Raw genomic sequence first — 72,089 nt, 5'->3', positions numbered from 1 at the left:
TAAAAGCGTCAAAAGAACTGTTGTCGGTATGTTTATAGATCCCTCTAGGACAGTAAGACGAGTTTATTTGGATTGAAACATTTGAAAATTTGAATTGAACAGATGAAAGGGGAACAAAAGATACAAAATCTGGTTCTTTGTGTACATCTTTTAACGATAAGGAACCTAAGTAGAAATGAAAAACAAACGAGAGGAGATATGAATTTTTGATCACTTTAAACAAATATATGGACGGGTGACAGATAATCGTGTGGAAAACAAATCACAAAAATGGTCTTACCGTGGTTGCCTTTGAAATCATAGATTAAGGAAATCAAACAAAAATTAACTCGTTGTGCATATTAAGAGCATACGATACAGTTACAGTTGATGTCATTACGTTGCTAACGTAAAATGTTATTTTCGCGTCGTCAAACTATGACTGATCGAGTAAAGATGCAGTTTTCGACTGATTTTTATCATTCAAACTCAGTTAACTTCATGGACCCCTTTTTTTAAATGCCATTTGCCTTGGTTTGATTACGTAAGAAGATTATGTGTCCCAATTTTCATGAAAACGTTAATAGTGCAATTTTTATAAAATTTAATAATATAAAGACTAAAAGAGGATGTTTTTTCTACATTCGTGACTATTTGACAAATATGAATAATTTAAAAAAAAAAAAAAAATGCACATATTCAAGGGACATTTTTATTAAACAGAATTTACAAATAAATAAAAAAAAACATCTTGTGTTTATCTTTATAAATAAAAAAAAAAAAGTTATGTATTTTTGTCGAAAGGAAAAATACATCCACAAATCCGAATTTTGAGCAAATATATGAATGTTGCCCTTATTTTACTCAAAGGGTAGCACATGAAGGTATATTTTTTATTACATATTTGATTTAATCAAGCAAAAGAATATCCTATATGCCGATTTTCAGCAAAATTTCAATATGGGATCAAAACTGTATCGTATGCCCTTCAGAGTAGTATTTGAAGTTTTTGGGCATACACATATCATATGAATAAGAAGGTATAATTGAAGTGCAAAGGAGACAATGTATAATAATCAACACTTATATGTCAAAATAAGCCTTCATCGAAGAGCTTTGGCTCACACTGAACAGCAAGCTATTAAGGGTCACAAAATGGCGAGCTGGAAACAACTCAAACATGAAAGCTAACGGTCTTCTTTATAAATAAAACAACTAGAAACGAGACATACAGGCTCATTACTCAGGGCAAGTGCGTAAAAATGTAATGGATTTTAACAATTTAACAGGCGCAATGCAATACACTTAACAACATGAGATCTACCACAGCATATAACTTAAACTAAACAGACCAACTACATCTTTTATATATTTCGTCTCTTTGGAATAGCATTGTGATTTCGTCAGATATATATTCTTAAAAAAAAGTTTAAAAATTTACACAAATATAAAATGAGTTTAACTTGTATTTAAGAGTGGGTTTGTAAAAATATCCTATAACCATTATAATTATGGAAAGATAGGTATTGTGGATTACTGAACTATTTACTTTAGATGACGGTGCAGCAGAAATGTTGCTTCATAATAAGGTTCAATTTTTAAGATTAATAGGAAAATATGATCGTTTAAGCTGGGGTCACAAATTCACGACCAACTACATCTATCTAACTACATCTGCCGTCCTTGACAAGACCATTCCCGATTGAAATTTGTCAAAAGTCTGATCAAGGTCCTGTAACATGTGTAAATGGAAATTCAAACTTTAATTAAAATTTGTAAAACAAATAATTTATTAACAACAATCAGATATTGTTCAGGCAGAGTCGATATTCAACCGTTTCCAAGCAAATTTATCCCGATAATCACGTTTTCAATCCGCTTCTATTTCATTTTGTAAAATTCCACCGAGTCTGTCACAACTGCGTCCCGATTCTTCCGAATGTTATCCGACAGAGATCAGACAGTGACCAGACAGTGAAACGACGCTGATAGAAGCTATCCGATCGTAAACTGTCGGTATACTTGAGATGATCAGGTATTGTCGGCACGTAATCCTATCACGGTCCGCTCTATCGCATTGCAAACGGCTTTGTCTGGTCTCAGTCGTATTGTATTCTTGAAAAAAGTAAAAATCACAAAAATACTGAACTTAGAGGAAAATCAATTCGGAAAGTCCATAATCACATGGCAAAATCAAATAACAAAACGCATCAAAAACGAATGAACAAGAACTGTCATTTTCCTGACTTGGTACTGTAATTGTCGGGACTCTGACGTAGGAATTATTGACGAATTTCGTATTAATAATGGGATTGTTCGGGAACGGTTTTGGCAAAAAACGATTAGCAATCGACAAGATCTGGATCCAATCTGGACTCAATCGGCAGAAAAACAGCAATGAAAAATTTCTCTGGATCATTCCCGTTCAACAGGACTCCGTCTAGAATACATATAAGATTGTTAGGATTTTGATCCGATACAACAGAATCTGTCACGACATAGGCACTATTGTTTCCGACTAGACAAAATCTCCTGAGTTTCCCCAAATGTTACGGGACGCACCTAACTGTCGGGGTGCTTGACCGAACTATTCGGACCCTTCCCGACCCGTAGGAATCTGTTACGATCTTAAACAATTGCGTTCAGACAATGATAGGACATTCCAGATAATTGAGGAGAGTAATCCGACTTTTTTACTTTTCGTGTCGTATCGCGGTCTGATCTCAAACGAGAGCAATAATCAGCAATGTGTGAACCCTGCATTAGAAGTAACTGTATTTAACCAAAGATTGTCCTTTTATAACCTTAATCTTCATCAGAACAGTGTCAGGGTGAAATTTTATTTGTTTTAATTGCACTAGTGTACCACTCTTTAGGTCTTTTTATATTTTAAGTATTGCATTAGTTTTGAAATGATACTTTATTCATTCCTTTTTTTGTGCAGAAAGGCTGTTCAAATATTTGGTGCTGCTGTTGCAAGAAATGTTCACCGTATGAAGGACCAAAGGTTTTTGTTGCTCCTCTTACCAGATTTTTGCTACATTACGTAAGTAATACATGCATGCAACCTGAATCAATTATAATCTAAAAGTATTAGTAATTACAGGAATGATAAGTCTATTTTCAACTATACAAACTCAGAGGTATAAACAACACTCATTTCATTTGTCATTTTCCGTGGAAAGACCTACTGGTTATATTCTGATACCTTATATTTTTTCTTCTGCCAATTGTTTTTCTTGCGCTATATTTGTTTCTAAAAATGTCGCTTTTTTTAAATATAATATGATACCGTTTTTGTGAGATCTACTTCTCAACCGTCAAAGAAATCTACAAATTTGTTTTTTCCAAACTCCTTATAGCATCCTCAGGATGTTACATTTTATGTTGACTGAAGCTATCCGGAGACTCCATATGAAATTATTTCCCGTATGCATTTAATATTAGTGATCTGCATTTCTAAGTGAAAGAGATAGGTCAAGGTCAGAGGTCTAGCTCATATTCTAAATTTAGATTTCGGCTTATATTCACTAATTTTTAAAAACCGTATAAGCTGTCGGCAATTTATTTTTACTACATTGTGTTGTGACATGCAAAACATAATTCTTTCCTTAGAATTGATCCTTGTTTTGGGTCCACATTTTCAAATTTTATTTTCATACAGGAACATCAGGTTTCCTGTTACTCTGACATCCTCTTGTTAATATAATAACTTATTATTGATTTACTTTATACTCTGGGTTCATTTATTTTTGTTGGTATCAACTTTCGTGGAGTGAGGAAAACTTGCATTTTCGTGGGTATTTGATTTCGTGGTTTTGTCAATCTCTACACACAAAACCTATTGGAATTATGCATTTGTTAAACATTTGTATTCGCGGCACTTGCACCAACGAAACTCGAGAATATTGGTATCCAACGAAAAATAATGAATCGACAGTATTACATTTTCTGTACTACATATGTTTTTCCGTTTTTTTTCCATTATTTTGTTTGAATACTTACAGGTATTATTTTTTGGTGCTTTGGTATGTTACAGTGCCTTCCTTTTAGAAATGGATGTATATCATGGAGTAGAATCAATTGGTTTCTACGAAAAGGCTATTTATTTGTATCTAGTTGGAGATATTTTTGAAGAGTACAGAAATTTGGTATATATAATAAAAACATGTTACTTGGCATATATATAATATTATGTAATTTATCATAAATAACAATAATATGTTACTTGGCTGATACATGTATATTGTTCAGTGTGAACCAAGGATCCATGTTGAAGTCCGTACCTTGACCTATAATGGTTTTCTTTTGTTAAACAAATGTTATTTGGATGAAAAAGATGTCTCATTGTCACTCATACTACATCTTCCTATACTTATATAGTATTAATATTTAAATAGACATATATAATAATCATATGTAACTTGGCGTTTATAATGTTAATTATGTTATTTAGCATATATTAAAAGAATATATATTCCGTGGCATACATGATAATAATTGCTAATAGCTCTAGATAGATAATTACTACAATACATGACACCAAATTCTCGATAATTATAGTAGCTTTAGACAATGTACATCCTTATAAGAGGATTTAACCAGCAGTGCATAAATATGAATTAAAGCATAAATATGAATTAAAGCATAAATACAAATTAAAGCATAAATATGAATTAAATATGCATAAATATGAATACAATTAAAGCTAAAATATAAATTAACGTATAAATATGAATTAAATATGCATAAATGTGAATTAAATATGAATTAAATATGCATAAATATGAATTAAATACGCATAAATATGAATACAATTATAGCATAAATATGGATTAAAGCATAAAAATGAATACAAACAAACAATCCTAGGCGTAAAAGTAAACTGATTTTTTCGACTCCAATCCAGTGGAACCGGATATTTCGACAAGGAAAGCATCTCATCTATGCTTTAGGAGTCAAACATGAAACGTGATAGTTAATACCAATTCAAAGCATTAATAAGTGATGAAACTGCAGGAAAGATAGCGACTGTTCTGTTTCAATGAAGATTTTCAGTATGTTGACAATAAAATCAGAGAGCAACAGTCAACAAATTGCTCCTTCATGATAAACGACATATAACAAAATGTGTTCCCTTTGATCGAAAACAAATTCCATAATTGAAAAAGAGAATTCAATTTGAAACGTCCGCCAGTATCTTGTTATTCATTTTCAAAATTTCCACCAAACTGTCCTTGCCCTTAATTACTGTCTTCTCAGATTACATATATGTTTAAACTCTTTAAATTGTGACATGCTTTTCAACTAACCCATATGCTTAATGATGTATAAACAAGTATCCTTGCAAACAATTTTGTATTTCTGGTTCTGCCAAGTGATCTGTTCAATCTATTTCTGAAACTATGAAGGTCAAATAGTTATCAAAGGTACCAGAATTATAATTTGATACGCGAGACGCGTTTCGTCTACATAAGACTCATCAGTGACGTTCAGATATGAATAATTATAAAGCTAAACAAGTACAAAGTTTAAAAGCGTTGATAACCCAAAATTCCCCAAACAGTTGTCCTTAATATGGCTAAGGTAATGTATTCCTGGTAAAAAGCTGTTCCACTATTTATTCATATATTCCCAATCCGTAACTTAAAAATAACGAAGATCTTAATTATTGTCAGTGAACAAAGCTGGATATAAATTAACATTTTTCAAAAAGTTTAATCAAGTGAGACTTCATGTATACTTCCGAAATTAATCAATTATATTCAACAGTTTATAAAGCTTTTTGTAAGTTTTGATTGGAAACCAACTGTACATATCCTTTACTCATATGATGCAGAGTTCACACCGAGGCGTTTTAGGAATAACAAAACAAAGATAAAAGGTGTAATCACAAAAGTACTGAACTAAGAGAAAAATCTCCTCTGAAAGTCCATAATCACATGACAAAATCAAATGACAAAACATATAAAAACGAATGTATCATTAACTTTTAACGTCACTTTCTGCTATAATTGTAGAAATTTTGTTTTAATAGATCTAGATATTAATAGCTTCGAGAGGTTGTGGATCGCATCTTTCCAATCGACCTTTATGATTTTATTAATAATATAAAGGACAGCAGAAACTGTAAAAAGTGCCTCATTTCTTTTCATATTGAAATTGACAATAAGGACCGGTTAAGAACAAACGATTACGACAGAAGAGATTATTTAAACTTTCCATTTATAAATATTTCCATGTCTATGTAGTTACATTCCAGCATCGTTTAAATATGGAGTAAATATCTATAAGTTGATAAGATACTAGAGCTTGAATAGCCTGTCATGATTGCTTTATGAAGGGTTCGTTGATTTAATGGCAACTACTGCATAACGGACTCAAATGAATGAATCTAAAGTTATCCTTCCGAAACTGTTAAGTACGCCATCCCCAGTTGATAAGTCATCATAAGATAGCTGTGTCACAGATGACAAAGGATTTTATGCTATTTTCGTAACCAAAATATAATCCTAATTTACTCAACATTACCTTTTACTTGAAGTAAAAAAATAAATCAATAATTATACCATGAAGATGACGAAGGATTTCATGCTATTTTCGTAACCAAAATATAATCCTAATTTACTCAACATTACCTTTTACTTGAAGTAAAAAACTAAATCAATAATTATACCATGAAGATGACAAAGGATTTTATGCTATTTTCGTAACCAAAATATAATCCTAATTTAATCAACATTACCTTTTACTTGAAGTAAATAAATAAATCAATAATTATACCATGAATAAATTGGATCATCTTATTTTCGATGTATTATCGTCAGAAATAATGATATATATAACTCGTCTAAACATCAACCCAACAATGTTAGATCTGTAAATTTGCTTTCGCAAATTTTTGGTTCCTCCCTCGCCGGGATTCGAACCCATACTACTGTGATATCATGACACCAAATCGCCTGCACTGCAGCCATCCCGCTAGACCACACGACCACCTGGGCTCTCAAAAAAAGAGCTTTCGGTGAGCATGTGCTACCTTTCCACGTCAGTTTTAATCTAGCGGTGTACTACAGTATATGCTATATAAGGCATGAAGATGTTATTGTTACAGATCAGCTCAATTATCTATAGTAAAGGATCCTACAAATTAATGTAAGATATAGTCACAGAAAATAATTATTTTCATAAGTACGTCTGAGTCAGTGACAACCCTACAACAGATGTATCCATCGGATCGCCATCACTGATGGTGATACATGGCTGTGTACATAATGAATATACACTCGTCTAAACATCAACCCAACAATGTTAGATCTGTAAATTTGCTTTCGCAAATTTTTTGTTCCTCCCTCGCCGGGATTCGAACCCATGCTACTGTGATATCGTGACACCAAATCGCCTGCACTGCAGCAGTCCCGCTAGACCACACGACCACCTGGGCTCTCAAAAAAAAAGAGCTCGCGGTGGGCATGTGTTACCTTTCCACGTCAGTTTTAATCTAGCGGTGTACTACAGTACATGATATATAAGGCATGGAGATGTTATTGTTACAGATCAGCTCAATTATCTATAGTAAAGGATCCTACAAATTAATGTAAGATACAGTCACAGAAAATAATTATTTTCATAAGTACGTCTGAGTCAGTGACAACCCTACAACAGATGTATTCATCGGATCGCTATATATATATATATATAAGAAGATGTGATATGATTGCCGATGAGACAACTATCCACATGAGACCAAATGAATACAGAAATTAACATATATAAGTCAGCGTACGGCCTTCAACAATTAGCAAAGCCTATACTGTATAGTCAGCTATAAAAGGCCTCGAAATGACAATGTAAAGCAAATCAACCGAGAAAACTAACGGCCTAATTTATGTATATTCTCTTTCAGTTTCAGAAAGATGCTATTGTTGTAACGAAGATAAGTAAATCTACACATGACAAAAAATTACGTCATTCACGATGGTATAGATTGAAGAAATATTTGTTAAATGTCTGGAACATTCTAGATGTTCTATCATATACGCTGACTATCGTGGCTATATTTGTTCGTGTGTTCAGGTCAACAAAAACAAACAAGACATACAGACGTGTTTTCAGCATGAGTCTATTTGCGATGTACATGAGATTTCTCCATGTCCTGTTAATGTCAAGGAAAGTTGGGCCAAAAATCATCATGATCAAAGAAATGGTATGTCAATTTAAAGTAACCATTCTCTGCTTCACTCTTATTTTTATGATTATGCATGTAATATCCACAAACACCGAAGAACAACCGTTGGTAACAGTGAAATCGAAATGGTTCAAATAAATGTCATACGTCTGTCTAAAATCATTAGAAAACGAAAAAATCAAAGTATTTCAACGGAACCATTTGAGAAAACCGAGAAACGTAGAAAGTTGTTTGACAACAATGAATCAATAAAATATCCAATTTACGGAAAGGTAAACATGCTCGTGCAAGTCTTAGTCTACTTTAATTGCTTGCGTTATCAACTGAAAACATCAAACACTGTCTTATCATAAAACATCAAACAATCTCTTATCATGTGGAGTTTTTTTAATGTTTAGTTTATGATGAGTTTGAATTTTGTTTGGGGTTGGTCTTTGGATGTTATAGTTAATTATCAATGTAAAGTCTTCACTTGGCATCCGTCCTACTTTTTAACCCTTATAAATATCTACAACTGTGAGTCTTCGCTTACTTATGTAATATCGAGATTTCATCACACTGTTCTAAGGAATGGAAAAACCCTCATCTTCATTTTGCTTTTTTTTTTTTAAAGATATGAACTGTTACGTTCAAGGGAAAAAATATAAATAAGTGTCTATAGTTATTTCTAAAGAATATTCAGAGTTTTACTAAATCTTTTCGATGTTTTAGTTTTTGTTTGTTCTAAATATCTTTGAAGAGAAAATGACTGATATTAGTAAGAGACTTTTATAATATATATTGTATTTGCTTTTGTAATTATGATAACATTTTCAGTTAAAGGATCTCTTTCGATTTATTGGGATTTTATTTGTATTCATGGTTGGTGTTGGAGTTCTGTATCATGCAAATATGTACCCACAACACGAAGACATGTGGAGTTCAGGAGAATGGAGGCACTGGAGAATATGGAAAATCATTTATATTCCATACTGGCAAATATATGGAGATCCTATGTTGGAACAGTTTGAGGGTATGCCATTCATTGTATATGTTGTATATATCTTAATATGTAAGTCGCAAAAAGAAAAAGACGAAAGAAACTATTAACACATTGAAGATGGGGTTATTTTACTGAAATCTTTTTTTTATGACATAACTAACCGCGAGGTCTGATAGTAAGGCTTATTGAAGATGATAATTTTTCAACAGGTTGAAAAACTAATGAGGTAAAAGTAAAATAACAAAAATACAGAACTTTAAGGAGAGTATTAAGCTAAAACATATCATACGAATAGACGGGATGGAATTATTTTAGGCTCGGAAATACTGCTTTATCAGGGCTTACATATTTAATACTTGTAATACATGCGTTTAAGGAGGCTCGCGGGTAAAAGATTTTCAGAAAAAAATTGATTTTTTTTTTTTTTCATTACAAATTTCATTAATTGCCTAAATCAATTCGTGTTCGCCAGGTGACTTTTAAAATGTAGATATCATAGGAGAAAGCTCCACATTATCTTCCTTTTGTGCAAAAATACAATTCTTTGGCATTAAAATTGAAATATCTTTTTTAACTCATCGATGACCTATATTTTTTTTATTATTGTTTTCGAATAAGCTGAACATTGACTAAATAATTGTAAAATTTAAAAGATTTCTGTAATAAAATTAACGGTACCAATTTTCTTGCACCAGATGCGCATTTCGACCATACATGTCTCTTCAGTGATGCTCGTAGCCAAAATATTTGAAATCCAAAGCTTATATAAAATTAGTCCTTTTTTCAATTCGATATTACCGCAAGTCCCCTGAAATGCCTAAAATGACAAAAACAATTGATTCACAATGTATGAATACTACTCCAAGTATAATTGCCGTTTTCAAGTTATTGCAAGGTTATTATCCTGAAATAATATTTATGATACGAAAATATTTTAGCAAATAGTACTACGCCATGTACCACAATACAGAGCGAATGGGAAAGTAATCCTGCCATGGAACGGTGCAATGAGTATGATTGGATACTCGTTGTGATAACTGCTTTGTATATGTTGATGTCAAACCTTCTCCTTGTCAATCTTCTGATAGCGGTATTCAGGTTTGTTATGTATTACAAGAGAGTACAACAGCTGACGAAAAATGATTTTTTACTTAACGTTTAAATTATTATAATTATAATTTGATTGATTACTTGGTTTGTATTTAACCGTACTTTCAACACTATTGTGCTATTTCATGGCGGGGGAGCTGGAGTTCCAGGAGAAAACCACAGATGTCCGTAAGAAATAAAGGCAACAGTAGTATACCGCTGTTCAAAACTAATAAATCCATGGACAAAAAACAAAACCGGGGTAACAAACTAAAACCGAGGAAACGCATTAAATATAAGAGGAGAACAACGACATACACTGATAATCCTAGTCAGCTACGATTAGAGTTAAGTGCATCTAGTGGGGTTCGAAATCACAACCTCGGTGTTAACTGGTTAGTTACTACAATACTAGAACTACTTATACCAATCAGCCACCATGGACCTAATTTTAATTTGATGCATTTTTGCTATAATTGAACTTCAATTGTATAAAACTGAAATATGAAGATAATTAACTGATTTGAAGATTATGGTGGGTTTTGCTTCTTCCTCTAAATGAGTATACTAGGTTTAATAGCTGATTTTCAAGGCATTATGAAACATCTAAACATACACACAGCAAAACATTTTGATTCTTTTTTTATGTTTTTATTAAAAAGTTTGACGTTCTCATAGTATTTCGAAAACATTTTTACAAAAAAGGTTCGTTCAAAGTAATAATTCATATTGTTTATGCTATAATTGATGCAATTATCTTCAGCTATCGATTTGAACGGGTCCAGGAAATCTCAGAGAAATTATGGCGTTACCTTAGATATGAAGTCATTATGGATTACCGCACTAGGATACCTGCTCCCCTTAATCTTGTGATAAGACCAATAAACATCGCATACAGGTGCATCATGTGCATTAAGAATCAAATAAAGAAAGACAAAGAAAAAGATGACAAAGCTGCCTCTCGTGAGTATTGTTTTAGGTGTAAACTGCGTTTAATTTTTTAATTTACAATATGGAAATGAGAAATAAAGGTCACAGACAGAATTTGAGGGAATCGCACTATTTATAGAATTAACTGAGACCGATACCTCGGAAACATTTGCATCTCCAGCTATGCTTTCATCATCATATGTTTGAATACGCACTTCGCATTCTGATTTATTTAAGTTTGAAAATTCAAATATATTAAACATTTTGTGAGCTATCCTAGTGAACAGAGTTTTTAATGGCGGTCATCATGTTTGCCAAAACAAATAATATATATAGCGGATAATAATATTCATTATTAGCAAAAGATCTTGACAAAAAAGTATAATGGTTCGACTTCGTTCTTTTTTGTTTATTTTTTTTAGTGTTTTCAGACTGGCCTTGCTAATTATTATTAAACTTCAGCAACACACGTCAGTTCATTTTTGTTAAAAACTTCAGGGTTGGGTGGAGTAACAACATCATCGAGGACGTTGAAATGGTTATTCTTAAGTTTGCACATATTATACGTTTCAATATAAAAAAAGAAGATGTGGTATGATTGCCAATGAGACAACTATCCACAAAAGACCAAAATGACACAAACATTAACAATTATAGGTCACCGTACGGCCTTCAACAATGAGCAAAGCCCATACCGCATATAGTCAGCTATAAAAGGCCCTGATAATACAAGCGCCTTTCACCATTATATACTATGTATCAAAATAAAATCATTTTTGTAACTTCGGAGACAGTTATTACTTATATATATGTGATTGCTATGACATTCTGTTTAACATTATTTGTTTATTAGTTTTGAATTAGCTTTTAGTAACAATGTGTGATCCTAGAACAGGGTTGTCTTTATTAAGAATCGACGGAATTGTTTTAAATACGTATACCAAATAAACTCATCATATATAGATACCAGGACTAAAATTTGTATATACGCCATATTTCGTCTTCAAAAGACTCATCAGTGACGCTCGAATCCAAATGATTAAAAAGGCCAAAAAAGTACGAAGTTGAAAAGCTTTGAGGACCAACATTCCTAAATTTCAAATTCCAAAATTCTAAGAAACAGTGTATTTAGTTTCAAATACTGTGCTTAATTTGTTAGTTTTCGATAGAGGGGGGACATATACATGTATATTGCATAATCTTGCTGACTATTGTGACACTTTTTCTCAATGTAGTATTAAATTTTACTTTTATAGTTAATCATGTTGTTTAAAGGGACAATTGTTTTTATTGAGGTTAATACTTTAACAGAGAATTATGTTTTTCATTCAGGTAAATATTTTTTTTTCAGATAAAAGAGCGTTAGATAAGATCAACACACTTCAATCATTGAATGCAATTAAATGTGTCCACAAGTTTTGAAAGGACAGACAGCAGAAACTCTATAGACAATGAACAAAGAAAGATGGAAGAAAAACTAAATGGAAAATTTAACATTGAATCATCGAGGAGAATATGATAAACATGTACATAGCATAACTCATGCTTGGAACTGTTTTTAATCACTTCGAGATTTTGCAGTTAGCTTTTTAAGAAGTTTTTAAGTATGATTCAAAATGTGTTTATAGGATATTAATGTTGCAAATCATTGTTCTAGCGATTAATATTTTTTTTAAATGATGGAGAGTTGATTCCTCATGTTTTAATTGTACATTCCAATGCACAATTTATTCTAAAATTATTTCTACTTCTTACCAAGATATTAATAGAAATATTCCTGAAGAATATATAACTTGTGAGCGTATTTTGTCAAGACATATTATGATTGATTTTGATGATTGGAGATATGACGCAAAATGACAGAGAATGATCGAAAGAAGTGAAAGAAAGAAAAAAAATAACTTATCAATTTATTTAAGCGTTACTTATAATGACTCTTTTGTAGACGAGACGCTTGTCTGGCATACATAATTCCTATCTTTTTATTTACGATTAAGTTTATTGGTATAAAGTATATCTTGGACAAGTTCTACAATTTTCGAAAATTGATTTTTTTTTTAAATAGTTATGCCCATTCGGAAATATTAAATAAGCATATCACTATTATCTTCCGCTAGGGCGAACGCTTTGTTGTGTCATGGTTTGTTTTGCTGGCCTTGTCGGCTGGATACGAATTAAAGGGATATTCACCTGTTTTTGATGTAAAACATTGTTTAGTTTATATTTATTTTAATTAAAATTGCCGCTTGTATTAATGGTATTCATTTTTTTCAGAGAATGCTTATGTCGGTGACAATATAGGGACATTAGAGTTGATTTTGTGAAATGTTTTGTTTTGTTGAAGGACATACAGTCATTCATTATTTCTAACATCCCCTTCTTTTGATCTTTGTAATCATGATAGTTGTCTCATTCTCAATCACACTTTTTCTATAATTTTTGGTAAAATACTTTAATAAAGATCAGCATATGGTCTTTAACAAGAAACAGTTGTCTACAAAGCAAAATATCTCAAACTCTAAAATTGATACTACCAGTCGAAAGAGAATTAGTAAAGGAATAAAATAAGATTAAAATAGGTCATGGCGATTCTTTTTGGGATATTTGAGTTTTAAAACATGGCAAGGAAAAGGATGACTCGGGCCTTTACTCTATCTTTGCACTGGTATTATTTGGGTTCCAAATCGAAAGCACCCTGTATGATAGGGAAAAAAAACTAAGGCGTCAGAAAATTTGACACAAATTCCCAAATCTAACCATTAGTTAGTACATCCATAAGTCGCGAAAAAGCCTTCTTATACACTTATACCCACTATACCATATATAAATGGGACAATCATACAAAACTAATCCACAGTTTCAATCTATAGCAATTTCGTAATTTCGCAAACAATTAAAATGATAGTAAAAAAAGAATACAGCGATTTACTGTGTACATACATTATATTTGTCAAGATTGAAGGGAAATGAAAACAAACTGAATGAGCCCCTTAGTTTTCTCATTGAATATTTTTCATATTTATAAGTCGGGGCCTGTTATAGGTGACTACAAGGTAAACTTTTCGGTCGTAGAACTGCCTATAATTACTTAAATTCTATTCATTTGAACCTTGGTGGATAGATGTATAACTGCTAATCATAGTTATCAAAGGTATCAGGATTATTATTTAGTACGCCAGACACAAGACTCATCAGTGACGCGAAAAAAATCAAAAACGTTGTGCCAAATATGGCTAAGGTAATGTATGCCTGGTATAAGAAAATCCTTAGTTTTTTTATAATTCAAAGTTTTGTAAACAGAAATACTACATCTCCTTATTTTGATTTGATATTGAAAACTTCATATTTAAAACACCAAATACTTCGTTTTAGCCACAGGCACATTTCATTGATGGGACAAAAAAGGTACTAGGAATAAACCATTTAGCATTATTTGTTTATTTATTTGAAAAAAAATCAAATACATGTACATGTAGCAGTGTTAAGAAAACAAATCTTTCTTCATATCTTAACAAAATTACATAATATAAATGATTAAAACGAAAACAACAGTACACTAATAACAGCTAAAAGCAGTGACTAAGAGCACTGAAAGTACTATTTTGAGTTTTGTTCATTGTAATTGTTATAGGTAAATAAACCAGGGAGGTGTAATTCAGTGGTTGTCGTTTGTTTATGTGTTACATATTTGTTTTTCTTCCATTTTTTTTGCATAAATAAAAAAAATAGTTTTCTCGTTTAAATTGTTTTACATTGTCTTAACGGGGCCTTTTATAGCTGACTATGCGGTATGGGCTTTGCTTATTGTTGGAGGCCGTACGGTTAGCTATAGTTGTTAATGTTTGTGTCATTTTGATCTTTTGTGGATAGTTGTCTCATTGGCAATCATACAACATCTTTTTTTATAGATAATTTCTAGCAGTGATAATAATGACAACACAAATAATTTACTTCTGGTTTGTTACGGCTTTAAGAAAATAAAAAATTAATTGTATGATTGACAAAATAAAAACGTCTTAGACATAAAATTGAGAAAGGAAATGGGGAATTTGTCAAAGATACAACAACCCAACCATAGAACAGACAACAGCAGAAGGTCACCAACAGGTCTTCAATGCAGCGATAAATTCGCGCACCCAGAGTCGTCCCTGACCCCTAAACTGTATTGATTAAAAAACACTATTGATGGGAAAATATCCCCCAAACTTTATTGATTATAAAACACTATTGGTGGGAAAATATCATTTTCATTCAGGAAACAGAAACAGGCTAAAAATAAGTAAAACATAACGCATATAACACCAGTGCTTCCGTTGAAAAAAAAAACACCAGAGAAGGTATGTAGGAAAAGTTTTATTATTTACAAAGAACTGATTTGAGTCTGACATTAATACTCCTTGTTTAGAAATGAAAAACAAATTTTAGGGATAGCCACTTGATATAAGGATAGTTAGGTTTTCCTGGTAACCACTTACATATGATTTATATTCAGATGTAAATATCTTCATCGTACATTATAAATTGAAGTGTTCGGACGTTTCCACTGTAGGTAGACTGTGCGTATTAATTGTATGAAAACAAAAGTCATTCAAAAACCTGAAATTATTGAAGAAAGTAAATTTTTAAAAGCTTAAATTGAAACTACGTTGCAAACTCTATGAATTTTGTTATTGTTGGTACTGAAATTGATTTGAATGTTATAAAAGTTATAAAAACCTATGAATTAATTTGCTACTTTGAATTTATACTTTGGCAATACACAAGGGCACATTTTTAGCAGACTAGAGAGATAAGTTATCAACCAAATCTGTTCGATGGGTCATCATTGATACTTTAGTCTTGAAAAACAGAATGTATTTATCACCTTAGAAGTAAGATTTCAGTATTAAATTTACTGTTAGATCGGCACTTTGGCTTTTAATTGTTTATAGTAGTTTTGTGAAAGTGCCTCATATCAGTTGGAGGAATCTTTACAGTTATTCTAAAACATCTAGGTCCAAGGTTACGAGATATTTTGACGCTCACGCATCTATCAAAACCCGCCACGTTCTTTGTGTGTCTGTCGCCAGTCAGTGTTCTATAAATCACTAGTTGTCGTTGAAGGCTTTTCACAAATCTGTTTAACGCCGCCACGTTCTTTATGTGTCCGTCCCAAGTCAGTATCATGTGAATAAGTAGTTGCCGTTGAAGGATATAAGTCATGCATTCTGTCGTTAACTGTTTTATCATAAATCTGGCTATTGGTTTTTCTTGCTTGGTCTGTTTTACATTTTATTATATCGGAGCCTTTACTAGTTGGCTATACGGCATCGATTTGATCCATGTGTATCTATTGCTGCTAACAACCACGCAATTTTTTCTCTCTGGTGGGTTGCTGTCCATTAGCAGTCATACCACGTATTCTTTTTTTATATATACAAACACATTAATAATCAGACAATGGCAGGATTAGGACAACCCTTGCGTAATTTGTATGAATTTACCAAAAGTTAAATCATAAAGCACGGAACTCCGAGTAAAATTCAAACCGGGAAGCTCTAACACATCAAATGAATAGATAAAAACTGTCATATTCCTGACTTTGCACAAGCTTTTATATGTATAAAATAGTGGATTAAACCTGGTTTTAGAATTACCAATCCTTTTCCCCTGGTCCTCCGAAAGGCCCTTACAAGAAAAAATTTGACTTCAAATTTTGAATAATGTTTGCCATACGCCTTTGATTATGTCAACTTATTCAGTATATCTTACAGAAAATATTGACGAAAATCTAAATTAATACATCGGACAAAATTTCTGGTTTCCTTTTCCCACAGATTTTTTGTCAATAGTCTTTAGTTTTAATTTGTTTTTGGTCAAGCAATTTGTGTTAGTTTCCGCATACAATCATCATTTTTATCTTTAAAACAGTTTTACATTAGACAATTTTCCGGTTTCCTATTTCGGAGATTTTAGGATAAATCTTAGTTTTGTTTCAAATTCATACTTTCTAGTCCTGAAACTTTATTAGTTTCCTTATATACTTATGTGTGTTATTACAAATAGAGTTAAATTGTAATAAAAGATGGTTCTCGATCAATAAATTAAAAATAAAAACTTCCTAGTAAATGGTTTTTAACCCAAATTAACTCAGTAATTCCACCACTATTACGTTGATGGTAGGAGGAATATATATATTTCAATTATACCCCCTCGTCTAATTAAAATTTATATATTATTTTTAATATTTTGTCGAAATGTAGTTAATATTAATATATATGCTCTTTTCAAAATTATAATAAAAACATGTTGAACCAGATTTTTTGCACGCTGCAGGTTATAACAACTTGATAGATTATGCATGAAGACCAAATTATGTGCATTTAAAAGAAAAAAAATTAAGAAAAATAGGAAGAAATAGCTCTAATACTAGTGTTATGTTTTCTGATAAGAAAAGACTAACATTGAAAAACAGGACTTATTTTCTTGCCACAAAACAAAATATTGTAAAAGTCACATAATCTGAGTTATCTCCCCTTATGTGGCAAGGTTGAAAAACTGATTCAAATAAAAATATATCGTTCATAAATTACAGCCGTAAATATGTCAAAAAAGCATATCATTATTTATATTATCATGAAAAGTCTAACACATGAATTCAATACCACTCTTTAAATTTACACATTCCTTTAGAGATCCAAACCGGGAGCTATCGTTATCCAAGATGGAGAAAACCATCCAAGTTACCTTAACATGCTTATTTTATATTGACATCCTTGCTACTAAATTACTCATATATTTTATCTGTTAGTTACTTTAAAGTGAGTCTTAAGCATTTCTTACATTGTTTAACTAGACATCCATGTAAATTATATGTATGTATGCTGATAAAACTGCATATCAAATCATTCTTGTTTTTCCTTAATTAAAGGTTTCAATAATAATAGAACATGATTGAGGGGTCTAAGCCGAAAAATCTCCATAGACATGTGATGTGCAAGTGCTGATACAAATGCCAAATATTATTGATATCATCTTTCTTTTATTTCTCTTTGTTTGAATTGCATCCATGATTCTTGTCATCACAGTGGCGAGGTTCCTTTTTGAACATTTTAAACCTATTTAAAAACAAGACTCATATAATGTAAACAAAGGCTGTGGAGTATCAATCCCTCTTATATATAGCATGTTTCGCTCATTTGTTGAAGTGTATTCTATAGCAATATTATTGAATACAACATTTCAAGACTTTTGGTCGATTTGAAAGAAAAAAAAGTGAACGTCGACCTCCAACACAATCTCTATCAATTATTGAATGATAAGTAAAGTTTAATTTTGTTTAGGACATTCTTGTCATGCTAGTTCTACAGTCTGCTTTCATGCTTGTGTAGATATATATTTGTAATAATGTATATACAACTCGTCTAAACATCAACCCAACAATGTTAGATCTGTAAATTTGCTTTCGCAAATGTTTGGTTCTTCCTTTGCCGGGATTCGAACCCATCCTACTGTGATATCGTGACACCAAATCGACTGCAGTGCAGCCGTCCCGCTAGACCGCTAGACCACACGACCACCTGGGCTCTCACAGAAAGAGCTTTCGCTGGCCATGTGCTACCTTTCCACGTCAGTTTTAATCTAGCGGCGTACTACAGTACATGATATATAAGGCATGAAGATGTTATTGTTACAGATCAGCTAAATAAATTTGTAATAATGTACATATCTATTGATGATTGTTCTATATGCATTGATTGTTATATGAATTATTCATTTAAATTTATATTCTAATTCGTCACCTCAAACGCATATAAAGTATTTATAAAATAAAAACAAACACTTGTTACATAGGAACAGCTCGCCAGCATGTGCAGCTTACTGTTAAATTTTATTAAATCAAAATATTGAGTCCCGATGTCATGATATCGGTCACACCGCTGCGTAGTACACGACAACCTACAAAATAGAAAAACAAAATCAGAAATCATATATACATATAAATCTTAATAATCAAAGAAACAATGTCCTACTGATAGTATAAATATCTTTCTATCTATGCGTGAAAACATTTCAAATATACAAGCATCTTAATCCGGGAGGGGGGTGGGGGTCTTTACCTAAACTAAGCTGCCTTACTGAACGGTATACGAGCTTCGAATTACCATATATCTTAAATTACTTAAACAAGACAACTATTCGCGCTTTAAAAATCCCGTGCTATTTACATAACAAATATCATACTCAATATATTTACGCAATGCGACAAATATTGACCAATCCGAAATATCATATATTTAAAACACAAACCTGTTTATCCAATATAAACACCAATAGATGACCACTATGCGGACACACAATCACGTGTGATTGTTTACATAATAGAAAACACGTGTATGCTCAACTTTAATAAATACATTTATATTCTAATTCGTCACCTCAAACGCATATAAAGTATTTATAAAATAAAAACAAACACTTGTTACATAGGAATAGCTCGCCAGCATGTGCAGCTATTTTCGACTAAACAAAGAAAGGCGCAATTGTGTGCTTTTTAAATTCCTAAATTTTTAGTTACTGTTAGACGTTCACTGATGTTCTCTTTGACATATCCGTTCTTAGCCCGGTCTGATTTCCAGCGACCATGTTTTTTGAAGATTCTATCTTCCACATGCGCATTTGCAGCAGCAGTGGCGTCTCCGGACCTCAAACTATGCAAACCAAAATACTTTTTGTCTAAACCAATAGATGTTAAAGTAGATAACAGAATGTCTCTTGCAGTAGTATCAGAAAGCTTATCATTTCTTAATTTGTAACCATTTACAGATTTACAAAAAGATAAAGGACGAAAAATCAAATCATTACTGTCCGACTTGATGTTTGCTAAATCTAAATATTTCATCAACATTTTAACGGGACATGTAATTTTGTCCGTTTTTGAAATGAGTACATCTCTACCCTCACGGTAAATATCAGTTTTACTACTCTCTATCAGTAGACTGATGTACGAATCATGAAAAACAATTTTATTTCTTGTCAGATTTGCTAATTCTGAATACCTCAAAAATCCAGCAAAACTTATAAGGCACATACATGCTATTCTTACATCTTTCAGATTAGATTTATCGTTACCATAAAGCATAACGATTTGATAAAAAAAATTCTGGTGTTATAGGTTCTTTCTTAACCACAATGTGTCCAACAGATCTCAAAGATCCTTCCTTCACAGAAATAAACAAATCCGATTTACACGGATTTTCAACTCCGGCTAATCTATGAGCCCAACTTATAGCATAAAAAGCTTCATTTATGCTGCTATTAGATTTACCAATATTAGTCAAATAAACTAAATACGATGCGACAGAAATAACTGAAGCAGGTAACGTGTTTGAAAAATTAATAGATAAACACCACTTACAAAAAGCGGTGAAAACATATCTATACTGTCGTTGAGTGTTAGCAGCTCTAGATGACAAACAAAATGAAGGTATCTGGTCTACCAGGAGCTGCATGGCTGGAGATTGAGACTGACGAAAATAACCAATATCATTCCATCTTCTGGTTTTGAAAACATCTGAAAAATGTGTTACCTAATAAAGGAAAATTAAACAAGTATTCATATAAATTATTATAATAAAATGCATATGACATTAAACAATCAACCATGCCTACTACAATATCATACTACAACATATGATACTAGGGCCATGTCGCTAAAAAAACTTCATCTTTACATTCTCCACTGAGTAATATACTATATGTACAACGTAAAATCTCATTCACCATGTCTCTGCAATACCAAAATTGATATCAGGACCATGTGAAATATCACAGACTAGCGTCTAATCTAACTGCGAGAACAGTTGATAAAAAAATTTCAGTTCCAAAGATACACTTCGGACTCCTTCCTTTTGAATAGATTCTATTCGTTTCTTTAAATTCTAGCACATATTTAACATAAGCTTTGTAAGTCAAGTTTTTATTAAAAATATATGACCAGAATGGCGCAGATACCCATCTTGGGACAATTAAAGACCCTTTAGCCTTACAGTAAATCAGATGTTTAATTGTGCGTATAACTGAATAAATAGGGGGGACAAGCCAATTATTTTCTCCATGCCAATTTTGTGTAAACGCATCTACAGCTTCTGTGTTCGGATTCCAGAAAAGTGAGTTAAACCTTTGTGTCTTGTTATTCATCACGCTAGCAAACCTGTCAACAGTAAAAGGTCCCCATAAACTTTCTAAAAATTCAAAAAATTCATTTGAAATTTGCCAATCCTCATGATCACTCATTTTGCTAATGTAATCTGCCTTTGAATTCAATGTGCGGGGAATCCATTGTAATTTAATTAATATATTATGCTCTTTACTAATACAAAAAAATAGAATAGGCAAGATTTTGTAAATCTTCCTTCATACTTCCAGCTTGTACTATACGTACACAATTTTGGTTATCAGTAAACCATTTTAAACTTTTGCCCATAAATAGAGTACTAAACGACAAAAGGGCCTGTTCGATTGCTCTCATCTCTCTCCAGGTGGAGCTTTTACATCTTTCTAATTCGTTCCACATTTTGTGAAAAATCTTATTTTCCAATTCTACAGTATAAGCCCCACAGGCTACATTACTAGCATCTGAAAAAATTACTATCGAAGAAGGGCTGTACATAGCCAATTTATTTTTATTCAAAGTAATCACATTGGATTTCCAGAACTTAAGCTCATTCAAAATCTCAGCTGGATAAACCTTTTGTAATAATTTATCCCCGCTCAATCTTTGCACGATGCACAAGTAACAATATCTTGTCATCAATCTAGTCAAATTTCCGAACACTGGTGATAAAGAAATGATCTTACCAGTCACTTGAGCTAATTGCCTAGCAGAGAAAAACAAAAAATCTGTCTAAAATTTCATCTATAGACTGTAACAAATCATTTAATCTTCTTTCGGGAATAGAAATGCAGAATTGAGCAGAATCCCAAGTGATTCCTAACCATTCTAACTTTTGGGTAGGTTCAAAAACAGATTTTTCTACATTGACTAAAAAACCAGCCTCTTTTAGTGATTTTTTGACAAAATCGGAATCTTTCCGACATAATTCGTAATCCGAAGCCATTCCAAAACCATCATCTAAATACAAAACAATATCAATCGAATTTTGTCTCCAATATTTGACCATAGATCTCAAACATTTCGTAAATAAGTAAGGGCTAGAAGCTAGACCAAAAACTAAAACTGAAAAACAGTAATACTTGTTATTCCAGGAAAAACCAAGAAACGTTTGTTGCTGAGGACAAATGTCGTAATGATGATAACCAGACTTTAAATCGAACTTAAACAGATAAGAACCTTTTTTGAAAAATTGAATAGCTGTTTTCCAGTCTTCAAATTTAAATCTCTCTTTTTTGACGGATTTATTTAAAATTGAAAGATACAATATTAACCTCTTTTTTCCGGACTTATTGGTGGCAACTGATAAAGGATTAACAATATAAGGCGTAAAGGGAACTTCATATGCACATCCAGAATCAACTAATTCTAAAACGGCTTTTTCCACAAATTCTGAGTTAGAAACAGCAGATTTATTGTTTTTCATGTGCATACTAGGGGGAGGCACTAACAATGGGATTAATTTACCGTTTTTAATTGTATCTAAAACAACATCATTAGCTCCAATCTTAACCCAAAAATCGTAATGTTTTGCAAGCCTGCCTTTAACACATTTAAAGTTATGACTAGCAGAAAATTTTTCAAGAAATTGAACTTGTGACATAAATTCGTCAAGATCGTCGTTATTGCGTTCATAGATAGAAGATAATAAACTTATATCTAGATACTTATAATTAACAGTAACTGTATCATTGCTGTTTGCATGGCTGGTAACTGGGTGCAGAAGCTGTGGCTGACTTGAAGTTGAGTGGGCAGTTTCTTTTCCAGTGACCGTACTGCTTGCAGTAGTGACAGATGTCCATGGGGCACGGCTCATGCCGTGCAGTGCTGGTACGAAAGGGCTGTTGATATCGACTGAAGTCGTAAGCTGGAGGAGGAGCAGTGGCAGTAGCGAAACTCCCAACTGCTGGAGAAGGTCTAGCTGTATACGGCTGAGGTCGGGTCTTTTTCTCCTTAATAGTTTTGAGGGCTCTAGTCTCAGCCTGGCGAATCTTTCTCGTCCTCATCATTTTCAGCAATATCGTTACTTTCATATTCTCTAACCGTAGCCCATCCCCCAGTGGAGTTATCAGCGATCCTGATGAGTTTGTTTCTTTCTTTAAGTTTACATACCAAATCACCAGTAATAGAAGAAAGGGGAGAAGCAACAGATACGAGATCCTTGTGGATTTTGTTAAGGCCATCCAAAATGTTCTCATTAAATCGAAACTGAATACGGTTCCCTTCTGATTTGAACTTAATATTAGCCTCATCTCTGAATTTCTTAGATAAATTGTCTTGTTCTGACAGAATGTCGGAGTTCAAATCAACAAGTTTCTTATCCAAATAGTCTTTTAAAAGGCCAAACGTGTCTACTAAGTCACGGTTTTGATTAGCTTGTGAATTTGAAGCATTAAGACGTTCGGGTTGACCATGTAAGGGGTCCCTTAACAAATCTTCTTCATTCAGATCGAGCACTGGTTCGGACATATCTTTACCTAAACTAAGCTGCCTTACTGAACGGTATACGAGCTTCGAATGACCATATATCTTAAATTACTTAAACAAGACAACTATTCGCGCTTTAAAAATCCCGTGCTATTTACATAACAAATATCTTACTCAATATATTTACGCAATGCGACAAATATTGACCAATCCGAAATATCATATATTTAAAACACAAACCTGTTTATCCAATATAAACACCAATAGATGACCACTATGCGGACACACAATCACGTGTGATTGTTTACATAATAGAAAACACGTGTATGGTCAACTTTAATAAATACATGTATGAAGGCCTTGTGTGAGATTAACCATTGTATGTTAAATGAGTTACCTTCGTTAAATAAAGTTTTTTTTATTATTATTATAAGTTAAATGGACAAAATAACAAATGTCTCCATAGTTAGATGTGTCGATTGATTGTGTGGTGTAGATGTATATCAGCTAACATAAATGTATTACTACGAAAAAAGTAATATTTTCCTTATTTACAATACTAGTTAAAACATGTGTAAGGACATGTTACAAAACAGAAAAAAAACTATCGTTGATTTCCTTCAAAAGTGACTTTTGTTACCTACAATGATCTACTTTTAAGATATTTCAGCTTGAAATATGCATATTCTTCTGTCAACATACAGAATATTTTTTGCAAATACTTTTCAGAATGAATAACGCAACTTTCAAACGGACAGAGATACTAAAACACGTGTCACGGTACTTATCTATCCGAAATTCATGTACTTGGTTTTGATGTTATATTTGTTATTCTCGTAGAATTTTGTCTAGTGCTTAGTCCGTTTCTGTTTGTGTTACATTTTAATGTTGTGTCGTTGTACTCCTCTTATATTTAATGCGTTTTCTTCAGTTTTACCCCGATTTTGTTTTTTGACCATGGATTTATGAGTTTTGAACAGCGGTATACTATTGTTGCCTTTATTTACCTGGGATTTTGTTTGTTTTTTTTGCAAAATGTATTATTAGGTCTTTAGGTTACACTTAGTAAATACAGCTGTTTCTCAAAAGGCGCCTCTTTTGGGAAGATCTTGAATATTCATAGAAAATTAATTTGTTTACATACTGGTTCCCAGTTATGCTCTGTGTTCCATCTCACAGAGACATAACTTGGGAATGTTACCAGTAAATATACATGTGCATATTGTTTACATTAAAATCTGTGGTAACCTTTCATTCGAAGTAGGAAAAGTGAGTGTTAGTTTTAACTATGATAAGTTCAGGGCTAATAAACGTTGAAAATATGCTGCACAGCTCTATATTTTTACCTTTGAAAAAAGTTGTGGTGCATATGAAATTTCAATTCTAGGATCAGATTTTTTTTCAAAACTTCATGGTAAAAGTGGTAAAGTTTTAACCGTAAAAGGTGTTCCTATGGGAATTTGCATTGTCAATATTTACAGAAAGGCAATCTTTAAGTTAATCTAGCACCTAAAAGCAGAATGCAAATATTTTTAAGGGAAATCTGGATGATAGTAAAAAATAATCCCAAAACTTTGCAATGTTAAATGTGGATGTCATCTTATTTTCACTTGCTATTCTATCGTATCTCTTGTTGCCGTTTGGGAGAACCACTTTAGTTTAACGTATTGGCTCCTTAAAGTAAAAGGGTCCATTAGTTAATTGATTCTCTATCAGTCATATTAAACAAAACGTAAGACGCTGATTCCGTCTTCATAAGACTCATCATAGGCACAAGGATGCAACAAAATAGAAAGTTATCCCAAAGCGGAAGAGCATAACAATCAAACAGTAACATACGTTGTATATCTTTTTGTATGATATGTCACTTAAAATTGAATAAAGATTAAGGCAATAAAATATGTAATTTTCCGAGAAAAATTAAGCGAATGAATGTATGCTATTTCTATGAATTAGACGTTTTTATCAGTAGCTTTGCATCTCTTATATTTGTACATGAACACAAGGATATCCGTTGTACAAGTGTTTGAGGTCTATTTCAATGTTGTCTTGCAGTTTTCTAGATACTGCCATTACATTTAACTATATATAAAGATATAAAAAATGAAACAGACACGTTGGTAAAATGAAGACTATACTAAGTGGGCAATCACAACTGGTAAGATTCATTTCATCATTGCATTTTGTTTTAATTACTCATGTACATTTCAAATAAAATATTAAGTTTAATTGAAATCACTGATATCCTCGTAATCAATTTAATGTACGAGACAGCTTCACTTTAATGCGGTGACTAGAGGTGAGATTATGTAAGTTAATACAGTAGATAAATTATCTATTATAGTGACATGTATAAATATTTAGACAATATACGTATAGTGTCTTGAAATATGAAATGTATTTGTATGATGCTAAGAAACAGGGGGAAATGCGAGGTTTCCCGTTTCGTGCCGAATACAAATACATGTCATATTTCAAGACACTATATATATATTTATCTTAATATACTGAAATCGATAAGAAGAAAAAAATCGAAAATTAATATGTTACAAATCACTAGTTTAAAAAGAGTGTTTGGAATTTTCCTCTTTGAATCCGTTTCATACTAAAGATATGCGCACGGTCAACGTTTTTACAACCCTATGAAGTTAAAAAAAAGAAGCATTCAATACTTATAGTTACATTTTTTAGCTGGGCTCATGAAAACACAATTTTTATAATTTTTTTTATTCAATTCATCTGTGTACTTTATTGTGGGACCTTGTGTTATCATGAATGATAAGTTTTATTGTGTAATGCAATTGCTTAAGGAATATCACGTGATGTGCAGTTAGCCAAGCAGAATAATGTATTATAATGAAACATACATCTAATGTTATTATTCAATAATGAAAATTGGAGAACAACCAAAGCCCACTTATACTGCAGTCCCACTATATATAGGTCACGATCGCACTACGATCTGTGGACAAAATGCAAATTTTGACCATCGTAGTGCGATCGTGTAGATCGCAGTAAGGTTGTAATACGGTTGTGTTGAGGTCTTCAAGATTGTGATGAGGTCTTCATTATTATGAAGAGCGTGGCAAACTTTGAACATGTTCAAGACAATCGTGGCGCAGTCGTGACGAAATTAGGTCGAAGAAGAAGCGTAGTGAGAGCGCAGTAAGGTCGTGGTACGATCGCAAAGGTAACTGTATCATCGTAGCGAGAGCTTAATTCTATTAGGAGAGATTGCGCTACGATTTCAAAGCGACGCTACTACATCAATCTACAATTCCACTACGTCTATACCACGTTTACAGCACGCTGTTTAAGCCGGGGTCACACATTCACGATTTTTACTGCCGTCCTTGAAAGGACCATTACCGATTCAAATTTGTCAAAAGTCTCAAGATCAGGATCCTGTGAATCGTGGATAAAAATTCAAACTTTAATTAAAATTTGTAAAGAAACTAATCTAATCACGACAACGATCAGATATTGTTCAGGAAGAGACGATATTCAACCGTTTCAATGCGTATTTGTCCCGATAATCCCGTTCTTTTTCCGCTTCTAATCCGATTTGTGTCTTTTGAATGGTAAAATTCGACCGAGTCTGTAACGACTGTGTCCCGAATCTACCGAATGTAATCCGACAGATATTAGACATTGATTAGACAGTGAACCGACGCTGACGGAAGTTATCCGTTCGAAAACTGTCAGCATACTCGGGATAATCAGGTACTGTCGGAACGTAATCATATCACTGTCCTCTCTATCGCATTGCAAACGGCTTTGTCTGGTCTCAGTCGTATTGTATTCTGTAATTGTCGGAACTCTGAAGTGGGTATCATGTACGAACGGTTTCGACAATCGACAGACCCGGATGCAATCTGGACTCAATCGGCAGAAAAACAGCAATGAAAAATTTCTCCAGATCATTCTCGTATCACAGGACACCGTCCAGAAAACACAGAACATTGTTAGGATACAGCAGAATCTGTTACAACATAGTCACGCTTGCAATTCGACAAGACAAAGTCGACTGAGTTTCCCCGGACGCACATCACTGTCTGGGTGCTTCGCCGAACTATCCGGACAATTCCGGACCCGTAGCAATCTGTAGCGAATTTAAACGACTGCGTTCAGACAATGATAGGAAATTTCAGAGAATTGAGGATAATAATCTGAATTTTTCACTTTTCGTGTCTTATCGCTGTCTGATCTCAAACGGGGGCAATAATTGGTAATGTGTGAACCCCGCATTAGACCATAGTACGATTCTAGCACGCTCCTGGCGTCGCTATTCTTACGACATGACTTAGTTCATACAACATCATCATACTTATTGTCATTTTCACCTGAAATATATAAAAGTTCCCCATGTTTTGTTTTTCTGTATGCAATTTGGACCTCTTGTCCTTTTTCTTCAAGGGCTGAACCATGATTGACACATCTGTGTCATTCCTGCTATCGTGTACTACAGCATCGTCATTTGAGCTTGTTGGAACAGCAATAGGTTGTGATTCAGGTTGGTTTGGTCGGTCCAACATCTCTATTGGATCAGGATTCGTTTATACTATCAGAGCTCCCTCTGCCTCCACTCCTACCGCCACGCCACCGTGCTCTGATAGATTTTGGTGGCCGGACGGTGTTGTTTCCGACAAATCTACGTCATACCCAAAAATATAAGGAATGGAACAGTATACATATGGAACACAATGTTTACGTTATTATTGAGAACGTATAGTAAGATCGCGGTGTGAACGTAGTATAATCGTGGTAAGAGCGTGCTATAATCGCAGTAGAAGCGTGGTAACATTGTGTTGCAATCGGATAACTCGTGGTATGGTCGTAAAGAGAACGTGATGAGGGTAGTAACATCATTATGATCGTAGAAAAGGTGTGGTGAAAACGTGGTATAAATGTAGCGGGGTCGTCGTAGAAGCGTAATGAGAACGTAGTATCATCGTGAAAGCAACGAAAACTTACATGTTCATGCCGCTCATACCGCGACCTCACCTTTAATTTAGATCTCGGTGAGCATGGTGCGATCGTGCTCTAAAGGTACTTGGGCTCTATCCCGATTAAAAAATGAAGATACAAACCATCTTAATTTGCATGTAAATTTTCAAATAATACAGTTTAACAAACATCAACAACATTGTTTAATGTTTTATCATTAGATGAGCTTATTTACTTTTGTTCTCATTCACTAGAATCACCACTGTAAGAGGTCGATGGCTGCATACAATATTAAAAAAACATCCAATTTTAAACAAACTTTACCTTTTATTTAAAAGCTTATAACCAGCAATTTGAGCTAGTATGGCAGAGACAGCGGAGGATGACCTCTGGGTGGAATTTCAAAAGTTGCGTCAAAAGAAAATGAACGAATTGGAAAAACAGCAAAAGAAAACGAGTGTGTTTGGAATCCAGAAACAGCACCGTGATCCAGAACCACCTAAACTTGTCCTCTCTATCATCGGTGATTCAAAAAGCTTTGTACCCAAACCATGGATAACATCAGTATTTAAACAAGGACTCATTGAAACTGCAAAAGGCGCAAAAGGTACATTTTAGCTTTTTAATTTTTTATAAGGAAAAAAGACAAACTTTGTTAATTCTTGATAAATTAACTCTCTTCGCCATGATCACACACTTGTTAAAAAAAAATGCATTTGAACACAGCATTCATTGGTGGTTTTTTTTCTTCATCTTGAAGTATTTACCATTATACACACTTAACATATCAGACGTCATCGTAAGTTCAGAAGGGGAATATTTTTTTATGCGATATCTATATTTGACCGTTAGTAATTTCGTTTTATATAGCTATGTTTTATTCTATTAATATTTTTAATGCTCGGTTGTATAAATTTCAAAATAAAGAATAATCCCAAGAAACGCTGTTAACACAAATGATAAATTTAAAGGCCGTTTCGTAGGAATATACCAAAACAAAAACTGTGATTATCATTTCAAAATTTACAGCTTCGAGCAAAATTGAATATATATACATGGAAACAGGTATCCCAGCACTCAATTTTTTTCTCACAATCAAAATATTTTAACATATAGTACTATTTATAGCCCCAAAATTATTTTAATTTTACCATCGTTTTATGGACAATACCATAGGATAAAATGATTAGAAAGGAGTAATCTGTTGAAATCCTGCTACATCAATTCCTATATTTTTAGAGCTATTCGTAACAATGTGAAATAACGGCAACAGTTGTATACCACTGTTCAAAAGTCATAATTCGATTGAGAGAAAACTAATTCGAGTTTCAAACTAAAACCGAAGGAAACACGTCAACTGTAAGAAGAAAGTAAAAACACGAAAGTGCAACACAAACAAATGCAAGCAAACATAGAAACGAACAATTTGATAACAACTGACGTATTTCCGATTTGGTACAGGTAGTTTTATGAAAATATGGTGAGTTGGTTTTATGGCTTGTCAAACCTCCTCTTATATGACCATGTTACAAAATATCGCTAAGATTACAACACTACGTGACAGAAATAAACCGCAATCAAAGACAAGAACGGTCATCACAGAGAAATGCATTAACACATAATATAATAGTTAAAAGTAATACACATGGTAAATTTTGATCTTTGTATTTTATTTACCATGTGTATTGCATGGTTGAAATAATATAAATAAACAGGCAATTGAACATACACATTTACTCATGAAAAAAAAATTGTTTATATATAAAAATTTAATTTTACAGAACCTTTCTTTAAACGGTCAAATACCGTGTTCAAAGTATATCAAAGTATTTTATTACAAGGTTAGCTTAATTTACATTTTGGTTACATTAAATAATATTTTGCAGACAGTTTGATTCTCTACAAGGGTTCGTCGGAAAAGGTTAGCTGTATCGTAAGAGAGGCAGTTGAGGATTTCAATAAATTGCAATCAGGAGGTGATGATGTCTTTATAAGTCTAGTGGGAATTCTACCGGAAAGCATGTGTGAAACCGCAATCGGTCTTGATCACAAACAAATCCATCGTCATGACGAAAAAAACACTAAATACGGATGGGTAGGGTGATATTATTCACACTGTAGCAATCATGTTCTGTAAATGTGACAACAGTAGTATTCTACAATCACTCAGTTTATTATTGGCCTAAGACGAGAAGTAAATCTGATGAAAGATTTCTGTCATTTTTGTTAACATTTAAGGGGCTACTTTAGATAACTCATTTAGTCTATGTTAAATATTTCAGCTACTATGGTCAGACGCTTAGGTTCAAGCTAAGATATAAAAACAATCTATCAAATATGCCATGCAACGTTTTAGATGTTTTTGTCTAAAATGGAAGTGACTGAGTTCGTGTTCAGTCTAACTATATTGTATATGTTATGCATTTATATCAGAAATAACATATACTTGAGACTAAAAACAATATTGGCAATTTCGGCAACAACTGTCTTTAAATTTGCACCAAGTTGCCATTGTATTGTCAAACACAGCACACAAAGTATCTACTTTTCAATATAAAGCTTTAAAACAAAAGAGATGTTTCAGCTTTCCAATTGTAAACTTTCCTTTTCTAAGTAGCAACATTCCAGCAGCACCTGCATATGGGGTATATATCTCCCAGTTGACACGATATTCCCGTGCGTGTATTTTCTATCATGATTTTCTTGATAGAGGGTTGCTGCGCACAAGGAAGCTATTAAACAAAAAGTTCTAAATGGTAAAGTTGAAATCATCCCTTCGTAAGTTTTACAGACGCCATCACGAGTTGGTTGACAGTTGGTTGATATTGGATATGTTCCTTACATCGTAACTACAATCCCCTTCCTTTTCATAAATATGACTCACCGAATTAAACTATTTACCGGATTTGATATCACATAAGCAACACGACGGGTGTCACATGTAGATCAGGATCTGCTTACCCTTCCGGAGCACCTGAGATAACCCCTAGTTTTTGGAAGGGGTTTGTGTTGCTTATTCTTTAGTTTTCTATGTTGTGTCATGTGTACTATTGTTTGTTTGTTTGTCGTTTTTCAATTTAAGCCATGGCGTTGTCAGTTTATTTTCGATTTATGAGTTTGACTGTCCGTTTGATATCTTTCGTACCTCTTCTAAGGAAACATTTTCAACAACCTTGTATAAATGTTTTTTTTTTGCCAAAGGGTTTTAAAATGTACCGTTTTTATTCATTATTAGAACCATTGGCAAAAGAAGAACAGCGACTGCCTGCTTGGAGAAATGTATCATGTTTGGATACGTGACAATGGGTCATATGCCGGGTTTCATGCTTCCGTACTGAAAGAAATAGCACAAAACAAAATATCTTTCATGACTCTCGAAAGGAAGGCGTGTAAGTGTCATATTATTCAGATGAGTACCAATGTAATATATTATGGTTTCTTATTATGATTTATGGTTTGTAGTGTGAATATTTACCAAAGAGTACCAAGTCACTTTATTACGTTTAAATCACATCTGCGAACTATATAAAGTGGAGCATGTAGCATAGTAAAAAGATTTTTTCACCTGAAATCATACAACTTTAAACTGATGTAATGACTTCCATTTAACCGAGAAAAAAAAGAAGAAAGATTAATCAAATGGCAATAATTTCATTAAATAATTTGTTATTATGTATTTAGTTGCAAAATTATCTTGTCCTCATGTGCATGTAATTAGCTTCTTTGGTATTCATACAATGCTAAACAATTTGATTGCTTTTTGTGCAACACAGTTTGGCCTCCATAACCATGTGTAAGTTTTTGTCTATTGTATTTCAACCATACAATAACGTTTAGAACCTTATTTCATAGGAGATCACTCAATTTATTTGGGTATTTGTTTCTTTTAATGTTTTGTGGAATCTGAGACATAGTTTTGAAGATAATTGGTTAAGGAACAGCATGTATTAGAATCAGGCATAAAGCGGTGCCTTTCTAGCAGCCGACTCCGTTTTCATTACCGTTTCATAACAAAAAAAGTGTTATTTGCTTTTTCAATATATTTGCTTTTTCAATTAGTAAATGAAACAATATATTTTGTCTCAACAAGAAATTTTATACTATTCAGTTTATCTAGCTTATTTTTTGGGGATATTTAAAGACAAACATATCAACTAATTCGATTTGAAAAAAATGTTTTAAATGTTAAAAAATATATTCAATAAATACGTATATAGTTTATCTTAAATCTTTCTACTTGATGGCTGTCTCAGTGACACTCATATCAGTCTTTTTTATATGCATAGTGTCACAAGAGGCGTTTCAACGATATCTAAAAAGAGGGGGTAGAACAAAATAGTTTGCCGAGCGGGGTTAAAAAACAAATAAAAATGGGGAAATGCACTAATATAAGGGTTATAATAAGAGCAATGTATATTTATAGTTAAAGTGTCTTGGTTTTACATTTTTTATGCCGAATTCTCTCCATTAATTGTCTATGGTACTAGTATATTAAAATGATTGGAAGGATGTTAACAGCAGTACACCAATAACGAGAAATTCAATATTATAGGGTTTAAACGTGGCTAAACATTTCAATATTCCTAGGCCACGATTTTATGAATTGGAGGCGTGAATACGGTTGTCCTGTTAGAGGGTCCATGGGGAAGCTCAGCAGCTCCAGGATTTTAACAGTTTAGCATCAAATTTTGACGATACCAGACAGATAAAAATATCCTTATTTTAGATTAAGTTCTGATTTTGTTGAACGACACACATGATACAAGACAAACAAACACTGAAGTATAAAGTGCTATCGTTCTGATATTGTACGCTTTGTAGTGTGGATTACATGAATGAATATGAAAAATTGACGTCATTGTACTACAGTAATAAATTTAAGCACTTATGCCACTGTCTAGTTCCGATAGTTGGTATATGGTACATACATAATTATATGGTACTTCAACTTTATTGCAAAGTGTAGGTCAATGTCACTTAGTTACTCACTAATGGATATTGAAATAATATGATACATCTAAAAGTTATCCAGATGGTAACAAAATGCTATGCAAAATATACATGTTACTAGTATAAATGTATCTTAATGTAAAACCTAAAATGAACACAGAAATCACGACGGAATCTCATTTTCAATGAATGGTTAGACTAGAGTGGATTTATTAGATCAATTGTACGCGGATTTCTCATGTCGTAATCGTCACTTATTTTATCATAATCGAGATTTATGTCTCTGTGCACATAAAGTAGAAGCAGCGCATTTAGATGATCCTCCTTCGTGGTGTTCGTGATCAACTTAAGTGATAGGTTAACTCTTTCGGTGAGCCTGACGTGACGCTCGCGATCTTCAAAGCAAGAAAGAGGAGAACTGTCACGATGTTTGGAAATAAAGTCGAGCATGCACTTACACCAGTTAAGTTTGATGTAATTGACTTTGGTTTATTGATAAATTGCCATATTAAATACTAGATAGTTAGATTACGATAGGTTTTTTTTCTGAAAAATAGGGGGGGGGGGCTGTTTGTCAATCAAGTCTTGTACACATCAAAGTATGTCTGTTCTTAAAATGTATTGTTGGATCTTATCACTTAATGTCAACACTTTAATCTAACCTTTAATTTTGTTCACAGTTTCAGATGTACAATCTATGTTGCATAAGATTTTTTAAATCGACTCTATACAACTTTTGTCTCCAAATACAATAAAATGATAAGATTCTATTTGGTATACATGACAGAACCACTAGCTCGACATGACATATATTTTAACATTACGAGTATATCGTTATAACAAACAAAGATTTACACAATAGCGCACTCTAAGGGATTTCAAAATTGAAAGTCCTTTATAGATACATTATTACATTATAACATCAAAACACATGTCTTGTTAACTTTTGTATTTCTATTGTAATATATGTTTTGCAATATTATCAGTGGAGTGGAATGTTCCAGTTCTAACAATAGTAGTCGAGGGTGACTTAGATACAATAGAAGCTGTAAACCAGGTTCTGAAGCAAGACCTGCCTATACTGATTATAAAAGGTTCGGGCAAAGCAGCTGATTTTATTGCTGAATTCATTGAAAAGTAAGATATGATAATTCTAGATAATTAAAAAACAAAATAGAATGAAAAGCAGTATTGACGGCCGTAAATGTTAACGACAACAATACTCTATAGTATATAACATTCGTTGAATTATTTATCAAAGACATGTTTAACCATAGAATGATTAAACACAAAATACTACTCTAAATAAATATCTTTTTGGGCAACGGTTGTGTTTCATATTATTTCTAAACGTGTACAATATTGCTATTTTAATAGAAATCATTGCTTTTCATGGCTGTATATTTTTTTAAAAGGGTAAATTCCTACAATCAATTTTGAAAATCTGAAATATTTTGAGATTATTGATTATAGGATTAATTTGTCTTATAATCGTACATTGTCCTTACATAACGTTAACCTTAATATTAAAATGCTTTTTCAGTGATAAAATTAGTATAACTGAATACATCAAAGACAAAACACCATTGTTATTTGGTATTGCCTCTCATGACCTCATGAACAGAGAATTTGTCAGTAGTTCACAAAAGCATGAAAAAAATGACCTGAAGTCAATCATGAAAGCAATTCAACATAACAAAAGCTTGGTAAGTTTTAAACAGATAGATGAAAACTTTTTGTTAAAAAAAACCAATAAAGAAAATTTGTGATTAAATGTTAATGGAGCTTCATGGTTAATGGTAAAGTAGTTGGCAATGTGTAACAGTAAGAAATTTTAGTCATATACCTATTCCTTTTTATTTTGGTTGTTACGAAAGATTACATTTATAATATGATATTCAACACGGTAATATGTTTAGTGTTGATATATATGTATTATCATGATTGCACATATATGTAGACTTGAGTTTTCCATGACTTTTGACGTATGCCGGAGCGGTTTCACTATAATATATTTCTTGTCATATAGAGATAATTTATAAAGTCTATTCATTCGATTGTGTTTTTGTTAATCATTCATAACAAGGCGAAACAACTTGAAAACTGTCAATCAAAGTTCTCAAAGAAAATCAATACGTGTATATGGTATATATTGTTATTGCTTACGTAGTATGCATGCATTAGAAATGTAGAAACCACAACTGTGTTAGAAAGGTAGAAAGAATGAATTATTGTATCATGACAGATAACGATCCTTGATGTAAACAAACAAACACAGCCACAAGATTTTACAGATGCAGTAACAAGGGCAATCATTAGTAGTTGGTCTCGAACCAAACCTGATGAGGAGATTTATGGCAACGAACAATTGAAACCAGGTATAGAGTGTTCGTTATATCATTATAATATTCACCTAAAGCTTTTCTTCTCATCAATTTATGTGTTTGCATATCTACCAGGCGTTTGTTAATTCCTATATTTTATTTTAACAATTGATATTGAACTAAGCTTTTTTTGTTGAACTGCATAAACACTTGAAAATAAAGAGCCATGTTGTCCATTAGAAAGGCTTTATGTAAAAAAAAAATCAGAACAGAAGTTGGTCTACAGAACAACATACTTCAAGATTTGAGTTACTACATTTCGCATAGACAACTAACTAAAATTACCAACTAATTCGATAATTGTAAAAATTATCATATAACGGATATTTGATTAGAAACTAATTATCTTTGTTTGGATGAGCAGTATGTACTGAAATTCACACAGAAAATCAATCATTCATAATCTTTTAAGATATGAAATGTTTGGGCAATCATACCATATCTTCTTTTTTTATATAACTTCTCTTAATAAATATTTTATAGTACTAAGCTATTATCGTGCTTCTATCAACGCCGAGCAATCTGACTATAAGACATTACCAGCTGATAATAAGAAAGTTAAGGAATCCTTGAATGAAATACTGACTCCGTCATCTTTACCACTTTATTATTACATCGCATATCAGTTGATACAAGAAATGCATGGAACGAAAGTGACAAAAACTGAGGTATTATTATGTTTACATCAATTATATGTTAACATTATCTTGATTAATAATCCTTCGAATACGTTTATGTACGTATTGTCATTACAGTTTTTAAATGTCTTCAAAAGTAAACAGGAAAAAGAAATTGCTTTAACATATACTTTTATACTGTATAACCATAATGTTCTAAAAACAAAAGCGCACTATACATGTATATGGTAAATAAAGGCAACAGTAGTATACCGCTGTTCAAAACTCATAAATCCATTGACAAAAAACAAAATCGGGGCAACAAACCAAAACCGAGGGAAACGCATTAAATATAAGAGAACAACGACACAACACCGAAACGCAACAGCACACAGACACGGACCAAGCAACAGACAATACACCACGAGAATAACAAATATAACATCAAAATCAAATACATGAATATGGGATAGACAAGTACCGTGCCACGTCTTATCTCAAAAATGAGAGAAAACACAAACGACTCAACGTTAAAATGCAACACACACACAGAAACGAACAATATTATAACAATGACCATCTTCCTGACTTGGTACAGGACACTTTTAAAGGGGAATAAAAGTGGTGGGTTGAACCTGGTTTTAAGGCATGCCAAACCTCGCACTTTAATAGCACAGTTAAATATAACATTGAAATGAAAACAAAATATTACAGGACTACAATACAAATAAAAAGCAGAACATATTAGACAAAGAAAAGCATGACTTATAGATAACAAAAAGCATCAGGTTTAAAATTCAATACGCCAAAAACGCGTCTAGTCCACACGAGACTCACCAGTGACGAAAAAAATACAAAATGGTACAGCACTGAAGATCAAAAGTTGAAAAGGTTTTGCCAAATACGGCATTGTTTGTATGCCCAGGATAAGAACATTCATATTATATAAAACAATTCACACTATTGCAAACAGTAAATTTTAACAAATGAATATGAAAGAGATATACATAATGAAACTGAAGTAAAAACTAATTACAGAAAACTAAACCCGAATACATAACGCCCAGATATACAAGATCGAAAGTGAAAAAAGTACAAAGTTGTACAGCACTGAAGATCAAAAGTTGAAAAGGTTTTGCTAAATACGGCATTGTATTATGCCCGGGATAAGAACACTATTAACTTACGAGTGATATAGCATATTGTTAATACACTGTATTTTGCATAACAAGCGACAAGACATTAACATTTAACAATAATGTATCGATTATCATGATGACATTTTTTCATACGTTAGAAGCAAGATCTGTTTACCCTCCCGTATCAATTGAGATAACTATAGTCGTTGGTAGGCTTCGTGTTCCTCAGTCGTCAGTTTCTATGTTGCGTTTTGTGTATTATATTTTGTCTGTTGGTCTTGTATAGCCATGGCGTTGTGTGTTAAGCTTCGAATTATGAATGTGAATGTCCCTCTGGAATTTTTTTTTTGCATTCTTTGTTGTTCAGTGTTTCTGTTTTCTGTTGTTTTCCTTTTAAAGTTGATGTATTTCTCTCGGTTTTGGTATGTGTCCTTGTGGTATTTTTCGTTCCTCTTTTATTTAATGGTTTAGATACATTTTAGGAAAAATTATAATTGTTAAAACGACTGACATAAATATTTCAAAAGCACTGCTCTATGGCGGGCCTTATGTTATATTAATTGAGAGGTGAGACATATCAGTTATCTTAATATCATTTCATGTTATACCGACCACAACAATTCAGCCGATCATAGTGAACCAAACAAAACTCGTTGATAAACATTTTTTAAACGAGTATATCTGTTTTGCATCGTTTTTCCGCAAATTCTGAAATTTTACCCTTTATTTCTTATAGTTTTGACAAATAATCTTATTTTGTTTACCTTGAGAACGCTTTATTGTCATAAAACTACTCTGGATGGAGATCGTATAACTTTCGGAGCTAGAAATTAGTCTTTACCAGTAAGGGTACTTGGTGTTATTCTTCGTCAAACTCTTCATTAAGGAAGACATGAAATACATCTGTAGAATATTAATCAATTTGGAGATATGTACTCCATAAATAAAGGCAACAGTAGTATACCGCTGTTAAAAACTCATAAATGCATGGACAAAAAACAAAATCGGGGTTACAAACTAAAACCGAGGGAAACATTGGATACTCTTCACTGATACATTCATCAATAGTGATTAGATCTTTAAAACAACGTAATATTGTGTTTTCTTAAAAAGTGGATATTCATTATTGTAAAATATATTGAATAAAGGAAAACAAATATATCGTTCTTTATTTTATTAGAATTTCAATATGCTGTTAAAAGCAGCTATTGTAGCTGACAGAGATGACTATGTGTCGGTACTATTAGAAGAAGAAGGTGTAGAGTTTGAAGATAAATACTTTCCAGATATTTATACGGTACATGTTTAAACATACTTATATATTGTTTTTTGTTCTGTTTAAACAGTAGAATTTCACGAATTGTAACGAAGTTATATTCATTTTGTTGCTTATATCGTATTCTGAGATGCCGTTTGCTCTTTCCGTTAGATTGTTTCACATTTGTTTAAGTCAAGTTTTTACAGCTAATTATTACCAGGTTTTTTTTTAAGGACACAGCAAAAAATACACCAACAAAAGTTTTTAATTTACTAAAGGGAGTCATCTTCAGACATTTTACAGAAGAGTCATTATATCAATCATAGTTCGAAAACTGAATAACAATATGATAAAAAGGAAAAAAAAACAGTCATCACTAGAAGTCAAATTACTGTCATAACAACATAACCTAAATATGAATACTGATGAAAACAAGCCATTTAGAAATATTGGTCGAACTCTGTATTTATGTTTTATCTCGGACATACAATACTAAAATCGTTCATGAAAATTGACAGATTTCCAAGAATGCTCGAAACTAATTTTAAATATACATTTTATTTGTTATTTTAAGCCAATTGTCAGTCATTCTTCACTTTTGAAATGTTTTTTTTTCAATTATAGGAAACGATTCGATCTCATCAAAAAGCGAAGATAGCCCTTCAAAATGTGTTCAAGGTAAAATAATAATCCTGAGTGGTATTTTAAAAATATAAAAAAAAACAAGTATTTGTTTGGCTATATTTGCCATTTTTAACTTTTGAAATACGACCAAAGAAGTATTTGACTCATCAGCACTAGTTTTATTCGTGTGAATCACTGAAATAGTATTATATTTTATTATGTTGTGCTCTGAAATATTTTCCTGGATTGACCTGCATTAAAATGTTCACGTCTTAATATTTGAAAGCCAGGAATGTAAAACATTATAATTGTTTGTAAAATTCTTGCTACCAAATGTTTTCACAATTATTTTTTTTTATTCAAAACGCCAAATTCAATAAATTTTAAAGCTGAAATTTGTAGACTTATTTGAATCTGTATGACCAACTATCGACATAAATGTAGAACGAGTTGGAATGTTGATTTATTAAGAAGTTCAAACACAGAGACTAAATACCGAGGCGAAAAGAATTCAAAAGGAATTAAAAGAAATAAAAACAAGATAAGTCTGGAATTTATAACATAGAAAGATAAATATTTGATGAATCATTTCATAATTTGATGATACTGTCATTAAAGTGAGAGGGTTAGCGCTATAGAACCAGGTTTAATCCACCATTTTCTATATTTGAAAATGCCTGTATCAAGTCAGGAATATGACAGTTCTTGTCTATTTGTTTTTGATGCGTTTTGTTATTTGACTTTGCCATGTGATTATAGACTTTCCGAATTGATTTTTCCCTAGTTCAGTATTTTTGTGATTTTACTTTTTTTTTTATTTGTTTTTAATGATAAGAAATGTTTCACATAGAATTTTCTCAAGCATATAATAATAAACTCTGGATGTCTGATGCAATAGTTGAGATTTAGTTGAGATTTGGTTGTAAACACCAACTATGAATTTGGTCAAAGTATTCAAGGATATCATGAACTATAATACAACGTGTCCTTTATAACACATTTCAAATATTGAAATCAATTTATTTTAAGTGGGGTTCCTCTAAACATATTCAGCAGTTTAAGGAGTTATGCTTTCCCTCAGAAGTGTGGAAAAAGAAAAAGGACAAACAAGTTAATAAAATTTCATCAATTGAAGTTTGTATGATCGGAGGTCGACAGATTTGTCAGGAATTGTTGGGTTATCGTAGAGGTGAGTCTTTCATGCTACTGTAACCTTTTATTTAGATAAAATACAAAGATTTTGAATATTGTGGAAATAAATGTATCCATGCATCACCATCTGGAAACTAATACAAAAAATAGTCTGTCCCTAGCTATGTCTATAATACGTAATTCGAGTTAACGATTTCTACTATTCATTTGTCGAAGACGTTGTTAAATACATAACTTTTTTTTTTTTAAATTCTAAATCACAATTGAAAAGAGAAATATGACAGTATCGACGCATTGTCTGATAAGAATATATTAATATAGTAATATAGTAAGTGACAGGCACTCCACAAAACGTGGACATTGATTGTTTGTATACTATCAGTTACGATTGAATAAACACTAAGGTCGACTAATCATTTACAAGAAAATCTGTTTAATTATATGCTTTAAATCTTATGCCATGTCAATGTATCAATTGTAAACTGTATATACTGGAGATGTAAATAAGTTTTGGGGTTCGAGGCAGAGCTTTTACAAATAAGTTTTCTGACACTGAAGCTTAAAAGTTTGACCAATATTTCATTTCAATCCATTTCTGAAAGTACAAATTGTTGTATTGAATACAAATTATTAATTGTAAAGCCTATATTCAAGGGATGCGTTAAGCAGTCACTCATTATCATATTTTATATTGAAATCTATTTTCATTTTTCTTAAAACAGATAATTCTCTGAACAGAAAGGAAAAATGGTCTGCATATCAAGATCTTCTGATTTGGGCAATTTTTGTTAACAGACCAAAACTAGCTACCTTATTCTGGATGAAATGCGAACAACCACTATGCAAGTATTATAATCAATATATGTTATGAGTTTAATAATTTTACTGAAACCAAAAGGCAAGGTAAATGTCGAAACGAATGAAAAGTATACGTTGCGACTCTATGGTGCACTTAAGGGAAACATACACAACAAATGGTGTAATGATTCATATTCAACAAAACAAGCCTTTGACTCGATCTGATTTTTGTTCGGACTATAACACATGGGTAAATAGTATAACGCTGTTCAATAGTCATAGCTTAAACCGAGGGAATAACATCAAATATGTGGAAAACAACAAAAACACTGATACAGGCCAAAAGCAAAACAACTTCCAAATTTATAACTTGCGAAATTCTTTAATTTTACTTTTCGATATATTGATGATGTTTTATCGTTGAACAACCCATACTTCAGCCAATACTTACATCTCATATATCCCAGTGAACTTGAAATTAAGGATACTACTGATACTAGAAGGACTGCTTCATACCTTGATCTTTTCCTCAAAATTGACGTAGATGGACGACTTCACACAAAAATCTATGATAAACGGGACGATTTCAACTTCCCAATTATCAATTTCCCATTTCTCAGCAGTAACATACCCTCTGCCCCTTCGTATGGTGTTTACATATCACAACTGATACGTTATTCACGTGCATGTTCACACTATACGGACTTCATATACAGGAGTGTGCTCCTTACGCAGAAACTGCTCCAACAAAGTTATGAGGAGGACAGATTAAAATTGACACTCCGTAAATTTTATGGACACCATCACGAATTGGTTGATCCATATGATGTCTCTTTAACCAAACTAGCTAAGGACATTTTTACCACATGGTAGATTGTGGTTTGTCATTATGTCGTCTAATCTTTTAATTACCAAACGTGACTTATTCCCGATTGTGACCGTTTTGCTGAATGTGAATTCCCATTACTATAAGACGTGTTTCTGTACTTGTTTATCCCAAATTCATGTATTTAGTTTACATGTTTACTTTTATATTTGTAATTCTCATCAGATTTTGTCAAATGTGTTGACGTCTTCTTATTATATATTTAGGTATGACGTATAGAAAAATTAATCACCTCCTCTTTATTAATTATATTAAATTTTGTACGATTATTAACGTTTGAAGTTGGATTCATAACAAACTGGACATATAAATATATTACAGTTAATTGCTATTAATAAGTATTGCAATATGCATTTTGTTTAAATGAATTATCAGTATTTAGTTCTAAATCAATCCTAATTCCATCTCATTTTTGAATGATAGTTTTTCATATGTGACGTCATGCTGTTTCTAAATTTCATAAATTCAAATGTGGCATAATGTTTCTGCCTTTTCGCCATCGTATGTGACGTCACAATTTTTTAATTACGTTGACGCCTGGACTGATTTGGATGTGTGTCTATTTTGTGTTAAACTTGGGTTTAGTTTTCTGGAATTAGTTAATATTTCAGTTTCATTATGTATATCTCTTTCATATTCATTTGTTAAAATTTACTGTTTGCAATAGCATTAAGTATTCTATATAATAAGGATGTTCTTATCCCGTGCATAAAAACAATACCGTATTTGTCAAAACCTTTTCAAATTTTGATCTTCAGTGTTGTACAACTTTGTACCTTTTTCACGTTCGATCTTTTATATCTAGGCGTTATGTATTCAGGTTTAGTTTTCTGTAATTAGTTAATACTTTAGTTTCTTTGTGTATATCTCTTTCATATTCATTTGATAAAATTTACTGTTTGCAATAGCATGAATTGTTCTATATAATAAGAATGTTCTTATCCCGGGCATAAAAACAATGCCGTATTTTGCGAAACCTTTTCAACTTTTGATCTTCAGTGCTGTACAACTTTGTACTTTTTTCACTTTCGATCTTTTATATCTGGGCGTCACTGGTGAGTCTTGTGTGGACAAGGCGCGTTTTTGGCGTATTGAATTTTAAACCTGATGCTTTTTGTTATCTATTAATCATGTTTTTCTGTGTCTAATATGTTCTCCTATTTATTTGTATTGTAGTCCTGTAATATTATGTTGTCATTTCAATGTTATATTTAACTTTGCCATTAAAGTGCGAGGTTTGGCATGCCTTAAAACCAGGTTCAACCCACCACTTTTATTCCCCTTTAAAAGTGTCCTGTACCATGTCAGGAAGATGGTCATTGTTATAATATTGTTCGTTTTTCTTTGTGTTGCATTTTAACGTTGAGTCGTTTGTGTTTTCTCTTATTTTTGAGATATTGAGATAAGACGTGGCACGGTACTTGTCTATCCCAAATTCATGTATTTGGTTTTCATGTTACATTTGTTATTCTCGTGGTGTTTTGTCTGATGATTGGTCTTTTTCTGTGTGTGTTGCGTTTCGGTGTTGTGTCGTTGTTCTCCTCTTATATTTAATGCGTTTCGCTCGGTTTTGGTTTGTTACCCCGATTTTGTTTTTTGTCCATGGATTTATGAGTTTTGAACAGCGGTATACTACTGTTGCCTTTATTTGATGGAGAACATTGTTATACTAAATGTTGAGTTAACCCTGGTTTCATGGTTAGCACCCAAACACTCCGCTTATTTGACAGTATATGCATTTACTGCTAAAATTACACCTAGTGTTTGGTGGGGTTCGTGTTTTTTATCTATTGTTTTCTATGTTGCGTCAAGTGTACTAGTGTTTGTCTTTTTGTCTTTTTCATATTTAGCCATGGCGTTGTCAGTTGTTTTAGATTTATGAGTTTTATTGTCCCTTTTGTATCTTTCGTCTCTCTTTTACTGAAATACAATGCAAGCAAACGCAAGAAATTTCAGCAAGGAAAAATACATAAAAAAAGGATATCATAGTGCATCACAACATATAAAAGGCAGAATAACATATGCCAATTCCAATCAATATACGCTGACACACTTAGACACCACAACTGAAATATAGACTGCACGTAAAATTAAGGGATCGACGTCATTAAACGTGACGTATTTTCTTTATGATGTATACATTATTACAGGTATAGTTCTAAAGAAAAATAGATTTGTTTTATCTATAGAGACGTACAATGGTATTAAGTCTTTAACGGTGTTATGATTGATATTTTTTAACAATGTCGGTTTTTCTTCAAATCAAAACTATGTTTCAAAACAACATTCTGTGTAACTAGTTGTTTTAACCTTATAGATATAGGAAGATGTGATGTGAGTGCCAATGACACAACTCTCAATCCAAATAACAATTTAAAAAAAAGTAAACCATTATAATCATTTATATGAAGTAGCTCATGTTTCATTTGACCATTTACATACATACATATGTTAAGGAAATACGAATGAAAAACAAATGAAATTAAAAACTAATTGCTCAAAGAACAATTGAAGGTCCTTCCACCAGTTACCTCCGGTAATGTTTGGTTGCTTGACACTGATTCCAAAAATATATGATTATATATACTTTTACATTAATTTAGTACAAAAATCGCTACTTCCGGTTTACTAAAGATCACATTCGGTTGGGTTTTTTAAGGTCACAATGATTGCATCCTAATGCAAAAAGTCCCATGGCTTTAACATGTTTACAAATTAGGTAAAGGCAAAGGTCAAAATGTAGAACGTGTAATTTACCTATGCTCATGAGCTCATTTTCATGATCATAATCCAAGAATCTCAAATCAAAAGACCCTAGGTCTTAATTATCAATGGCAAATCAGTTATATCACCGTACATGTAATTTCAAATACAATAGGTGGAAAACTCCCATTAAATGTCTACGTACCCTTTCAACTAAAATTTTCCGTGTAACGACATGTCGCAAATAATAATTTTGTTAAAATATTTTGTCGATATCTTATAAAATTTCTAAAAAAAATTGATAACAAGCCAAAATCAAAATTTTGAATACGACCTTGACCTCGTTTTCATTTTATACCTGAAATCAAAAGACCCTTAATCTCTATCACTTATGGTTTGCTATTTAAAATACATTTCACTCATATCAAATACAAATGGGGCAATTTCTCACATGGAATCTTTATACCGCTTCCGTCAAAATAAAACAGAATATCCAGAGGATATTACGAGTAAATTGGAAAAATAAATTTGTCGGTTTCTTATACGGTTGCGAAGCTTCAGAGATAAGAAGAAAAACAGCGTTTGGGGAGATAACTCTTACATTGGAAAGTATGTGGGTAAGCGGTGTCAGTTTCATAAGCGTATAAACTGTTCGATATCATATTCCAAATATTTAAGCGACATCTTGCGAAACAAAAAACTACGAAGAAACAAATAAGGCGGAGAAGAAAATTAATAATAATCAGAAGAAAATCAAGGAGAGGCGGAAAGACATAGTATTTAGAAAAAAAAACCAATAGGTCTTTTCACGGAAAAGTGGGAAGACTTAATAACTGTAATCAACGACAAGCTCATTTACACAAACAACATAAAATCCTGCATAACGATTAACTGTAGTATACGGACACATTATACATATATGAAATGTAATAAAAACTCAATTATTTCTCTTTGTTTCTCATTAAACAAAACCCTTACAATATAGCAAAAGATGCCCTGCCAACAACCTTAGTCCAATTTGGCATCAATTATTTAATACTCTTTTAGATTATTTTGGTTTAAATCGTAAATTAACACATTATAGACACCAGGATTTAAATTATGTATTTTAGCCGAACCAAAAGACTCACTAGTGACACTCGAATTCAAAAAAGTTAAAAAGTCCAAATAAGTACGAAGTTGAAGAGCATTGAGGACAAAAATTCCTAACACTATTTTCAAAGACAGCTTAGGCAATTCGAGAATCAGATCATTCGTTTTAAAATAGCAACAAATGGCATTATTGTATTTAACAACACTCTTCCTATCATAAAACATTTTGAATTTCACTGCTTCCATGAAATATGGCAAATTATGATGAGAACCTTATTCTGACTCGAGTATTGTGTGGTATGTTTGACACTTTGTTTGTTATTCCGAATGTTAAGATAAAGTAATGATGATGTCCAGATGAAAATGGTCAAATACCAAAATGCCTACATTTTCAAAATTAAGTTTGTTTCCCCCTGAATTTCAAATCATTGATGTTTTCAGTTTCATCTTAGGATAGTTTCTATAGTATTAATATAAATGGTTAAAAAAGACGATAAACTGTATAAAAAATAATCTAGATTAGAAACCGTTTTTATTGGCATTCTTTGTTCGTCAATAATGAACCACACAATAATTGTGGTTAAAAATAAGATTTTTAAAAGTAATACTTTACCAAAAATTTATGCATTATTACAATAATGGATGAACGCTGAGAACCATTAAACCCATATTTGTTTCTATGTAATTAATATTATGTAACATAACAAATCTATTGTAATTTATGGTACTCATTTAGTGTGCGCATTATTGGCTAGCAGTGTATACAAGAAAATGGCAGCAAGTGCTACTGACCTAGCAACAAAGTCTGACATGATTGCTGAGTCAAGGTATATATTAAACATTTACAATATGGGACACATTAATATTTAAACTGGGAGCGACAAATTTTTGTTTTTAATTTACTTTTGCAACAATACCATGTGACCAATTATATCTTTAATTCAAGTAAGTAAAAATATCTTACAATTGAGCTGCATTTACAGTAGAAAGGATATCAGTAGAGTATATTTTTAGTAAAGTGTATTATTTCTAATTTGTTGATTGCATTTCATTTTTGTCTGTTGAAACCGAATAGAAAGAAAATAACATACATGTACATACGTACTGTTTTAACGTTTTGCCAGTGTATAATTAATCACAAGTTCCGTCAAATATATATCTGCTATTTTATATATTTTACAACAATACTGTTGAATCGCTATGAAATAGATATAGGAAGATGTGGTGTAAGTGCCAATGAGACAACTCTCCATCCAAATAACAATTTCTAAAAAGTAAACCATTATAGCACTACAAACTCCTCAGAGTCTGAATTGACCAGTTTTTGTGCTCGACCAGTAAAATCGAGCACACATTTTACTAGACTAGTCTCGACATTGTCTCGACTGGACTTAACTGTACTTAAGTGTACTCGACTAGGTCTGGACTATACTTAATTAGTTTGAAATGGTCTTGACCAAGGCTCGACCTTTCTCTACCTGTCTCGACCTGTCTTGACTAGTCTCGACTAGTCTCGACTCAGTATGAACCAGTCTCGACCTGTCTCGACTAGTCTTGACCTTCAAATTTAGTTTTGACTGGTTTAAAGAAGCCAATTTAACTAAATTAAATATTGATCTTACAAAATTCAAGTTTATTAGGTAGTTTGATTACTGGCTGTTAAATAAAATATTTTTTCTTTTACAATAGGTGTATATAAAAATAAAAATTATTATATAAATTCAGATAGGCATCTTTAATTTTTTTAATAATTTTTTCAAATGAACTTGGATTGTCATCAAGCTATGCAGCTATCTTAGATATATATCAAGCTTACTGAATCCCATTTCATTTACTTTTTTGTTGTATTGCTGTTAAATTTAAGAATTAAAGTAATGTTGGTAAAAAAAAAGCTAGGATTTGCAATTCTGACAAAATAAAGATAGGCATCTTTAATTTTTTTAATAACTTTTTCAAATGAACTTGGATTGTCATCAAACTATGCAGCTATCTTAGATATATATCAAGCTTACTGAATCCCATTTCATTTACTTTTTTGTTGTATTGCTGTAAAATCTAAGAATTAAGGTAATGTTGGTAAAAAAAGCTAGGATTTGCAATTTCAGACAAAATAGAGACAGTACACTTTAAATTTTCTAATAATTTTTTCAAATCAACTTGGATTGTCATCAAACTATGCAGCTATCTTAGATATATATCAAGCTTACTGAATCCCATTTCATTTTTTTTTTGTATAGCTGTAAAATTTAAGTCATCTCTGTAAAAAAAAGCAAGGATTTGCAATTCGGACAAAATAGAGATAGGCATCTTTAATTTTTTTAATAACTTTTTCAAATCAGCTTGGATTGTCATCAAACTATGCAGCTATCTTATATATACACCAAGCTTACTGAATCCCAGGTTTTTTTTGTTTTTTGCTGAATTGCTGTCAAATTTAAAAATTTAATTAATTTAGGTAAAAAAAGCTAGAATTTGCAGTTCAAACAAAATAGAGAAAGTACACCTTAATTTTTTTAATAACTTTTTCAAATCAACTTGGATTTTGATCAAACTATGCAGCTATCTTAGATATATATCAAGCTTACTGAATCCAATCTCATTTACTTTTTTGTTGTATTGCTGTAAAATTTAAGAATTAAAGAACTGTTGGTAAAAAAAGCTAGGATTTGCAATTCGAACAAAATAGAGATAGGCATCTTTAATTTTTTTAATAACTTTTTCAAATCAACTTGGATTGTCATTAAACTATACAGCTCTTTTAGATATATATCAAGCTTACTAAATCCCATTTCATTTACTTTTTTGTTGTACTGCTGTAAAATTTAAGCATTAAAGTCATCATCTAGGTAAAAAAGTAGGATTTGCAATTCGGACAAAATAGAGATAGTACACTTAAAAAATTTTAATAACTTTTTCAAATCAGCTTGGATTGTCATCAAACTATGCAGCTATCTTAGATATACATCAAGCTTACTGAATCCCAGGTTATTTTGTTTTTTGCTGAAATACTGTCAAATTTAGGAATTTAATTAATTTAGGTAAAAAAAGCTAGAATTTGCAGTTCAAACAAAATAGAGAAAGTACACTTTAATTTTTTTAATAACTTTCAACTTGGATTTATTCAAACTATATGGCTACCTTGTTGATTTATCTATCTTACTGAATCCAAGGTTTTTATTTAGTTTGGTGTATTGCTGTCAAATTTAAGAATTAATTTAATCTGGGTATTTTGTTCGAATTGCAAATCCTAGCTTTTTTACCAACATTTCTTTAATTCTTAAATTTTACAGCAATACAACAAAAAAGTAAATGAGATTGGATTCAGTAAGCTTGATATATATCTAAGATAGCTGCATAGTTTGATCAAAATCCAAGTTGATTTGAAAAATTTATAAAACAAATTAAAGATGCCTGTCTGAATTTATATAATAATTTTTATTTTTATATACACCAAGGATTTGTATAGTTAGACTCTATACAAATCCTTGTAAACACCTATTGTATTTTTTTTTATTTCACAGCCAGTAAACAAGCTACATAATAAGCTTGAATTTTGTAAGATCAATATTTAATTTAGTTAGATGGGATTTTTATACCAGTCAAAACTAAATTTGAAGGTCAAGACTAGTTGAGACAGGTCGAGCCTTGGTCAAGACCATTTCAGACTAATTAAGTAAAGTGGAGACCTAGTCAAGTTCACTTAAGTATAGTTTAGTCCAGTCGAGACAATGTCGAGACTAGTCGAGTAAAATGTGTGCTCGATTTTACTGGTCGCGCACAAAAACTGGTCAATTCAGACTCTGAGCAGTTTGTAGTGTAGGTCAATGTACGGCCTTCAACACGGAGCCTTGGCTCACACCGAACAATAAGCTATAAAGAGCCCCAAAATTACTAGTTTAAAACCATTCAAACGGAAAATCGAACGGTCTTATCTTTGTATAAAAACAAAAAGAGAGAGAAACGAGAAACATGTATAAATCTACTTTCTTACACAGACAAATACTTGTGATCCAAGAGGAAGAAACTATCATATAGTTATAAAAAAATACCAGGCGTATAATTGTTTACACCAGACCCGCGTTTCGTTAACATAAAACTCAAAATTTCAAAGACGAATTTGAGGTCAAAAGAAAGAATAAATCGGACAAAATAAGTGATAGAAATAGTAAATCTCAAAATTGGTTTACAATGTGAAATCATGGTTTGTCTTCAAAGCATATATCTGTATTTTATAGGATCTTTGCAGAAAGAGCATTAGATTTGCAAGCGAGATTGTATGACGATGACGCCGAGCTTGCAATGGATTTAGTTATGACAGAAAAAATCGTTTGGGACATCAGCATAAGTCCAATGCAGTGTGCCTATGAACATGATATGCTGGATGTTCTTGCTCAAACCTGCCCACAACGACGTTTAAATAAAATATGGTATAGCGGAATAAGTTCTAGTCTGGGAGGATTTTGGAAGGTAAACGTACTTGACCAATATAATTTAGATAGGGTTAAAGTTTTCATCTAGTACATTTGAAATCAATTTACCGCGAATCAACGTTATTATCTCTTTAAGGAATAAAATCATGTTAAGGCTTAAATAACTGAATTTACTTTATCAAGGTATCACTCGAGCATATGCAGTGTTCCATGTACGAATAAAAACACAAGATTTTCTACAACATAGAGTGTTAAACTAATAAAATCAACAACATATAGATTTTTAATCAATTTAAGTTCTTCTTTTGGAATTTTGATATTTATAATTAACCATACTAAAAAAAATTGTTTGATTATTAATAGAAACAACGATAAAGAAAATAAGCTGAATGTACGAAGACGAAATTCAAAATTCACAAGTAAGGATTGACGAAAAGATTTTTTTAATTGATAACTTTTTGAATTAAAGTGTAATTTATTACTTGTTGTGCAGAAAGGCTGTTTAAAAGCTTGGTGCTGTTGCTGCAAGAAATGTTCATCGGATGAAGGACCAAAGGTTTTTGTCGCTCCTCTAACAAGGTTTTTGATTCATTACGTAAGTAATACATACCTGCAAACTGAATAAATCGAGTTATCATTCAGAGTTCTGAAAACCACTATAATGTGTCTATAAAATTTGCAGATGAACGCCCTGTTATACATTTTTCTGTCTTTATTTATTATAGTTTATCTTCTTTATATTATATTTGTTGTAGAGAAGGATATTTTTCTGACAATATCAATTTCGTTTCATTTCTAAACTAATAGTTATCAAAGTTACCAGGATTATAATTTCGTACGCCAGACGCGCGTTTTGTCTACATAAGACTCATCAGAGACGAAATAATAATAAAACCAAACAAGTAAAAAATTGACACATTTTTCAACCATTAGAAAATGATTTGATAAAGAAAATTCCTTTATGCTGGTTTTTTTTTAAGAATTAAGGTGTGTTCGATTATGTCATACTATCAAGTATACTGAGTCACGACTGTTTAATAGTTGACTGCTTTACTATTTACTCACTCATTTCTCGTTGTTAAATTAGTTTGAATTTTTTTTAAATTGAATGTAGGAACAAGGTAGATGCAAATATCTTTTTTAAGTAGTTCAACCAGTTATAATCATCAATACCTTTTGACAAAAATAAACGTGTAAAGTTAAAAATAAATAAAAAAGATGTTAAACATGAATTCCCCCAAAATGTACAAAATAATTATAAAGCAGGCCATGTATATAATTCTGTCAATTCGTTTTCTTTTGATCATAGCCAGATTTCTAGGAATCAAACCTTTAACCAGGAGTTTCATTGAAATATATTGATTTAATGCGCACTAGAAAGGCAGGATGAAATTGCCCACAATTGGATTTTTTATAGACAGGAAAATTTTGCCAGTGTGTGATCTATTAAAAGTATGCTCATATAAACTCATTTTTAAATTCGTTTTTTTTCAAATAACCGTCCACTCTCTAATGTCATTGACGTCAGAAATAGAGTTAAAGTTACGCTACTGTCGATTGAAAGATAATAAGTTGATTAAAGTTCAGGGGCATATATTTCATGTATGATTAACGCGCATAGGGCTTGGCATTCTATCAACAAGATGCATCTGATTAAACATCCCCACTCTGACCGGACGGGACTGCGTACTTGTACATCCCGTACAATCAAACGGACTCCCAACTTTTGCATTGGTTAAACAGCCGATCGGAACAAGACCAATAGTGACCATATTTCTATTCCCCCGATCACCTTTCAGTGGATTAGTACTGTCATACTTTATTTTGGTATATAACTGTTAACGATTTATATATTGAATGGAAGAACGGACGGATACACAGACCAGTGAATAAATTATCCCTTTCCTATCAAAAGTAATCATAAACCTGAAGTTATCATCCGACTTAAAACAAACTTCAAACAATTATTCCGTTTCTGTCTTTTTTCCATACGTATTTGTATAAGTTTGCCAAACATTTTAGCAAATCAATTTAAGAGAAATGACGTTAATTACGCATACGTTTGTATAAATAATCCATGCATCATATACTGTACATCCTGACTACATATTCTCTTTCACTATTATGAATATTTTTGTTTGAATACTTTCAGGTATTCTTCTTTGGCGTTTTAGTATGTTACAGTGCCTTCCTATTACAAATGGATGTTTTTCAAGGAATAGTCTCATTTGACTTCAACGAAATAGCTGTGTATGTGTATCTAGTTGGAGACATTTGTGAAGAGTATAGGAATGCGGTATGAATAATATTTCATAAAAATCTATCTAGCCTTTAATCTATGAATATTTATGGGTTCACAGTTGGTGTGAAATTACCTTACCCGTGAACGTTGTGATTCAGAGGCATATGCTGATTCCAAACATCTGCTAAGAGCACAATAAATTTAAGTGTGTTTTTTCTTCTTTCAATATTATAAAACTATTGACTGTTCTACAATTTATAAAAGTATTTTCTATCACTTATTTAAAAAAAAAATGACGGTCTTAAATGATATGAACATACATACCTGTATCTGAATAACATGTTCACAGTTTAATTAAGGGGCAGCGGAGGACCACCTCCGGCTTCAGATTTTTTTTCAGATATTGTTTCTTCATTGTCTGGATATTTATAACGTTTGCTTGGCGGTTTTTTTACGCAATAAATCGAAATATCCACTCAAATTATAATCGGTTACATACGGAGTATATATATATATATATCGTCCTGTTCTATATCTAGGGCCTGAATTTAATATCATGTTTACTTGGAAGAAAGTTTGATGCTTGCATGAATATAAGTGAAGAAGTTTGATTTATCATTTGACAGCTTTACGTACGCCATCACCTGTTGGTTAGTCGTTATGAAATATTTGTGTCACAGATGACCACGGATCTATTCCAATTATAACACTCGACATTAACCGAGTTTAATTGACATGATCAAGTTGACGATATAGATTACCTACGCACCTTTTCGCAGCAGTTTAATAAATATATTTTACTTTTCCTTGGGGATCGTGTCGGTCGCTATTTATGATGCATAATAAAGACTGTATTATTGTCGATTTTTGATTTGCCGAAGGTTTGTCCAATTTATATAAATAGAATTTTCGTGTCTTCTGCATTTCTGATAATACTAGGCATAACAGTGTCATCAATTGCTACTCATTTGTATGATATTGTATGAAAAAAATTAAGAGGAAAATAAAATTGTGTTTATCTATTGAAAAGAACAACTTGAATTTAATGCATAACACGAGCAGCCAATGAAAAGATTGAATCACTGAAAATGAGATGCATTATCATCAGCCATAATTTGTTTATATTTTTTTTCAGTTTCAAAAGAATGCTTGCACTAGTTGTTTATCGTTGGATTGTAGATGTAGACATGAAAACACACCACGTCATTCCTGTTGGTATAGATTGAAGAAATATCTATTTAATTTTTGGAACATCCTAGATGTTCTTTCATTTGCGCTGACCATCGTGGCTATATGGGTCCGTGTGTTCAGGTCAACAAAAACAAACAAGACCTACCGACGTTTTTTCAGCATGAGTCTATTTGCGATGTACATGAGATTTCTTCATATCCTATTGATGTCAAGGAAACTTGGACCAAAAATCATCATGATAAAAGAAATGGTATGTCACTATAAAGTAATCATTCACTGCCTACATTTCCACTAATAATGACGTTCATGCATGTACTACCTACCAAAACACAAACGTGCAGGTCGGAGTGATTTCATATCAAATCTCGCATTCCTTTATAATTTGTTCATCCGAAGCGCATTTCTAGATATTCTGTCATCAGGAATGCTAAAACCGTAACAATTTTACGTATGACGCAAGCATTTGTAAAAATATACAGAAACGTGAAAAGTAATATGACGAAACATTTACCGAAAAATAACCAATCGGGGATGGACATATTCGTTTATCTTTCTTTTTCTTAATTTATCAACTGTTACCTTAGAAAAACCCTTATCAAGTCACTTTTGCTGTCAATTTTCTGTTTCGTGTAAATTTATTTATGTAGCTCTTTAAACAAAACATATAGTGGAAGGATGATGCGCATAAAGCTTAATAAACAGTCTTTGGTCGTATATTGACTGTTTGTAAAATATTCAACTCGTTTGAAATACTTTTTTGTTTCTATTTTATGGCATGGCTAGCTTTATCCAATTTCTGCACCACTTTAACAAAATGTTCTTCAATTGCACAATCAAATTGGCTTTCTAGATTTAAGTATAGAATAATTTTTTAACCTTAAATAAATGCAGATGTACATTATTGTAAATTTCTTGTGTACTAAATAACAAGCCATGCATCCATTACAATAACACCATTTTTTTACATGTCTGTATCTGCTCAACGTCGGTTTTAAAAGTTGTGCCCCAACTAAAGTTGAAATCGATATTTGAAAAATATCGAACACCCAAATCTACGTTTTACATTTTTGTCTTTTTGATACTTAATGTGACGTTCTTTCTTTATTCTTGTGAAGCTGACTTCATATGTCACATTCTTATTAACAAATGAAACAAGTTTGCCTTAATATATAATTATAAAAATATATATATATGATGTTCTCTCACTAAATGATTTATAATTTGTTGTCATAGTTGAACACATCTATCCCGTTGACCTTGAGATAAAATATACAACAGATAAAATCAAGTCTGCCTCATATCATAACGTACATTTAGATATTGACAATGCGGGTCGATTAAAACAAAAGAGAAAAGAGACGATTTTAGCCTTCAAATTTTGAACTATCCATTTCTATGTAGCAGCATTTGAGCAGCTTCTACATACGGGGTATATATATATCCCAATAAATACGATGTTCCCGTGCTTGCATTTTCTACCATGATTTTCTAAATAAAGTGTTGATGCTTACATGGAAGCTATTAAACCAAGAGCACGGGATGGTGATCTTTAAATCATCTCTCAGTAAATGTTATGGTCACAATCATTAGATGTTGGACCGTAATGCAATATCCGTTTAACATATGCTAGCGATATGTTCTTAATGTTGTTATTACAAACCCGTCCCCTTTTCACGAATGAGACCAACCGATAAACCTTGTAACCGAGTTTGTTCAAATAAAAGTACCACGACGGGTTCCATATGAGGAGCATGATGTGCTTACCTGTCCGGAACATATGAGATCATCCTTATTTTGGTGGGGTTAGTGTTGCTTAGTATATCGTTTTCTATGATGTGTTTTGTTTACTAATGCTAGTCAGTTCGACTTTTAATGTCATGGCTTTGTCAGTTCATTTTCGGCTTATCAATTTAAATGTCCTTCTGGTATCTTGTGTTTCTCTTATCCAGTAAATGTATAGATAAGTTGGTCCGAGAACACAATTAATTCGTAGATTTGGTCCGAGAACACAATTAATTCGTAGTGCATTTCTTTTAGAACATAAATGAAAATAAAAAAAATCCCACCTGCGCTTTCTCAAAGAAACTTTTACAGTGTGTTGTACTACTTTTGGGACAAAATATATCAAATTTATAGAAAACTTCATCGCCTCTAACTCAAAATATGGACAATTTTATGTTTAGGGCGTCTTGAAATCTTTCGAAAGCTTCCGAAGTGCTCATTTTCAACCTTTTTCAGCTGGACCAAATCACTACTTTCCTTTAAAATTCTGGACTAAAATTTGTTTACAGTGTAATTTCACCCCCCTACTTGCAATTTGAGGCAGTGAACATGGAGAAATAAATTTGGAAGGGGTATAAAAATTAATGGCAAGTAACCCACTGTCAACACTAGGGATTATATTTGAACAACGAAAATCAAGGGACGACAATGGTGGTCTCGGACCAGTTAAAATGGTTTATCATGTTTATTTTTCTTTTTACTCATCACATTATGCATTTTGGTGCATTTTCAGTTAAAGGACCTCTTCCGATTCATTGGGATTTTATTTGTATTTATGGTTGGTGTTGGAGTTCTGTATCATGCAAATATGTATCCAGCACACAAAGATATGTGGAGTTCAGTTGATTGGAAGTACTGGAGAATATGGAAAATCATTTATATTCCATACTGGCAAATATATGGCGAATCTATGTTAGAGGAGTTTGAAGGTAAGCTTTCATTGTATGTGTTGTTTTGAAATCTGAATAAGAAAGTCGAAAAATAAGCTAAAACTAAAATAAGATAATTTATGTGCTTTTTACTGAAATTTTAATGTGTATGTCCTAGTTATCAGAGAGATCTGAGAGTAAAGGAAATTTTTGAATTTCATGTTTAAAAAAAATGAGTTTAACGTGTTTAAATCCCAATGAGGTAAGATAGATAATTCTCATGTACACAAATTCTGCTTAACACTTTCGGGAATTATTAGATTGAAATTTCATTTGTAATGAGAGCGTTTAAATTCTAAGGTCAAATAAAAATAAAAAGGAACACGAACTTAAAACACTGTGGTTCAACAGTTCATTAGCATTAGCATATACGTATGACTTTTACACCCTATCCAAAAATATTTTTTTATGAAAAAACCTTGTTATCTCATTTAAGATTGCCTTTAAGCAAATATATCAATGTCTGCATGTTAGTGAAAAGTAAAATCACAAAAATACCGCACTCAGAGGAAAATCAATACGGAAAGTCCATAATAACATGGCAAAATCAAATAACAAAACGCATCTAAACGAATAGACAAGACATTTTGCTCGAATCGACAATATTTGGTATTCACGAATATAAATTGATATACATGTATGAATATTTCAGCTCCCATTATTGAAATTTACCAGTTATTGATTTTAAATTTCTTTTCTATGGCCACAAAGTTAAAAGGTTGTGCTAATTTCAAAATCAAAATATTTCAGAAAATAAAGACGCTTCATGCACTAAAATACAGAGCGTCTGGGAGAATAACCCGTCTATAGAGCGATGCAATGAGTATGATTGGATACTCGTTGTGATAACTGCTTTGTATATGCTGATGTCAAACCTCCTCCTTGTCAATCTTCTGATAGCAGTGTTCAGGTTTGTATTATTTTTCTATTACAAGCACATAAAAATATTTTCAACTGAAAATTTAAGTCATTACGATATGACAATTTTGGTTTGTTATTTTATTGTTTTGCTAAATAACTTTAAATTTGCCAAACAAAAATGAGAATTATGATGAGGAGTGTGTTTGCCCAACTTAAAATTAGGCTAATTAAACCTTTCATCATTGTTTTAAATGAAGAAATATGAGGATTATTTTTGCATTTGAATCTTGTTTAAAGACTATGCTTGTTGTCACATTTTACTTATCTTACATTAATAATAATTTATTTGACATCCATGATTCCTAGGTCTTAATTTGGTAGTTATCCGGACAACTTTGTCAAATTGAGTAAAAAATCCTATTTTTTGGTCTATTTTCAGATTTAAGATTTAAAAGCTTTTAAATATAACTTTAACCAAATTTCTGTTTAACATTCGCGCATTTTCTTCTTTTATTTTCAGCAATTTTTATTGTTAAACAATGCCTTTGTTAATCAAGCAAAACATGGTCCTTTCCATTGTCTATCATCTCTTGTGTTAAATACTGGTTATTCTTTTTGAAATATAAATATTGATTAGAGATGTCACGGAAATCGTCTATTTACGATACTTTGACAATTTTTTTAAAGTATAACGTTCTCGAAATATGTTAAGACAGTTCTATAAAAGTTCTCATTCAAAATGAACTACATGTTTCTCTGATGCTAAATTTGATAATTCGTACACTCAGCTATCGATTTGAACGAGTACAGGAAAATTCTGAGAAGTTATGGCGATACTTGAGATATGAAGTCATTATGGATTATCGCACTAGAATACCTGCACCTCTCAACCTTGTGATCAGACCAATATTTTTCGTCGTTAGCAAGTGTTTCAAGTGCATTAATCATATAAGAAAGATTGACACCAAAGAAAATGCCAAAGCTGCTGCACGTGAGTAGGGTTCATGTGTTAATTACCTTTTATTATTAGGTCGGAAATAAAAAAAATGTTAAATGAAGGTCATACAAATTAAGGGATTTGAACGAGCTATAAAAATATGCGAGACCAGGCCAGGTGCGTTGAAGGAATAAGCATCTCCTATTATGCATGAACTATACTAGCTGAATGAATAAACACTTTGCATTGTGTCTATACTGATAAAAGTCTACGGTACAAACCTAATACTAACTTAGTGGATAGGCTAACATACACAACATTACTGCTTTATGCTATTTCTAGGTGAAACAAAATTCAAGTGTATGTAAATTTTGGATCCTTAATGCTCTTCAACTTTTCACTTAATTGGCTAAATAAATATTTTGATATGAGCGTCACTGATGAGTCTTATGTAGACGAAACGCGCGTCTGGCGTACTAAATTACAATCCTGGTACCTTTGATAAATTTTTAATGTACATTTCACCTTTCCAATAGTAACTTTAACAATAACATATAATGCAATGTAATGCATTCTAATATTTTGTCGAAGTCAAGGCACAACGTTACAAATTTGCGCGGTCTTACTTACGGGGATCATTTTTCATAATCTAATAAAGGTTTGACAGTGGCAGATATAAGCAATGATTAATGTACATTCAGAACCTTTACAATTAATTAGGACGCATGGGTTATCTGCCTCTATCCAAAAACCATCAGTTTCTAGTATCATTCTGAATTGCCTCCCATCATATACATCAGTCTACCTCTTATTGCAAAACCTATCATTTGAATATATTGTTAACATGCATGAAATATATATGATACAAATAATCTATTAATAATCTGAAAATAATGTAATTAGGGCACTAAGACATTTTAAGTCTAATGATAGGTAGATAGATAGTTTATTAACGTCTCACCATTAATATATAATATACAATATTTACATATATCATAAAAACATAAATATATATTAATGCCATTCTGAAAAGAATTGTGAGAGACAAAAAGTAAAATTTCATCAAACAATAAAAGGACTTTATAAAACTATGTACATGTACTTATTAATATTTCTAAAACAAAATCTGTACAGTCTAAAAATTATCGATATAAAAAACGTCTCCTTCTGTCTAAAATAGATTTGCAGGTTTTGGCACATTAACGTTTTGGCATCCCAAAACAAAAGACAGTTTCTAACGGTTTGTAAACATGTTAAAGGTCTCATCTACACTGTTAATATATTCATAAAGTTCATTCCTCAAATCGTCACCAAGCAGACATTCAATTAGTACATGTTCCTCAGTTTCAGTTTTATTTTCACACATAAAGCAAGTCTGTTCAGGCATTGGTAAACGTTCGAAGCGCCCGGTTTCGATTCGTAAAGGCGCAACCCTACATCTAAATTGCGAATATGCTCTACGTGGAGCAGGAGATAATAGTTTTTTTAAATAAACTTCACAACTAATTTCGGTTTTAAATGTTCTATATGTCATTTATTTGTTACAACCACCATCCACACGTCTTGCAGAAATTCAATGGAGATCTTCCGTCCACTTATTTTTTTAAGTTTATCTTCTAATTTGGCTAACACCGTAGTTTTGCAAATGTTCGTGTCATTATACCAGTCACTTATTTTACATGATTCAAACTGTTAATACAGTCTATAGTTTGAATTTTTACATCATTTAAAACCCCTAAAACTATATTCCGCCCAGTTATGAATTCTTTTATCAAGTCGATCAGTGTTCATATACCTTAAACGATTCCAATGATGCAGAGATCCAAATTCTGCCTAAAAAGTTTATAATGATGTGAGAGATAATTTGAAACTAAAACTGCCTTTATTCAATTATCGTTAAAAAAGAACCCGAAGATATACAGAGGAAACGTGTTTCAGAAACAGCCTTCCTTGTGTACACTTGAGGTAAAATTTGGGAATTCTGATAAACATATACACACCCAATGAGATTTCCTGGAGAACAGAATTTCCAAATGACAATCGTTTGGTTCAGACTTTAGGAAAATATATATATTTTGGATGTTTAAAATCACTATGCATCTAACCATAGTCCTTGACGTAAGAATAGAAAGGTTCAAAATTCGTCCATTTTGTTTATTTTTTGGATTTTTTCGGATAAACTTTACCAACACACGTAGTAAATTCATATTTGTTAACTTCTCACTATGATACATTATGTTTGAACAAATATCTTAGAGACAACTGGAACAGTTATTTAGGTATAAATGACTTTAGCAATCTGTTTTAAATCATTTATTTAATAGTTGCCAAATGTTTTATCTAGTTTTAAGACACGGTGTGTACTATTAGAACGGAAATTTGTGTCTTTTGTCTTAACATATAGTTATTTTCTTCTTCTTTTTTTTTGTCGATTTGATGAGTCAAACATTTGTAAACTTATATTATAGTTATTTTATGATGATATGCTGTTACACTACTATCTAAGGACATAGTTGATCGCTCGGGAGAATATTAGACCGTAAAATGATGTACAAGTGTGCACTTGTTCTTAGCCATGAGCCTCTTATTCAGCAGTCATCGTTAATGTTGTGTATTATGTAGTTTGTTATTGTTTTGCACATTTATCTGGATGTTTTCTTTTTTTTAATTGTTAAACGTACATTTGGTCAAGCAGGGTTTTTGGTTGATTTATAAATACACCTCTAATGTTTGATAGTTGTGGATAACTGAACTATGTGACATTTCACAATTAACGTCGCTTTTGGGGACAAATTTGATATTCATACTAGATAGTTTGTTTTGTTAACCTATTGGTTCCCATATAGACTTATTAAGACGGGGTATGGTTAAAATTTTGTTGTCAGATAAATAAAGATGGCATATTTTTGTTATTATTTTTAATATAGCACCAGTTGATTTATAATGTATCTATCGAGATTAGATAAATCCGACAATCTACGCGTTACTATGTAATAATCTGTTTCTCTAATGATTAAAAGATACGTTTTCCTTTTTTTCTAAAACAAAATCTTCTTCGAGTGCCTTCCACTTTCCACGAAGTTGTCAATTTCATCAACATCTGTTTAAGAATTGAATGCTTCCTTTTGTAAATTCATTGGGGTGTAAAAGCGTTGACCGAAGTACATTTTGTATGAAGCGCGGAAGCGCTTCATTCTAAAAATGTACGCATTTTTTAGCTATGATCATGAAAACACGAATTTTACAATTGTTTTATTTTATTCACCTGTGCACTTTATTGTGGGACAACGTGCTATCATGAATGAAAAGTTTTATTGAGTGATGCAATTGCTTACGGAATAACACGTGATGTGCAGTTCGCCAATCAGACTAAAGTATTATAATGAAACATTCATCTAATGTAATTATTAGAACATATGGATCATTTCAGGGAGCTGTGAACAGTTATGACCCTTGATTCAGCCAATCCTCTTCTGAAATCACCGGCAACCACACGTTGATTATTTTTTGTTTGTACAATGGGTTCGGAAAGGGATATATTGCCATATAATTAGAGAAATATATAACAGAATAGATTACACGAAGCAAATGTAACTATCACAATAGTCAGCAAATTGCAATTTTATATTGTTGGTTTTCGATAGAGGAGAACATATATACTGCACAAACTTGCTTTATGTATATTAAACGGACAGTTTGTTCAAGGTTATTTTTTTTTGTCTTATTAAAAGGAGACTTATTTTTCGTATACATTGAATTACTTTTCATTTGATTTTTTTTTCAGGTAAAAGAAAAATCAACGCTCTACAGTCTTTGAATGCAATTAAATGCGTATACAAATTTTGAGATGACACACAGAGGACACAAGTATATCGAGTGTATTGAAAAGATCATAATTAACTTATACTAAAAAGAGAAATCAGAAAGGTACAAGAAATACAAATTGGCACGTGAAACATTTGAAGAGAAAATGTATAGTATGACACACATGTACATAGCCTTACACAACCTTAAAATTGTTTTAGATCTAATAGCCTTAACGAAGTATGTATTCTTTAAAATGTATTGATACGATACTTTTTATTGGTTTATATTTCATGGTGAAGCATCTGAAATCACATGGACACAATTTATAAAAATAAACACTTGAAAGATAATCAAGTCATAATGGTATAATCAGATATTAATATTTCAATTGATTTTGTTTATCAAAAACTAATTCTAACAATAGCAAATTTTACTTTTTGTGTAAGGGTTAAGAAACATATATGAAATTTTTCTATGTTTAACCAAGATTTTGTGGGCAATATGATTTTACATCTACATTTGTTAATATAGTATTTTTAAAAATATCAACTAATTATTATGAACTGTTTTACTAATTATAAAGTCCTCATATACACCTAAAATGTCCTCTTTTGTGTTGACAGGGAATAAAATGACTTAATTTATTATCCAGTATGTAATGATTCTGTAATGAATAGCCAGACATATTCTCTGTTTTCTGAACAAAATGTACACAGTTAAGTTGTTTTTAATGTACATGTCAATACCAATGATTTTTTTTATATTATGTTTCAATGCATTTTGTTAATCTGTGTAATAACGCTCCTAAACCAGGTAGAAATGGCGAGTTAATTTCTCGTGTTAAGTTTAGATCCCCGTGCACATTTTAATTCAAGATTGCCTTCAATTCTTACCAAGATATTATTCATAGAAAGGTCAGCAGAAGAAAAAAAATTGAGCCAACTGCAGTTTGATCAAAGCTTGTTTAGCGAGACACTTCCTGATTTGCATTTTTGTAAAAGTGAGCGAACAATACTATTGCGAAAAAACAGACAAACAGACATTTAATAGTACATAAGACTCCGAAAGGTCAAGCAGTGATTAAATAGGAAATTATGATGCAAAACAACAATGGAGATAACAAAAATATCGAAGGTTATAGGAGTATTAACGAAATAGTTTTTTTTTATCTGAGCAGTACTGTGGACACTTTTGTCGACAAAACGCGTGTCTTTCGTAAAAAGTTCAATTGCTGCTTTCTATGATGACCTGTTATACAAATAGCTTAATTGAACATTGTAAAATGCATTTTAAGTGTTCCGTGTGCAGTTATATGAGTTTCTTGGCTTATCTTTTTATGCAAAAGCTCAGAAAGGATAATTGGGGTGTTATAGCTATGAGTTACTCCACTTTTGAGTTGTTATATATTCATAGCGTTTGAATTGATAGTTACTGTAACTATTTCAGTTGTTATCTGCCATTTTTCAATTTAATTTTTAAGTATCGCAAAGGAACGATATTTTTGCTTTTTTATTATTTTTTATTTGTTATATATGTTTATTTCATATCTTTTTTTATATTTTTGTTAGCAATTTTGAAAGAATTTAATGAGTAACTGTACACATCCAATGCTTTAATTGTTTCTGATGAGAGTAAGGGTACAAAAACAGTAAAAACTATCACTTTTGACGTATCACATTATTTTGTCATCCACTACAGCCAACACTGTGTCGACTGGATACGAATTAAAAGAAAGTTATTTACTGTTATCACATGTTTTGTATGTAGTAATTGCTTTTTTATTTGTTAAAATTTTTGTCATTAAAATTTCTGCTTGTATTTATGGTTTTCATTATTATTTAAGGAATACTCATGTTGGGCATTTTTTAGGTTGACAATGCGGTAAGGACTTTTGCAATCATTTATGAAAGCACTACAATTTGTTTATATTTGCATACATCTACCACATTTGAACTTTGGTGAACAGTCGTCTCGTTGGCAATCGTACCACATCCGTATTTTTATTTTGGCATAATACCCATACACCGTATCTTAGAAATACCTCTCTTACAGAAACAAAAAGATTGAGATCACGAGGAATAGCTATCTGTTTTTTTAAAAAGCATGGAAGCAGTGTTGCGAGGACTGAATTATAAATCATCTCGGTGACTTTTTTTTTTGGTCGTACTAAAAAAATATTATGTGGTATGATTGCCCATGAGACAACTCTCTAAAGGTTACCGTAAATCTTTCAACAATGAGCAAAGACTATACCGCAGAGTCAGCTATTAAAGGCCCCGAAATGTAAGACAATTCAAACGATAACACTAACGGCCTATTCTATGTATATTATATGAACGCAAAACAAATAATTATGTAACAACAAACGGCAACCACTGATTACCGACTCCTGACTTGGAACAAGCACATATATACATAATGTGGCAAGGTTTGTTTTTACATTTTAGCTGTATCCCATATATACTGCATTTGCAACAAGTTATTGAAAAACGTCGTAACGCAGGTTATCAGCTACATACGTCACATCTACTTTTCAGAATGAGAGATACGATATTTTGGACACATAGTTTATAGCGAAGGAATATTCTCCGATCCCAAATAAAGTGACTGTTACATGTATAAGATCCAACCTAGGTTAAAGCAATATGGAACATATTGTTATAATTTCCGAGTAAAAACGCCGTTTCAGTATGAACTATTCGAAAGTTGCTCCCCCCTTATCTGGTAATAAGATAAACACATATAAATTGATGGACTGCAATGTCAAACAGCTTTTGACGAATTAAAACAACTGTTGCGTCCACTGCCAATCTTAGGACACCTTCTCCCGATCGACCATTCCATCTCTACTCTGATGTAAGTTCGTTTTTGCTTCGAACTGTTATTATATGGGTTAAATGTTATATAGTTTTAATTACTATTTTGAAGTATTTTCAAATGTTGAATGTCGAATTATTATGTAAAACAACAATGCAAGTTCCTTGTACCTCTCACAATTCAGAAATGATCGCCATCGCATTTATAGTTAAAATGAATGGCATTCAGTTATCAATATCATACATGCAGATGCTTTAATCACAATTGTTTGGACTGAAATCCCGTTAATACATTAAAAAGATATATTCTAATAAAATTTTGTTAAAATCATACTTCCAAATATATTTGTATTTTTCACAAACGAAGTTTTACTCATCATCCTTTATTACAGTATACATTATTGCAAACAAAGAAATTAATTTCTCTCGGTTCGCACTTTATAACAACGATCTCTCAGATCGCAAAATTCACAAATGTCGGCTAAGCTGACTACATCTGCTGGTTACGAATACAGGGAATGTATTCATTAGTTTCGTGCCATTTCATCCAGAGTGCTGCTTGTACATGTATGTATTGTACTGAATATCATTCAAAGTGCTTTGAATAAACCCCTTTTAATTTTCCTCAGACTCGTTTAATATCCAGATACAAAATATTTCAGAACGTATAAAAAGATTTTATCCAAGGATTCAAGTTATAATTTGAGAATATGTTTGTGTGCATATCAAAGACCATGTTTGTGGTATTCGTGATGTTTTAGTTTTTGCTTCACAAAAACTTGTGCAAAAAATTCACGTTTATTCGTTGATAAATTCTTTTTTCGAAATTATATATAATTAAAAAAAAATTAAGGGATCAACAATAAATGCACAAAACTTATATTCATTGTAAAAGTGTCGAACTAGATACCAACTACTAGTAATTAAAATTTAGAAGATAAGTATGTATCAATCAGTGACATGCATTGACTTTTTAAATATCGAAAACAAATAAAAAAGGCGTGTATTGATGTTCTTCATTTTGTAACGATATTTAGGACAATGATTTTATACCATAAACAATTTGATTATTAGCCTTTCTTCCTTGGAAATAACATACGTAAAGGCTCTCAAACGTTTTGTGAATAAGGTCTTATTCCTTGGAGAAATTGTAATAAAGCTAGGGTCACACTTCCGATCAGATCAACTCGATCGTCCAGATTGTCCAAATTTCAACGACCAAGCTCAACCAATTTGAAAGTCTTGATCGGGCATGTTAACGACTTCTATCGAACAGCCATCCGACTGTGCACGACCTTAACTCGACTCCATCCCGACAACGAAATGAATACTGATTCGATAATTCCGATCAATTCACGATCTCTACTCGACTAGCTAGACCAAATCAACTATTCACGATCTCAGCCTGATCTCGACCAGATCAGATTGACCTGATCGTATATGGGTCGTAGGGATAATCAGATACGTTCGTAGTATTTTACTGATAATGTCAAACGTAAAGTTAAGGTGAAAATAATGAACTATTATTCCATATTGATAAAATTTTAGTAGGGTTTTCTATATGAATTGAATTTTGAATAAATAAGCATATTCACCTGCGAAAAAGGATATTCACCGCGCAAAACGTCGCGTGCTTTTTCGTGCATAATTTTGTAAAAAAAAGTTTAATGTACAATTGGTTTAGGTAAATAATTGCCATTACATACATTTATCTCGGAATATGGAATAAAACAATTATTGTCTTTTGTTTCGGTAAATATGTGGTTTAATTGACTTTTGAAAAACTGATATTCACTTCGGCCGTTGGCCTTAGTGAATATCAGTTTTTCAAAAGTCAATAAAACTACATATTTACCTCATCAAAAGACAGTAATTGTATATTATTCCATATTGATAAAATATTAGTAGGTTTTTCTAAGTGAATTGGATTTTGAATAAATAAGCATATTTAACTGCGGAAAAAGGATATTCACCGCGCAAAACGTTGCGTGCTTTTACGTGTATAATTTTGGTAAAAAACGTTTGATGTACAATTGGTTTTGGTAAATATTTTCCATAACATTAATTTCTCTCGGAATATGGAATAAAACATTTACTGTCTTTTGTTTCGGTAAATATGTGGTTTTATTGACTTTTGAAAAACTGATATTCACTACGGCCGTTGGCCACAGTGAATATCAGTTTTTCAAAAGTCAATAAAACCACACATTTACCTCACCAAAAAACAGTAATTGTATATTATTCCATATTGGTATTATTTTAGTTTGTTTCTCTATATGAATTGGACTTTGAATAAAAAAAGCATATTCACCTGAGAAAGTGTTATTCCCCGCGCTAAACGTCTCGCGCCTTTACATGCAACGTTATGGTAAAATGTTTCATGTAAAATTTGCATTGGCATATATATGTTTGTCATTAAATACATTTTCTTCCATCGGAATATGGAATACAACAATTACTTTCTTTTGTTTCGGTAAATATGGGGTTTAATTGACTTTTGAAAAACTGATATTCACTTCGGCCGTCGGCCTCCGTGAATATCAGTTTTTCGAAAGTCAATAAAACCGCATATTTACCTCATCAAAAAACAGTAATTGTATAATATTCATATAAAAGCATGGTCAGTACTTCTACAACACACACGCAACTGATCTACAAGATACAACACATGCATAACAGTTGAGGCACTTGATCACATGAAGATCAGATCGACCTGGTCGTATATGGGTCGTAGGGATAATCTGGAATTATTCGGGTATGCACAATTTTAGTATTAAAACGTCCGAAACTTTTATTTTGGGGAAAATCATACAGAGTCAAGGAAAAAAATATACCGACGAGGATATCACTGCCATGCTGGACTTTTTAATTGACAACATATTTTTTGAATTTGGAGGTTTGGTCTTCTAACAGATCCCAATGTGTACCAATTGCTCTCCTCTACTTGCAGATTTGTTTTTATATTCCTATGAAGCAGAATTTATCCAAGGGCTAGTAGAGAAAGGAGAAAATAAATTAGCCCAGTCTTTTAATTTCACCTTTCGGTATATTAATGATGTACTGTCTCTAAATAATAATAGATTCAGTGATCACTTACATTTATTTTATCCAAGTGAACTTTAAATTAAAGATACTACCGACACAGATAAATCTGCTTCATGTTTAGAAATTTTTCCCGAAATGACTACTAATGGTTGGTTGAATACCAAAATTTATGACAAACGCGATGATTTTAATTTTGCTATAGTCAACTTTCCATTTCTGTGTAGCAACATCCCAGCGTCACCAACATATGGAGTATACGTGTCTCGATTGATACGCTACTCTAAAGCTATCTCAAAGTACGTTGATTTTGTTGAACGAGGAATATTACTTTCTCAAAAGTTGCTAAGACAGGCTATGAGTTAATCAAATTTAGGTCATCACCCAAGAATTTTTACGGTCGCCATCATGAAATGATTGGCCATTATGACAAAAGAGTGTCAGAAATCATATCCGATATTCTTCCTCAGTCATAATTACCTTTCATCTTTACCGAACTGAACAATGAAATAACACGGCAGTTGTCGTATAAGGTGCAGAAAATGCTTACCCTTCCGGAGCACCTGATTTCAATCCTGGTTTTTAGTGGAGTTCGTGTTGTTTCTAAATTATTATTTATAACTGTTGATGTAAATGTCCTCTGGTTTGTGAGTCTTTGTGTACTCATTGGTCTTAATTGTTATTGTCTTATTCCACACTGCTTCGGAGTGGGCATTACGACTCTTGTCCGTCCGTACTTCCCAACAATATTAGTTTCCGTTCTCTAATTTTATTTTGCCTCAACCAAATTTTATGAAACAACGTATACACAATGCTTATTACCTTACATTACTCAAGAACGGCCCCTCAAATTCGCATTTGAATTGTGTTTCAAAACACAATTCAAATGCGAATTTGAGAGGCCTTTCTTGAGTAATTATGACCCTTTATAATGTTATGTTTGCTAGCTGGGGTATTATCTGTGTCCCAAAGACATATTCTCCGTTTATTTGGTTATATTCAGTTGAAGGTCCAAGTAAAATCAAACATAATTATACGTAGAAATAAAGCAATTGGATTTGTGAGCAGGGAGGGCAAAGATGTCACACATTTCCTAAAGAATTGACCCAAAGTAGAATTTCAAAATACTGACACTGTTTTCTCGTCGGTTTTCGTTTCTCACTTTGGCTCTCTTTTAAAATGATACCTCTCCTTGAAAGGTAAAGACACGTTCTGTACATAGAAGTTTTTTTTGTACAGTTACAAATGATGTTTGCGCAGGCAGAGTTATGAGAGTTTATCAGATCTGCACACACTTTTAGGGAATCGTGTAGCAGTCATCTGTTGTCGTGTATTGCCGAGAAGAGATCGAAGAGTGGTCGAATGTGGTCGCGAATGGATAGGGTAATGGTCAAGTTGGTCTGGGATAAAATAAATATCAAAGTCGAAGTCATCTGGAAGCGATCAGGCATTGGTCGAGTTAATCTGAAAATGATCGAACATTAGTCGACCAAAGGTTGATATGATCGAGTACTGATCGGTAAAATAATTGTATTCCGACCAAACTTGATCTCTATCCGATCCTTTCTGGATCATATCGACCGCTACTCAACGAGTTCTCGATCTCTTAATTTGTCTTGATCGGGTTTGATCGAGTTGATCGGATCGGCAGTGTGAACCTAGCTTTACAGGAGACAGCCGGATTGCGTTCAATATCTTAGCGGCTACATAAGGCTAAGTAGATTTATGACTATTGCACGTTTAGCTAGCACAGCTCATAAATTTCATCAGATATCTCATAAAGTTTATAAGATATCTCATAAAGTTTAGAAGATATTTCATATACTTAATTAGATAGCTAAAGACAATTATATGAGATATCTTATAAACTATATAATATATCTCGATTACTATAATATATATCTCATAAACCATATAAAATATCTTATAAATGACTTTATGAGATATCTTAAAGTTATATGAATACTAGTAGTTAAAGTTATGATCCTTAAAGTTCCGGTGTCTCTTATTTCTCACGGCAAAGATTACAAAGTGAGTATGCAGCTAACCAAAGGTGTCATCAAGTTATTTCCATGGAAAAGATGTGAGAAATGTTTTCATTGGAAACTATCAGATTGAAGTGAAAAAAAACGAAAATACTTACTCCTTGAAAAGTACCTACCATGTTGCAACGTTATGGCTAAAAAAAGAAAAAACAAACAGACAGACAAACAACAACACAGAAGACACAACATGAAACACTAGAGACTAAGCAACACTTACCCCACCAAAACGGGGGGATCTCATGTGCTCTACAAGGTTAAGCAGATCCTGCTCCAGATGTGGCACCCGTCGTTTTGCTCATATTTTTACAAACCCGTTAAATAGTCTCAATAGGTACATGAAGGTCACATTCATGAAAAGGGAAGGGGATTGAAGTTACGACATAAGGAACATATCCGATATCAATTGTGAAACGGTTTTTCCATAATGCTCAACCAACTTGTGATGGCGTCCGCAAAATTAACAAAGGATTGATTTCAACTTCACCGATAGAAAATCTTGGTTTAATAGTTTCCTCGTGAGCAGTAACCCTCTACCCGTAAATAATGATAGAAAATTCAAACACAGAAATATCGTATAAATTGGGAGATGTATACGCCGTATGCAGGCGCTGCTGGAATGTTGCTACTTCGAAATGGACAGCTCATTGTTGGGATGCTGAAATCGTCTCTTTTGTCGTAAAATTTTGTTTTCAACCGACCCTCATTTTTATTTTCTAGATGTTATTCAAGAGATGAGACGGACTCAATTGTATATGTTGTACCCATTACGTCTAGTTCGATTGGATAGGTGCGTTCAATATAGACACCAAATTTTGAATTATCTAGTGAGAGAACATCATCTTTATAGCGGAAATTAAAGTTAAAGGATATTTCTAGCTTCTTATCTTTCTTCCTACAAAGTTCCTGTCTGAATTCAGCCTCATAATAAAAAAGGATCAAGTTGGCAGGAAAAGGAGCACAATTGGTTCCCACTGAAATGCCTACAGTCTATTGAAAAAAAGTTCTCCAAACGTAACAAATATTTTGTCAATCAAGAATCAAGATTCTTAATAATGTCAATTTCAGAGAATATGTTGGTTGAATCAGGGAGATTATTATTATTATTTACAATATTTATATAGCGCCTTATCTAATTAAAAATTACTCTAAGCGCTTAACATAAAACAATCAATGCAGTTAAAAAAACAAAAAGGTGTTAAACATTAAAACAATCAATGCAATAGAAATGAAATCAAAAAAAAAAAAAAAAAAAAAAAAAATCTACAGAAAAGTTAAAAAAATTAATTATCATAATTAAAAGTTATAAAGTTCGATTGAGTGTTCATGTCTTAGATGGTTAGGAAGATTGTTCCAGAGGCTCGCAGTAACTTTGTCGAAGCGTCTTTCTCCATAGATTTTGGTGCGTACACGAGGTTGTATCAGCTGCATGGCATTTTCTGATCTAAGAGATCTTGATGGTTGGTAGGCGCTAATGAGTTCCTCAAGATAGACGGGAGCTAGGCCATGCAAGATTTTGAAAGTATACAAAATAAGTTTATATTGTATTCGGTACTGCACCGGGATCAAATGAAGAGACACAAGAACTGGTGTTATTTGGTTATGTTTCTTTGTACGTTTAACGAGCCTGGCTGCCGTATTCTGTACTCGCTGTTACTTATTTACTAAGCTGGCATTTACTCCATAAAGCAGAGCGTTTCCGTAGTCTAGAC

At 32.2% G+C, this 72,089-nt stretch overlaps 3 protein-coding genes across 3 annotated transcripts in view; 2 read left to right on the top strand and 1 right to left on the bottom strand.

The window, feature by feature from the left end:
- LOC134714491 (transient receptor potential cation channel subfamily M member-like 2) overlaps positions 1-12,609 on the top strand; it is a 14,671-nt gene extending 2,062 nt beyond the window's left edge. Inside the window, exons 3-9 of the mRNA XM_063575778.1 lie at positions 2,924-3,025; positions 3,987-4,130; positions 7,886-8,185; positions 8,984-9,179; positions 10,088-10,247; positions 11,002-11,201; positions 12,520-12,609. Of these exons, the coding sequence (XP_063431848.1) occupies positions 2,924-3,025; positions 3,987-4,130; positions 7,886-8,185; positions 8,984-9,179; positions 10,088-10,247; positions 11,002-11,201; positions 12,520-12,590 (1,173 nt within the window). The 3' untranslated portion in view covers positions 12,591-12,609. The remainder of the gene's footprint in view (positions 1-2,923; positions 3,026-3,986; positions 4,131-7,885; positions 8,186-8,983; positions 9,180-10,087; positions 10,248-11,001; positions 11,202-12,519) is intronic.
- Positions 12,610-15,426: 2,817 nt separating this feature from the next.
- On the top strand, positions 15,427-64,295 carry LOC134714490 (transient receptor potential cation channel subfamily M member 2-like). Its single transcript, XM_063575777.1, has 21 exons — positions 15,427-15,505; positions 29,034-29,302; positions 30,582-30,790; positions 31,931-32,084; positions 34,632-34,782; positions 35,189-35,351; positions 35,891-36,023; positions 36,513-36,697; positions 38,966-39,082; positions 39,668-39,721; positions 40,697-40,856; positions 41,542-41,661; positions 47,035-47,125; positions 50,534-50,765; positions 51,222-51,323; positions 52,881-53,024; positions 54,106-54,411; positions 56,677-56,872; positions 57,623-57,782; positions 58,522-58,724; positions 62,455-64,295. Exons 2-21 carry the CDS (start codon positions 29,059-29,061, stop codon positions 62,514-62,516), a joined length of 3,186 nt encoding a protein of 1,061 aa, XP_063431847.1. The 5' UTR covers positions 15,427-15,505; positions 29,034-29,058; the 3' UTR covers positions 62,517-64,295.
- LOC134714382 (uncharacterized) lies at positions 19,702-20,289 on the bottom strand. Its single transcript, XM_063575624.1, has one exon. The coding sequence runs from the start codon at positions 20,287-20,289 to the stop codon at positions 19,702-19,704; it is 588 nt and encodes a 195-aa protein (XP_063431694.1).
- Positions 64,296-72,089: the final 7,794 nt, after the last annotated feature.

The sequence above is a fragment of the Mytilus trossulus genome, chromosome 4 (assembly GCF_036588685.1).
Source record: "Mytilus trossulus isolate FHL-02 chromosome 4, PNRI_Mtr1.1.1.hap1, whole genome shotgun sequence".
Classification (NCBI taxonomy): domain Eukaryota; kingdom Metazoa; phylum Mollusca; class Bivalvia; order Mytilida; family Mytilidae; genus Mytilus; species Mytilus trossulus.
The sequence above is the reverse complement of the archived record's forward strand: the minus strand, read 5'-3'. Positions and strand labels throughout refer to the sequence as shown.

Excerpts from the sequence above, each read along its gene's own strand:
- LOC134714382 (XM_063575624.1), bottom strand. The coding sequence starts at position 20,289 with ATGCTTTATGGTAACGATAAATCTAATCTGAAAGATGTAAGAATAGCA.
- LOC134714490 (XM_063575777.1), top strand. The coding sequence starts at position 29,059 with ATGGCAGAGACAGCGGAGGATGACCTCTGGGTGGAATTTCAAAAGTTG. Across the intron at positions 41,662-47,034 it reads GAAATGCGAACAACCACTAT|TGTGCGCATTATTGGCTAGC; the intron begins GCAAGTATTATA and ends GTACTCATTTAG. Across the intron at positions 54,412-56,676 it reads TCATCATGATAAAAGAAATG|TTAAAGGACCTCTTCCGATT; the intron begins GTATGTCACTAT and ends GTGCATTTTCAG.